Raw genomic sequence first — 72,089 nt, 5'->3', positions numbered from 1 at the left:
AGACATCACGACAAATCTTCAGATGCCAGCCTCTTCGATCTTGCCATGTGTCCTGCTCAAACCAATTGTCTCAACCTGTTAACCTGCGTGCATACTAAAAGTCAGCTACGTTGAGTGAGTTCTAGTTAATCATGTAACTTACTTTACATACACATATACGTGCCCGAAGGTACGCATTACATACTTAACCTGTCCATCAGTCCTTTATATACATTCATAACTAACCTTACATTATAAAGAGCATTCGCCCTACCTACCTCGGATATTATTAGGGTCCAGTACCCTCCATCCTCGGATATTATGTGACTCTAAACTGCCACTGTTTTTCTGCCACTGTTGAGCAAGAACGATGTTATGTGACTCTAAACTGCCACTGTTTTTCTGGGCAGAAGCCATCAATACGGCTTGTTATGTTCAGAACCGGGTGATAATCAACAAGTCTAAGATGAAGACTCCGTATGAGATTGTTTATGGTCATCAACCCATTGTCGCACATTTCAGAGCATTCGGGTGTCCGTGTACGTTACTAAATCTAGAAACCACTCCAAAGTTTGGGGCTGCAGTGGATGAGTGTTACTTCGCTGGATATGCGGGAAATACAGCATATAGGCTCTACAACAAGTTAACTAAGCAGATTCTAGAGTCTTATGAAGTTCATTGGTTAGAAGAAAATGAGACTAACGCCCGTGTTGGTCCCCGATTGGTTATTCGACTACAATAAATTCTTCAAGCCCTTCAATGTATTTCCAGTCATCAACACAGACTCTCAAGGTGGTTCCACAAGGGAAGTTAACAAGACAGTCCTCAATCACTGTCTCATATCTCTCCGTTACTGGATGATGAGGTTATTGAGCTGACTAGTGCTTCGACCACATCAGATAATCAGCCTAAACAATTTTCAGAGACCGATTGTTCACCAATCTCGTCTGAGAATACTGCAAATGTTGAGGGGGAGAGTTCCGTTCGTCAGATATTCGGGAGCACTTTGTTTCCCGACGCTATTCCAGATGAATACGTTACCGGCACTTCGTACTCTCGCAGTACAGCAACGCCTGGATGGAAAAATCCCCTCACTGATTCTGGGGAGAACGTAACAAATCCTCAACCGAACAGGGATGTTTCTGATCAGTTAATTCCAATAAGAATCCAAAAGGATCATCCGATTGAAAACATCATAGATCCCATTGAAGCAGGTATGTCCACCAGAAGTCAGACCGGACACATAAACAGTTGTATGTTTTCCTGTTTCATATCTCAAATCGAGCCAAAGAATGTTGAAATGGCACTTCAAGAACCTAGTTGGGTTGATGCTATGCATGAAGAACTGAATCAGTTTGATAAGCTGAAGGTATGGAGATTGGTTAAACTACCGGAAGGAAAGAAAGCTCTTGATACAAGATGGGTATTTAGGAACAAGCAAGATGACACCGGGGTTATTGTTCGCAATAAGGCACGATTGGTAGTTCGTGGGTTTCGCCAGATAGAAGGGTTAGATTACACAGAGGTCTATGCTCCAGTAGCTAGACTTAAGGCAATTAGAATTTTTCTGGCACATGCATCGTATATGGGTTTCACAGTATATCAGATGGATGTTAAGACAGCGTTTTTGTATGGTGAAGTCAAAGAAGAAATTTATGTTGATCAGCCACCGGTTTCGTTGACTCTAAGAAACCAAATCATGTTTACAAGTTAGACAAGGCTCTGTACGGGTTACATCAAGCTCCACGGGCGTGGTATGCTACACTAACCGCACACCTTCTTGACCACGGCTACAAGCGGGAAACGACTGATCAAACTTTGTTTCGGAAAATTGTCGGAAAGGATTTGATTCTGGTCCAAATATATGTTGATGACATCATATTCGGTTCCACCAGTGCTGATTTGTGCAAAGAATTTGAGGGTGTTATGAAGAAAAGAGTTGAGATGAGCTCGCTGGGTGAAATGACAACATTTCTGGGTTTACAGGTTCGCCAAAGTCCGACGGGAATTCTGTTGCATCAAGGAAAGTATGTTGAAGATATGCTGGCTAAGTTTGAGCTTCAAGATTCCAAGAGTGCTAATACTCCAATGGCAGAAAGACCGCTACTGTCATCTGATCCTGAAGGGAGTCCCGTAGATCATACATACTATCGATCGATGATCGAGTCTCTGATGTATCTCACAGCTAGTCGTCCCGACATAATGTTTGCATTCTGCCAATGTGCTCGCTTCCAGGCTAATCCTAAACTCTCTCATTTAGTTGCTGTTAAACGTATTTTTAGATATCTGAAGGGACAACCGAAGTTAGGTCTTTGGTATCCCAAACAATCAGAATTTGATCTTTATGCTTTTGCTGATAGCAATTATGGTGGAGATGACATTGATAGGAAATCCACGTCAGCTGGTTGCCAGTTTCTCGGAGATCGTCTCATCTCATGGCAGTGTAAGAAACAACAAACAGTGTCCACCTCAATCGCCGAAGCAGAGTATGTTGTCGCATCCGCTTCCTGTCTCAGGTCATCTGGATGCAAAACCAGTTGCTGGATTACGGTTTGGAATTTCTTGACACTCCCATTTTCTGTGATAATGATGCGGCCATTGCTATTGTGAAAAACCCAGTCCAACATTCTAAAACCAAGCACATCGATATTAAAATTCATTTTATTCGTGACTGTTTCGATCGAAAATTGATTCATCTTGAACAAGTCTGCATCGATAATAACGTGGCGGACTTATTTACAAAACCGGTCGGAACAGCAAATTTTAATGTGCTTGTGAGTTTTCTTAAAATGCTTCGTTTCGAGGATTGAGTCTTTTTGGGGATAAATTTGTACATTTTTGTTTATTTTTGCACAAATTTAGGGGGAGAAAATTCAAAAAGACAAAAATAGTGTGTGTATGTTGAAAAATCAAAATGTCAAAAATAGTGTGTATACGTTGTCTTTATTAAAAAAAAATTGTTCAAGATTCATTTTTGCTTAAAATTATGTCGGTTGCTTAAGTCTAAAGGACACATACTTGTATATGGTTGGTCCGATGTTCTACTTGTAATTTCACAGGAAAGCCATTTACCTAATGACTGAAAGCACCCGGGGCGATTATGATGTGTTTTTATGTTTCGTGTTCTTTCACTTAAAATTATGTCGGTAACTCTGAGTTGGAAGGACATGTGTTTCCATGCATGTTTGGTCCGGTTAACCACTTGTGGTTATAATGGATAGCCATTTACCTGAAGGCTTGAAGTGACCGGGGTGGCTGAATGCTTAACATGTGTGTCTTATTTAACTCTCCGGGAAGTGATATTAATATTCAGTTAACGGCTTCTCTGAAGCTTTAAAATGTTTTCAAATGAAAATTGATCCAACCTTTGGAAAATGATAGATAAATTGTTTCTGTGTGCCTAACGGGTGAAGTTATTAAGCTTAAAAGGCTCTAGAACTGTCATTGATGTGTATGGTACTTTCCACGATGCGTAAAAGTTAAGGTGATATAAACTAAATTTGCTAAACTCAATGTGGAGAGTCATTTTGAAGACAGGTGCATGTCTCCAGATACATCTCTCCGAATGATAGGCAGAAAAGCAATTACCCAGTCATACACGAGCCCGTTAGTATCTTGATCACCAAAAATATTGTATCGTTAAGCCATTATTATTATTAATGCAAAAAAAATCTGTGTGATTGCATTTACTTATTTTTATTTAAGTTATTTCATTTTCAAGGCTTAAAGGGTCAAACTAGAACTACAGAGATGGGGGCATACACGTAAGTCCTGTCATGTCTCGAATGAAAGGCATGTCAGTTTACTGGCACTAAGTCCAACGTTCAACCTTAAAAACTAAGTCTGCTTTGTATAAAATCTTTTGATCAAGAACTAGGGGGTTGGAGTCAAATTGGGGTGATCTAGGGAAAGCCAAATACGCTTTGAGAAGAGATAGGAGGCATCACAGGTCCATGAGTGATGTCCATCTGAGCTTTATGCCTAACTGAACCTTAATCATATCACTGATGCAATGAAAGATCATGCTAAATATGGGATACACGCTATCAATATGTCTCTTAATGTCATAATAACGCTGAACATGAATCCTTGTGACAGCCTCTTAGAAGGTATGATTTCATGTTCGGATCTTTTCATAAAAGGGCGGTAGTTTTACGAAGAATTGAAATTTGATCCCGACTTAAAAATAATAAAGGGAGTTGTATTTCATTGTTGTGTGATTCTATTTTTTTATTTTGTCTCGTCTAATATTTTTTTCTTTCTTCGAAATTACTCTCCTCGAAACGTTTGTGAAATTTATACTTTCTTAAACTTGGGCTTTGCAAGAGTTGGATCATCTCTAATGGGTCATGAACCCAGTTGGGCTGTTCTTGGTTTTCGGCTTATTTGAGCCCAAAACAGGTTTTCGGCCCGCTGAGTTTGGTATAAATATTTTAAGGGTTTCTTTTTATTTTACACTTTACAAACCTTCTAATCATCTCTGCCGAAATCAACTTTGCCGAAATCAAATCTTCCTCACTGATCACAATTTCCAAGTGTTCATTGTTGACTAGCAGGTACTGGACAAGATCAAAAGAGTCTTATATGCTACTAAGGACTATCTTAGTGTTACCATGAACTGATTTCATGGGTGATTTCAATTCGAAATTGGATTTATAAGTCATTAGGGCTTCGATGGGAATGTTGATTTTGATTTAGGGTCTTCGGCTAATGTTTTAAACTAGATGTTGCAGGTTTAATGGTGGTCTGTGTGGGGATATCGGTGATTGAAGATGAATGCACGTTTCCCAATGCGGAAACCCAACAGTTCTCTGTCCCCAGCTGTCAAAGAAGTTCTCGGTTGACTTTGGTTGACCAAGAACCCTTTAAATTGACAGAAAACATGGTTCTCGGTCAAATCTTGACAGAGAACACTTGTTCTCGGCTAAATGTGACTGAGAACCTCAGTTCTCGGCCACTTTTCATTGATTATTACTAACCAAAAACCATAGGGAGACCAAGAACCCGCTTGTTGACCGAGATCTCTCTATTTGGGCATAACTCTCTCTGTTAGGGCCCAAACCTTTTCCAGGCTGTGAACTTGGGCCGTCATATACTTTCCTTTGGTTCCAATAGGAGATTTGGGCCATAACCTGATCTGGGCCCAAAGAAAATCTTTATAAACATTGTTAAACACTATCAAGCCAATCTAGTTGATATCTAACTTGCTATGTTTGGTGCAGATATGGATGATCAAAACCCGTTAAAGTTTGTTGATACTCATAAATAGCTGGTCACCTGTATGATCCACCATTGGCTCACAAGGAGTTCAAGTCAATGATTGTTGGACTCAATAATTGCAAGATCTCTCATGCTCTTCGTGAGAATCCTGTCATTTGCAAGAAGATGGTTACGGATTTCTGGAATAATGCAAAGATCAATTCTCAAGGGGCAGATGGAGTTATTTCAATCGACTCCAAAATACAGATGAAGTCGGTCGTTGTTACTGAAGCCATTATCAGAGAAGTACTTCTGTTTGGGGATCAACCCGACTACCCAACAGAGTATTCTACTACTGAAATTACTGAAGTTCTCACAAGAATGGGATACGAAGGTACCTATCCACCAGCGATCAAAAAGCTGTTTCACCCATACTGGAGATACCTACTGCACACATTCTTTACATGTATCTCGGGAAGAAAGGGGGGTTCAGATGAAATCAGTCACACCCAAATGTCTGCCGTTGCTGCTCTAATCATGGGTTGGAATTACAACTATTCCAAGTTCGTTTTCAATGAAATGATGAGCAATCTAAGGGCAAAGAAGAAGGAGATGTTCTTAATGTATCCTAGGTTCTTACAGATGATTTTTTATTCTCATTACACCGACTTGGTTAAAACTGTTGAGACCTTAGACATGAAGTCTATGGGACCCAATTCCTTTGGGTTAATGAAGCAGTCAAGAAAGGGAGCCAAAGTGGTTTATAGGGGATTGAAACCCCTAGTAAAATTCGGTCGTTTTGCTGAGACCGTAGCTGAGCCCGTTATAGCTCAGGTTGCTAACGATCATGTGGCACCCGCTCAACCACGTGCCGCTACATTTGAGATTTCTGATGATGAGGAAGATGAAGAAGAGCACCGTCAGTCAAGTACTCTTACAGATGATGAAAAATTAAAGGCCCTCGAAGCTGCTAAAGTCTTATTTCAGTCAACTGCTCGGAAGCCTCCTCTGACAGTTACTGAAAACACTGAGGAAGACTACGTTGAAGAACCAACTGCTGATCTCATTCATCGTAAACGAAAAAGGGATGACTTTGGGATCTAGCGAGTTGGACAGTGAAGTTGAAACAACCACAGTTCCACCAACACCTACACTCACACCAGCACCAGAATAAACCACCAGCCCTCAACAACACACCGATCAATCAGAATCGCATGCTCCAGATTCGCAAACTGAACCAGTTGCACCTACCACTGAGCCGTCATTCATGGAGTTTTTGTCCAGCGATTTAGGTGATGATTTTGATTTTGAAACAGATATCCCACATACTGATACTGCAGATATTCCCTCTGGGTTATCAGGTCAAATTGATCAAGGTTAGTCCAGTTCAGGTGTTTCAGAAAAGGTTGCTCAAATCCTTGCTATGCAGGAAAATTTTTTTCAAAACAAAAGAAAGGGAGTGGTTCTTGAGAATGCTCCTGTGAATGTTCAGGCACTACAACGTCGAGTTTTTGAGCTCAAGCAGGATTCAGTAATTAAAGATGTCCGAATTCAGGAGCTTGAGGCTAGCAACTCAGATAAAGACTCCAAGATTAAAGAGCTACAGTCCGGCATGGGAGGTTTAATAGCCATGTATCTCGATCTCCAGCAAAAGCTAGTTAAGAAATTTGGAGATGAATTCAAAAGTAATGATGATATGGTTTATCAAACTCCCGCTGGTGATCAAGACAAAGATTCTGATGTTCGTCCAGACGATAGCATTGGTGTTAGTCGACAAGAAGAATCAGATTCTCTAAAGAAATAATTGGATGCACCATCTGTCACAAAAGAAAAATCTGACAGAATTAAGAAGAAACTACTTGAAAAAGGAAAGAAGAAGTTGCTGGTAATGAAGAATTCAGATCAGAATGTTGTATCTTCAGATCACCCAGAGAGATATGTTGTTACGCTTCAAAAAGGGTTCTCTGATAAATACGGTGATCGATCTGGAGTTTTATCCTGGGGTTTCGACGCAGATAAGAGTATGTGGTGGGTTAAGAGAAATTCAGGAACAATGGAGTACTATAAAAAGAGGAAAGACTTTGGTTCTTGGACTAAAGTTGATTTGAGTGATTTAATTAATGCTCCATTTACTAATCCATCAAATGACAAGCGGGGCACAGATTTTTAGAACTTTTTGAAAAGGCAAGTTGATCGAGGCTTCCCAAATATTAAGACTGCCGAGTCATTTTTGAAGAAAGCTAAAGGTGTTCAAGATCCGAGAACAGGAAAAACAATGGTGAATGTGATGTGGCCTCCCACAAAGAAAGCTACATACATTCCCGTACCAAATGCCATTCCCGATGGTACGTTAGATAATATTAGATTCTGGTTCTATGATCCCTTTACTGCCACAGCTGTTATCAAACTACAAAAGGGGAAAGGTCAATACTGTTTTGTTGACCCTAAAGATATGTTGAAACTCCATGAGAAGGATATCAAGACGCTTAGTACGTTTCAAATTGTTGCTGATGGTATTTTTGAAACAACTGCCAAAGAATACACAAGCATGGTAGCGTCTATCATCAATAACAAGTTTTGGGCTGGAGGATTGAAGGATGCGGATATTGATTACATGGAGCAAGAGTAAAATAAAGCTATAAACCAAGGGGGAGATTGTTGGGCCTAGGTTTGTGGTTTGAGCTTGATTTGTACTTAGTTCTAGTTGTTTGGGCTTGAGTTTTGGGTGTGTATGTAAACCGAGAACACTTATGTGTTCTCGGTGGGCTTTTGGTGTTTGGGCCGGATTAATTAGTTGTTATGCCTATATATAGTTTTGTTATGTATAGGGTAAAGGTTGTTCATTCCTAGTATTGTAACCTATCATTGTAAGTGCTTAAGAACCCGACGTATTCAATAATATACGTGTGTTTTGAAGCAATTCTGTGTTACTTTCACTGTTCTTATTCGTGTTCTTGAATCACCGAGTGTTAGTATTCCGCACCAATACTCATTTAGTTGATATCATATTGTAGTGATCGAGATTCGGGACTTACATTAATAATTAATTATTTGACTCAAATTCAAAAATATGTTATACAGTTTGACTTTAACTATATTTTTAAAAACCGGATTTTACTAAATTTCATATTAACCATTTAACTGAATTTGACCATTTATATTTAATAGGTTTAAATAGCATTTACATATTTAAACCTAATTCTTATTACGAATTTGACTACTTTTTTTAAAACATTTCTAGTTTTTTTTAATATTATCCATAATTATAAACCCATTTCATAATTTTTCAGTATTCATGCCAAAAATAAATAAGATTTTAGTTTTAATAACCATTTCAAAATATTTCAAGTTATTATGAATTTAATGTCAATTTCGTAAATCCCTTGATATATTTATTTCTAAATATGAATAATAAAATATATGTATGTAAATCATTTTGAAATTCGAATTCTGAGCACTTATATGAAGTTTAAAATAATATGTTATACAGCTGGATTTTGACCGTATTTTAAAAAACCGAATTTTAATAGGTTAATCATTTGGCTAAATTTGACTATTTTTGTTACTATGATTTGACTTTAGTTTTGATAAATTTGGACATTATTATAATTTTAATAATAATAATTTATTCTCATTTCTATTTATATGAATTTTTTTTTAAAAAAAGTTAAATATGTAACAACCCTGATTTTAGGGCCTGTTTTTTTTCTAACAATCAACATGTACGGGCTTTCAAGATGAGCAAAGTTCTCTAATAGAAAATAATCACAAGGATTATTTTAATGTAATAAGTTAAAACAATTACAATAATTACTTCGTAAAGTAAAGCGAACAAGTACGACACATGAGGCATCGATAAACCTTTCTAGTTTAACATGCGGAGTAATAATAAAATACCATAAGATGACAAAATATTGAGGGAAATATATAATTGATTAATATCAATGGTTAAGATAGAGTACATGGTTGTGGCCATATGTGTACAACATATGAGATTAACGAGTTAGTAATTATATGCGACAAACGTTTGTGCAAGTATTAGTTATGATCACTTATGAGAACTAAAATTTTATTAAGTGCCATTATTATTTGTCTTAAAGAAATATAAGTTGTTAGTGGGAATATTAATAACACCCAGTGTAATGCGAGATTAAGAACGCAGTGTAAGCACTTAAAAACTGATTATGTGAACATGTGTGTATGAATGTGATATGTGTGCCACTTGATAAATTGCATGAGGTATAATATGTGTAGTTGAGTGCGTATGAGTTTAAGATCCATAAGTTAGTCTACATAGGGGTACACCTGCACCAACATCTAACACGGGCTATACATGTATGAAAATATATTAAATGGTATGTAATTGGTAAATAATTACCTATATTAGACGGTAATAGTAAATGCTAAAACTTGTTGGTGAAATGTTTAGAGTGAACGCCTTAGTTTGTGTACACGGTCTAAGACCGCAATATTAATGTTAGGATGATTAAAGTATTATATAATTACTCACTTTGGTATGGATTTTACATATATTAATAATACGTATCGCGAAAGAAAATATAAAAAGAAAAATGCTGACACGAGAGAGTGGAGTGTTAAACGATTAAATAGGTTCATACACTGTTTATATACCAACATCCTAGAACCCTTATTATAATAAAAATCCAGATTTTTATTTAATACTTAAGGAAAATACAAGTTTAAATTAACTAAATACAAATTAACGGATTGGGGGTTGTGATAAACCAAGACATGCAATCCCTCCTATTTGACCAATCCAAAATTATGTCAATCTTTTGTTAAAGGCATTGTGTCTTTCAGTGTCACACACACACAAATGAACTCCCAAGTCTCTCTTTGAACTCTGCCACTAATGCCAAGTATCCATCAAGAACATAAAGCAATTGATTCATTTCACACCAAAGATAGGTCTTCAAATCGGATCGTAGAAGCACCCCTGGAGTTCCCTGTTGTCCAACGTGTGTGTGAGACTGTAACAAACTCAGACAAGGACGGGCAGAAGTTCCCATAAAGATCAGGGGCTGCAGGTGTGATCTCCGGCGAGTTGATGGACTTCCGACGAATACCGTTTTTCCTGCGAAGTTTGGTTAACCAGCAACAAGGGAATGACGAACATTAGAGGGTTTCAGGTTCGGTCAAGCTCATTGCGGGTTCGGTCCATGAATACCCAATGCAAGTGAGGTATAAAACAAGCCTTTGAATTTCACTTATTTCAAACCCAACCAGCTTATTTATTCGTTGATTGTCCGGTTGAGCTTTCGTTAAAATAAATCAATAATAACATAAACCCGACAAACCATAAAACATGACATGCGTAGATTAGTTAACCAGGTTGTTTACCTAGTTGCATGAAACTGAATATTTGATATATATAGCTTGATTGATTAATTGCTAAAATCAGATACTTTCTTATTTGTTCATTTTAAACACTAAGATAAAGATGGGTTATTATATATGGGTTAAACTGAGTATGACTCTATTATTTGTAGTTATACATGAGAGTATGTATTAGTTAGCATTTACCTACAAGCTGATGAGTTGGGAATTGAGTGTGGCTTCTTTCGTTGATATGACGAACCGATACCGTTAATCATCCACATACTTAATTCGGGACAATATAAGTTGTTATAATCGTTACTAATAAAATCGTATTCAATCTCAACAACTCACCAAGTCTATTTGATTTATCAAGGGGTACTCACATACGTGAACAACTTTTATTAAGTAAAGTAACCCTCTTATGAACGGGTCTACATGCTAAATATGTTATTATAACGTGCCTACATGCTAGATGAGATGTTACTTACATTGTTACTAATTGGCATTATTCATAATATTAATAAATTAAATATTATGCTGGTTTATAAAACTTAGATATTTTATAGGAATAAACTGAGGTACCATAGACTCGTTTTATAAAAACATTCAAGGTAAAATCTTTTACAACGTTATTACGGTTATATTTTACCGATATCATTTTTAACATAATTATTCTAAATGATACTAGTATATAAAATATTATCTTTACAGAAAATATTAATTAGAAAATGGTTTATTTAAAACAATTTAAATAAAACGTAATTACTTAACCATAAATTTTAACCAAACGATTAACTGGTTTAGAACCGAACATTGTTTCTAAACTATGGATTTTAGACTAAAACTTAGGATAACTTATTATAACTATGAATATATCATTTGAAGGTTTCCCATCGTTAAAATATTAACAAGTATTGCGAAAACTAAATGATACGTGTTTACGTGGTATTTGTGTTTTGAATCACAAAATAGATGCTGGAAAGTCCAAATATATAAACTAATGTTTTCTTGCAGACATTTACATATATATTTTTTATTTATATAAAATATTTATTTAACTTAGATTGGCTTATTTCGCAAGAAACGGAAATTCAACGCGTAAACCGACATAAACCGAACAAAGAGTTTTATAGATTATAAAAACAGAAACTTTTTATAATAATTCAGTAAGATCGTTATTATATAACTTATATTTTAATTATTTTGGTAACAATTGGTTGAGTTTCCATTAAACTCTTACGTTTTGCCATTTAAACGAAGTATGGGGACCAACATCATACAATTCAAACTTGTGGAATCTCGAGAACTTATAGTAGTATATATTTTCATATTATATGCCGCTAATAAGCATGGAGTCATAAGATAAAAGGGTTGGCTTACTAAAGCATAATTATAAGTCGTTCAGCTTAAAACCGACAATACCGGTAATAACTGACATTGTTGTCCATTAATAAAACTTTATTTGTTTAGGATTTAATACGTTGATCAACACTTAGAGTTGACTAATACATAATACTAGGAAAAGCTATTAGAAGTGATACTAGATCAATGAAGCGTTTACCTATTATAAATTAAGATGGGAAAACCCTACTTAGCGATTGAACTTCAACAAGTAAGCCGTAACATTTAAACATACTGAAGAGCTCAATCGAACGACAACACCAATAACAAATATTACATTGTTGTCAAATTGCTTATTGTTATATTATACTAGGCGTACTTGGTGGTTCTTAGCGTAGTTGCAAGCTCAAAGATTGTCTTTCATTTACGCATATTGCATATGGACTGAGGTGAGTTTCGTGTTGCCCTTTTTACTTAAAATTTTTGGGTTGGATACATGCTGGTTTTACTTATGGTGTGATATTTATCAAGAAGTGTTTTACTGCTAAATTTTGTCCCAAATTTTACACAATCATTAGCCCGAGGGAATGGGCCGGAGGCTTGTATGGGTAGTACTATTTGGGAGACCCCACGCACAGTGACCCTATGTTGGGTAAACCACACTAAGATCTGCGGATCGTTGCGGCATATAACCTACGTGTTTGATTATTGCTTTTAGCAGGGTGATAGTCCGGGATGGTTTAACTTCTAGTATGAGTTGGGGATACTCATGCTAGTTGCAGGTTTGATTGTGGACTTGATTGATGTGCACCATGCTTTATACTTACATGTACGCAAACTTGCGCGCTTTTATAAATGAACTGTTTTATGTGTATGTGAGCTAAACTCACGAACTCACCAACTTTTTAGTTGACACTTTTTAGCATGTATTCAGGTAGCAAATTGGATTAGCTTTGCATTGAGAGTGCTTAAGGATTGAGGTGTATGCCGAACATAAACAATGAAGATTAGATGCCAAAAATATTAGTAGAACCAACAACGGGATTGTAGTAGTGTCAGAGAAGAGATAGTTGTGTAATTACACCTTGTCATAAATACTTAGTGCAAACGTTGTAACTTATTTTTATCAATAATATTCCGCTACTTACACTTGGTACCAATTTGTCCTTGAAACTCCCAGACCCCTATTTGCAGGATGTGACAAAATAATTTTCAAATTCAAATTCAAATTCTCAACATTTATATGAAATTTACAATAATATATTATACAGTTGGACTTTGACTAAATTTTAAAAAACACTAAAATTAGCATAATTACAGTTTTCTTAGTTTAGTAATCTTGACCAGTCAATTCTTAGTTACAATTTTGTTAATATTAACAAACCGAAATTCCAAATTATCTTCCAATCTATTTCAATTTTAAATCCAATATTATAATCTCTACAACTACTACGAATTATTTCGTACTTTCGTTTCAAACATGACCCGGGTTTGAAATATATTTTTAGTTCAAATACTAGCAATTGGAACCATATTGAACTATGACCCGGGTTTGAATAAATTAAGTATACTTTTTACAAGTTCTTATGTTATTGATTTTATATTTTCAACCGTGTGTAACACGGGCTCTAATCTAGATATCAATAATAACGAGTATATCAATAATAATCCTTCCCTTAAATATATTAATCTTTCATTTGTTCAGTTTATATCAATAATAATTGTATTAACAAAATTGTTGATATATTAAATACAATTACTTAAAAGTTTTGCTGGTATTAATTAATTCTTTATTTAGTAACTGTTACACTTTTAATTATGTTATTAAAATTATATCAATACCTTTTTTCTAACTAAAAATAAAAATTATTTGTGACTTTTAACTTATATTCATTTAAATAAGATTAATTATAAAGTTTATTTAATAGTCATCAACCATATTCATATGTATCGTATACTAATTTATGTTTTAAATTGTATTTTAATTAGGGGTGGCAATCTTGACTCATGGGTTGAATGGGTTGTATAAAAATGTATAATATGGGTCAGAATGGGTCAAACTAAAAAAAGAAAAAAGAAAATGATTAAAACGGGTCAAAACGGGTTGACATTTCTCGGGTTTTTTTTTATGAAACGAGAAAAACGGGAAAAACTTTTTGGTATTTTTACTTTTTACGTTTTTGATTTATATATCGAGTTATAATTTTTTAATTATTTTTTTTGAATTTTTTGGTGAGGGGTTTTGAAATGGGTAAAATTGGGTTGAGATTTCAAAACCCATTTCAAAACCCCTCACCAAAAAATTCAAAAAAAAATAATTAAAAAATTATAACTCGATATATAAATCAAAAACGTAAAAAGTAAAAATACCAAAAAGTTTTTCCCGTTTTTCTCGTTTCATTAAAAAAAGTAAAAAAAATAACCAAGAAATGTCAACCCGTTTTGACCCGTTTCAATCATTTTCCTTTTTTAGTTTGACCCATTCTGACCCATATTATACATTTTGATACAACTCATTCAACCCATGGGTCAAGATTGCCACCCCTAATTTTAATCACTATGTTTATTATACAAAAGGATAATACTTTTCTTGGCATAATATAAGTTTTTACTTCAAATCAATTCTTAAGTTGACAACCATTAATTTACATTAAATATTTTATTTTTAAATACCTAAAAATGAGGCAAAAAATGATTTTAGCATAACTGTCAAACAAATAGTGGTTGCTAAAATAAAAAAAACGTTTTCTCCTCAATTTATACATTTTCTTCGTAAAATAACTATTAGCGAACATGGAATGTTTTATTAATTTATTCATATTATTCCCATAAGGAAAAAGCATTTCCTAAATATTTATATGTTTAAAGTTTAATAAAATTAAATTTCTATTTTCATCACTACTAAATTAGCATGTACGAAATATGGCGAAAAGTTTAATCTCCTAAATAGATGCAATTGTCTAAATGGGTAAAAAATAGTATAGGTACAAAGAAAATGGGTTAAATGGATACACATTAAAAAAAACATAAAAGCTAAAGAGCACAATCTATCAAACAATATTAGATTATTATTATTATATGTATTCAATAATTATTTAACATAATTTATCCACAAACGAGTTATAAAAATGGATTAGAAAACTTTGGCTAATCCTGAATGATATATATTAGTAACCAACTATATGTCAAACACTTGAATGAAAATTAACATGTTATTGAATATTGATTAATACTTTATTTTAAACATCAATTAATTATAGTATTATGAAAGACTAAATTTAGGTTTTTGATTGTCATAACAGTTTGTTTTGTAACATAATTTTATAATATACTTATAAAAAAGAAATGTCTTATATATTGTTCATCTTTAACATCTTTTAACATTGATGTGTAATAAATGTTTAAAATTGATCTGTAAATAAACATGAGTATTATCTTAGAGTAATAAACAGTTATTAATGTGTAACAAATATCTTAGATAGAGTTCATCTTTTGTATCAACATTGAGATAGAAGTTTTGTTGAATCGACATTGTATAATTGTTTTATTGATTTGGAGACTAATTTCCTTTGTTTACTTATTATTGTACTAATGATATAAGTTATAAAATATTTTAACTTTTCATTTATCTTTGTTAGTCTTTGTATGTTTTTGAATTTGACTCAAATAAGTTATAATGTCTTATAGTTCATGTAAAAGTATCATTTATTTATAAGCACAACATTTGCATTTCATTAAATTTATATGATGTTACATATATATTATGTTTTTAAACGGGTACTATTCTAAATCAATATTGGAATCTAATGATATGTTTCTTTTAAAAGATTTGGATCACTTGAAGCTTGCTAATGTTAGAAAAGAAAGGGCACATTTGATTTGGAAAAAGAAGTGAGTACGAAGGTAAAATGGTTGTTAGAGTGTGAGAACTACGAGTCAAATTTTGATGATCTTATAAACTCTTTGGAATCTGAAGATTAAATTTAAGGTAACACTTATTCAATAACTTAGTTATGTAGTTGATTACTCTAAAATTTTACTTTCATTGTTTACTTTATGTTTTCTGTTTAAGTTATTAGTTTAGTTCATAACTAGAAACTTCCAAAAACGTACAATAAACTTCCATAAATAGTTTATTTTGTTTGTCAGGTTGTGAAGGTAATTTGTTTTTTTTGGTGAAATTTTGAAAAGGTTGATGATTGGTAAATTTGACTCCGACATATTTAGATCTTCTTTGGTCTATCTTTTTTATGTGTATATTTAGTTTGTCTTAGTATTAAGCTTTTATTTAGACAATCTGAATGATCAATAGCTTGGTTACTAAGTTATGTTTATTATGTGTGTTTGTTTAATATGAAAGTGAAAAAATATTATTTTGATGAACAGTTTGTTGCATTTTTTTTAAACAGCATCTGAATTTCTAAGATTGTGGTTATAAAGTTATGTTAAATTTTATGTTTTTCTAAATGTTTTCATGTGAAATTTTATGATTGTCTATATTTATATGGTAATTATTACATTCACACATTTTTTTTTAGTTTTACATAATCTTCTAGATATTAATGTTAAATAAACTCATTATGACATACATTAACATTTTAGTTTAATACTTAATCATGTTGCATGGTTTGTTTTGTTTTCATAGAATAGTAACCAAATTTCAAAAGTGTTCCAATTAGGTCACTCAACTTAAAAAGTGTTCCTAGTAGGGTACCCGCGCGATGCGGCGTCGGCAATTTGCAATGCGATAGTCGTTTGTGTTGGTTCATAAGTCAACTCATGATATATTGTATAATAGTATATATTTTAGTTAGTTAGTTTTGTTATTCATATAATATTTTACAAAACTTTAGTTAGTTAGTTTTGTTATTCATATAATCATAAGTCAACTCATGATATATCGTATAATAATTTACTGTTTTACAAAATTAGCAGGTTTTGATACTGAAAAACTAATGTTTAGTCTCTTGTATATGTTTTATCAAAGTAATAATGTTATATGTATTCATTATACATACCTGACAAAGCTTCAAACTGTTGTTGTGTTTCGTCCATTACAGCTTCCTAATTTATGTAATACAAATATGATTAACTTAGTATGATGGCAAAACATTAAGAAAAAAACAGGTAAAATCAAACACCGTGACAATTTATTCATGATTATAATGATGTTTTCACTCAAAACTTACATCAAATTAATTGTTTAACTTTCATATATCCACTACGTAGTTGATAATTACCTTAATATCGAGACAAGAAAACGTAGCCGGGAAGGTCTCCATGTTTGTAAACTGTGAGATGTTGGTGAATTGTGTTAATGAGGGGTAAGTGGAATTGAGCTATATAAGACCATTAGCATTTGAATAGCGACATATGCGTGATTTTTTAGCTTAATTTTCTCCATCAAATTATTATGCATTTTGATAAAGTCATATATTTTTTATAACAACTTTATATTTGTTTTTTTAGGAATTACCATTTTACAAATTTACAAATGTAAAATTATAAGTTTATTAAATTACTTGGTTACAATGGAAAGTTATATGTAAAAAAATCTTATTATATAAGCACATAAGTTTCTTTTCAAACTTTGAAAAAATGTAAAACATTTTCACATTTAGTATATACTACTTAGAAGGATTCGGATGTACATGGTTTCTTTGAATTTTTAAATAACCAATTGACATGTATACAATCATTTGATTATTAAGGGATAAGAAAAATAACAACAAAAATGATTCAAATAAATTAAAAATATAAAAACCGAAGGCACAAACGTATATATAGGAATATGCTTAAATTTTGATAGGAGCGTGCAGATCATACATCACGTAGCACTTCCCGATATACAACATTTGAGATGTATACTCCATCTCGTCTGAAATCTTTGGCGGGATGTACTAACACTTTTGAGTACCAAAGTACAATTAATTAAAATTTAAATCTGAAAGTAAGACCAAAGTAAAATGAGTGCAATATGTTAACGTTGTATGAATTTATAACCCATGGTTGTTAAAACAGTAAATATTTTGTAATTTTGAGTTGTTTGTTTTTTATTAGTAGTGTTCTTGATATGTTATTGATAGTTTTTTATGTCAAGTGAAAAGTTTTAAACTTCAATTTAAATCTAAGTAAAAATTTTGAGTCCTAAACTTTAGAACGGATTATATAAAGTGTTCATTCACATATTAACATTTTTATATAGTAAAACAAATAATTTATGTAAAAGGTAACCGATATCGGAATAGTTTGTAAGTGTATTCATACTTTGGTCGTACAACATATTTCATATTTAAATTTTAATATATTGTATACTTCAGATTTAAACACTTTCGTAAGCATAACCTCAACATCATAGTTTATAGATTAACTCAAAACAAATCCACTTAAAACAAAGTAAGTCATTACAAACTAAACTTAGAAGAAACTAACAAAGTAGTAAAATATAGCATTACAAACAATAACATAAAACTAAACAAAACAAAGATGTAAGCTTTGAAGATCTAAGTGTTAACACGCGTAGGTCTGTTGCGTTTGTGAACTGAGACACGGGGTGTGTTAAGCATAAAGTTGAGATTTAACCCCGAGTCAGCTGAATCGGCTAGTTTATCATCATCGTTGTCATCAATGTCAATAATGTCACTCCAACACCAATTTGAAAGGTTTTTCATTCTTTTGGCCTTTTTTTCAAACTCCCGATCCTATAAATTATCAATTTTATGAAGTTAGCAACAAAAACTGAATGAATATAAAAATATGGATACCTCAATGCTAAACTCCCGTTGAAGGTGAGATTTATAGGGACTGAAGTTGGGCCCAAATGAAATTATCTGAACACTATCTGAATTAGTCTGCAAAAAAATGGATATTCATATGTTATATTCATGAAATAATTATATTTATAGTTTTTTATATTGCAGTTTAAGGTTAGCTGAACTTGTAGAGATGGAAGAGTGGAATGCAACAGATAGAAACTAAAAGGCTAAAAAGTTAACTTACAGAAGGTGATCCGGGTATGATTTGTTTTTCTTCTTTAAGTTTTTCTAGTTTTTCTTCTGCTTCATTCTTTGAGGCTGTGTAGATAGGCTCACCCTAACATAGAATATGAACAAAAAACACACTCTTAAGTATAACATCCAAAATTAAGAAATGAAGTTAGCAAACATAAGTTGGTTAACAAATTACCTTGGGATCTGTTTGTGTGTTTTTTAGGGTGATCTCCATTGTAGCAGATTCAGACAAAACAAATGCGTGTATGCTATTTTTACTGGTGACAATGTTGTTATATAGTGATGTATAACAAATGACTTGTTGCCATGTGTCAATCCACTAACCCACTACTCTCTCTAATTTAAATTATAATGAAGAGTGGCAATAGTTATATTGCGCCATTTTTATAGGAGGCAAATGAAATTTTTTAAAATTTTAAATAAACATAACTAATACATAACACACTATTTGGTTTAATTTATACATTAATTTTTTAATTGATTTTATGAAAAATAAATATAGTATTAATGTTATCATTTATTTTTATTATTTTTAAAATGTATAAAAGATTAGATGGATGAATTCGGTTTTCTGATGTTATCATTTTCTTTTATTGGATACTTGGCTGATGAATTTCAGAAGATAAAAAAAATAGTTATTGTCATAATGGTATTTATTAATTTACTATAATTAGAATGTAGAAAATATTGGTTATATGATTTTGGTCCTCATATGAAATTTATCTTGTATCAGGTATTTTGATTGGAATTATTGTAGGTTTATATTTGTTGAAGATTTAAATGCTTATTTGTTTATTTTTTATTTGAATTGTAAATGTTATCTGTTAATGTTCTATATGCAAGATATATGGTACGATTTATAAATAAATAATACTATATCTGTATGGTGGTTTATTTGCAGGTTAAGTGAATTTTTGGAGCTGGAAAGAATATTGCGCGGAATTTGAATTGTATGTTAATTATCACATGGCCTAAAGTTTAGGAATTATGAGCTTAAGTTTAGGATGTTAAACATCATAGCAATTGATCTAACGGTGCTTGTTAAACATCACAGCAGTTGAATTATTTTATTGAATGTTCAGGGTATTTTTTTTTTTAAAATAGACATGTCATTATGAAACAATTCATCACATTGAATGTTGATTTGCTGTGTTTAAGTTGGTGCAGCTTACTTCAATGATGCGTAATAGAACGAAGGCAGGCTATGAAGATGCTGCTATCATCGGTCGTTAGAATGTTGCCTGAATCATTAAAGAGTTCGGTCGTTTATGCGCACGTTGAGTTGATTTTATTCTTATGGTTTTTTAATTTTAATATATTCCATAACTGAATAAGTATTATGTGTACATTAGGAGGGCTGATTTTGTAGTTTCATAGTTGATAATGTGAAATAGAACAAGGGGTGTTTATAAACATTTAGTAGGTTTTTATTTGCATATCTAAGTTGTACTTTAATGCTTCATTGACTTGTACATTTTATTCTACAAATCTGTTTTGAATTTTTTTTATATCGAAACGTCGACAAAAATAAGCACGTCGTAATGGTTGGTTCGGCTTTTTTAAGAACATTATATAATTAAAAATATAAGCTAAAGAAAAAAAAAGTAATTTTGTCAAATTTGTTGATAAAGATGAGGGGTAAAATGTGTAAACATTTCTAAATATTACAAAAGTAAACTAAAGTACAAGGACATATATTGTAAGTTTCAAGGGATATATATTGTAAGGTTTAGGGGTATATATTGTAATTATAAAATCACAAATTAGAAGTTACGGGTTAGTTAATTGTGTAAAGACAATATTATCCCTAGAATCATAAATTTTAATGCATTCTGTCTTGTATATGTAGCATTATTTATTGGACCTCTTAAAAATTAAGAGGTCCTGGACTCACTCTGTATATATAGTAGAGATTAACTTAAAGGTTTTAACATGTTTTTTTTAGCCTTTATCTTTTTTGTTTCATATAAGAACTCTTTTTATCTTTTTTTTATGTTGACGTTGAGTGACGAAGTGAATTTTATTTTATTTTTTTGAATTTTAATATAATTAACGTTTTTTTTTAAATTTTCTAAATTTAACTACATATATTGCAAATTCGACCCCCACATCTTATCCTACATTTCTTTCTTGACACACAAAAAAATTGGTGAGACTTTATTTGAAGATTTAGTGACAAGATTTAAGAAAAATATGCATAAGTGACCTAATTGGAACACTTTTGAAACTTGGTTACTATTCTATTAGATATTCCCTTTCAGGTTCCATAGAAAAATGCTTTTGTTTTTGGATGAAAATTGTTTAAGTTCATACTGGGATAATACGGTTTAAATATTTTCATAACTTTGCTAATATAGACAAGTTTGTGTAATTATTAACTTTTTATGTAGACAATGTTACTCTTTAAGATTTTGTTTAGGTCATCCTAATGTTAATATATGGTTGTCTATTTATGAAATTTTACGGTTGTCTATATTGATTTTGTTATTTATCTATTTTCAACCCGTGTGTAACACGGGTACTATCCTATGTGGTTATAAAGTATGTGAATAGGCAACAGAAGACTGTTAAGCCTAAATCAATATTGCAATTCAAATATCTTTATATTTTAAGAGATTTGGATGAGTTGAAGCTTTCGAATGTGAGAAAAGAAAGGGCACATTTTGATTTGGAGACGGAGGTCGGGGAGAAGGTTAAATGGTTGTTGGATTGTCAAAACTATGAATCCGATTTTGATGTTCTCGAAAGCTCTATGGATTCTGATGTTGAAGTTTAAGGGAACAATTATTCAATAAGTTATTTATTTACTTGATAAGTCTAAATTTTTAGTTTATTGTTTGATTTGTTTTGTTTGTTTATGTTATTAGATTAATTTATAAATACAAACTTCCAAAAACATATAATAAACTGGTAAAATCGTTTATTTTATTTGTCAGGTTGTGATGGCAGTTTGGTTTTTTGGTGGATTGTGGATGAAGGTGATGGTTGGTAAATTTACTTCCATATGCTTAGATCTTTTTTTGGAATCTCAATTTTATGTTTATATTTAGATTTTGTTAGTATTAAGCTTCTATTAAACGAATATGAATTTTTAATTTTATGTTTTAGAGTTTATGTTTAATATGTTTGTTTCAATAATATGATAGTTTCAATATTCTTTGAATTTTTATAACCGGTTTTGTCACACCCCAACCTACGGCGGAAACGCCGGGGCGTGAGCTGATTGCCACAGCTCTCAAGGTACTATCATTAAATTATGAAGCGACAATATCTAATTAATTTATTTATTATCAACAACATTCATATACAACAAAAATAAAGAAAATTACAAATACAAAACCAACTATTCTTGTATATGTTTTATCCTAAAGTCATCTATATGCGAGCTTCAGTTCGATAAGCAATCCAAATCTATAACCTGCAAATGCGTACAAAATATATGTTTGTCAAGAACACATGTTAAGTGAGTAGATCGCCAATTTTGACACAAAAAAAATGGTAATAATTTATAATGATATAAGTGAATAAAAATACGCAAAACTGTTATCTGTGAGTATAAACAATTAAACCATAGCACGTACATAAACAATCAACCATAAAGAAAGGGCTAAACCATTGCCATGCGAATGGGCATTGGTTACCAAAAATGAGGTGTCGATGAAACCATTGCCAATGCGATCCGGCTTCGGCCACTACGACGGTCGTATGATCATACTATAATGAGATTATGTTGGACCTCTCCGAGTGCGATTCAAGTAAGCAAGTAAACAAATAGCAAGTAATAGGCAATCATTCAATTGATACACAGCACAAAGATCACAGTTTGCGTTTGAGAAATAATAAGATAAATAATATGATAAATGGTACGCAAGTGTCCCCAAAACATTTGAAAACAAGTAAAATAGGGGAGTGATTACTCACCTGATTAGAGGAACGAAATACAAATGAGAATGATGTGAGAAAGATGAACCCTTCGGGATATACCGCCGAGGATTCCTAGTCAGATAAGGGTAATATGAATTATTTATAAAACCATATAACATGATTTAATGAATTAAGATCTTTAATGTGAATTGAGTTAGGTTTGAGATTAGAACGTTTATTAATTGCTCAATGGATTTCTCCAATAATTATTATTGATATTGCGAAAATATTATTATTAGTTTAATTAAATAAATATTAGCTAGAAATAATTATATGATTATTTAATTAATACTTAATTAAATCTAATACATTTATAATTGCATACATAAATAAATATAACTTGTAATATATATTAATTAATTCAAGACAAACGTTTAAATATATATTTATTATACAATATATATCTTCGGTTATTTAACGAAAATATAATTTTATAAATATATTTAATACGTTCAAAATACGTTTTTCACAAATTTTAAAGAATGATACATATATATTTTTAGGTACAAAATTAACATAAGCGATTTATAAAAACGTTCAACGACGAGGAAAGTGGATTAAAGTGTCGGGTTTAAATAAAATAGTGATAATCTAGTGTTATTATATACTTATAAAACATATATATATATATATATATACAAAAACTAGTATGCGAGATTACTTGACGGAAAATGACAACTTAATGATGTCGGTTTGATAAAATGACATTTATTTGATAATCAATATTAATTATAATATACTTATTAAACCATGAACATAAATAAACAAAAAAACAAAAAGGAAAGGCTGGGCTGAGGTGAGCCTCGAACCCGCGCCCCAGCCGGATTAAAAGTTTAGATCACACACAGTACCACCAGATGCTCTAGCATGTCAGTTGAGTTTTAATCGCAAAAGAATTATTATCTATAAAACAGCCAGATGCCCCAATTTAAGTATGAACCCTAAAATCTTAAATCCGTAAATCTGTTAAACGATTGTCCAATTAAGTTTAGGGTTATTGATCAGTGCATAAAAACGAACTGGTTACAAATAAGAATTGCCAGGAATAGCCGCGAATCGATGGTGAATTACGCACAGGTGTCGTCAGCCAAGAATATGAATCGGGGATGATGATGAGGGCTGTTGCAGTGAAATTAATATTAGGGCTAAGGTTTACGACGTCCAGATGAAGGTGTTAGCTCGTTTAATGACATCGAAATCAACTGTATAATGGTATATGTTAATAGGATATCCAACGGGTTTGTTATTAAGTAAATTCATATATTTTGATCGTGTTTCTTAATTTAAAACGTAGGTGTTATGTGTAATTCAAATAACAACGATCTGCAAGATCAAATTTTGATTTGACATCCCTTAATTAAGGATCAAGAATAGTATGGGTTACGGGTTTGGTTGATAAACGAGTATGGGTATGGGCAAACGGGTTTGGTGAAGGAAGATGGGTTGGGCTGACGGGTTAGAGATGATGATAATGGATATTAGTTTGCAATATTTGCATATAGGACCCTAAAGTTTGAAGGTGGAAACACATTTGATTAATAGATTAAGTTTGGGCTGAAATTGTTATATCTTTAAACTTTTTAAATATATAAATAATTAAAAGTAATGTTATAACCAGAAATTAACTCGTTAAACGCGGCAAAAAATTCCCGAACATATAAACGGGTCGGGAAATGATTATTAAAATAATATGTGGAAGATCCGAGTTGTTACAGGTTTTATGCATTTGTTTTCTTTCTGGCTATAAAGTTGTGTTTACATTTTCACATTTTGTGTTTAGTTCAACAAAAGTATTTAGATATTTATGTTCACATAAAGTCATTATGATATACATTAACTTTTTTGTTTAATAGTTAATTGAGTTTCATTGTTTGTTTGTTTTTTTCAGACTTTAAGGCCGGATGATTTTGTTTGAGGAAGAAAATTTTGAAGATTATGTTGGTATAAGACTGTTAATATCTAATATTTTCATGACTTTTGTTATAAACTTAAGTTGTGTAATTAGTAACTGCTTATGTAAATAATGTTATTCTCTATATCTCCAATATACAGATATATGATATCTTTTTTGTTATAAATTTTATGATATCTTATGCTTGTTTATATACACTTTCTTACATATCAAATTTCAACCTGTGTGTAACATGGGTAATATCCTAGTAAACATTGAATATAGGAGTCAAAATCAGTCACACATATCCACCCTTACTCTTTTCTAGTATCTGTGTATGATCACATGAGAATTTTTTTAAAAGAATATATCTATGTATATTAGCGGATAATTAACAAACCTAAAGCATTTGCAATTGGTTAATAGTAAAACAATTTGATCATATTTGAGTTAGTAGAAGTTAGTAGTCTAAGCACTTAGTGAGACTATATCATATCCAAGTTTACAACTATTAAACGTAACAACATTATTTATGCATGGTTTTACGTATGCCCAAAACCAAGTCTTACTAACCATATTACATTGTTTTATATATAAGACGCATTATTTTGGATTATACTAAACGTGCTCTTATATCCTGAATGCTATCTCGTTAAACTATATTATGCATCAACTTTTTGAAAATCATTTAAACCATTATAAATATATATTTTCACTTTTGTTTAACCTCGCAGGTAGCGTGGATAATTTAGAGAAAAAAAAATCATCTTAATCCCGAGGGCCAGTGTAGGTAGATGAATAACTAATTAACTGAATATATTTTTTTCTATGTGGATAGACAGATTTTATGTCCTTCCCTTAAATGACTCCCTTTAACCAAATTCTCCGTATTAACCCAACCAAGTTGATGCGTTTTCAAAACGGACCGTATTAACCAAAATCATTATATTCAAAGCCCGTTTTAACTCAAACCAATTCTGTTCAAAACCACCGGTTCAGATTTCAACTCGAACAGCCCGACCCGGCTCGTTAGCCAGGCCGGGTTTATAAGATAAAACCCCACAAACCAAACTCACTTTTTATAAAACCGCCTCTTCCTCTTCAATATCTCCGGGTTGCATCGATCTTCTTCTTCTTCATATTCTTCTTGTTGTTGTTCAGATATGTCAGGGCCAACAACAACAATGGCTTCGTCTTCAGAGCTTCCAGTGGAACCACAATCGTTCAAGAAACTCACTTTCAAATCCCTTAAACGCTCTCTCGATCTCTTCTCACCCAATCACTCTCTATTACCACCTCCTGACAACGAAAGGTATTTTTTTCTAAACCCTAACCCTAATTTCAATTTCACAACATTATTATTATTATTATTGTTGTTGTTGTTGTTATCTAATTGTTATGTTGTTATTATTCTACAGCAAGAAGATTCGCATCAGCCATAAGGTTAGTCAAATTCTTCGCTTTATTTTATATAAAATACTTGAATTGAAGATAAAAGTTTAGAAATTGAAACATGAAACCGTATTGATTTTGATTTTGGGGAGGATTAAGTGTGATATTAGGTATTTGGTTTAGGTTATATTATTTTTGTTAAAGTTTTCCGTGTGTGTGTTTAGTTAGGGATGTAATTGAACCGAACAGAACAAGGTTTTGTTTGTGTTCGTTTATAAAGCTTTTATCGGATAGGTGAACGGTTCGCGAACACAAACGAATGAACACAAAAACTGTTTTATTTGATTTGGTTAACTAACAATGCTCAGTGTCAACCCAAAAAAGTATATATGTATATATCTCATAAAAATCACAATTTAACATCAAATAAATATCGTGAATGTTATAAAATCTCATTTAGTAATAAAACAAAGTAACAAACATCATAAAATAGTTCAACAACCTAATTTAGTAATATTGTGAGATTGAAGGTCGGGGATTGCGTGACCGCGTTTGTGTGTGAAAGGAGGATTAGGTTTTAACAAGAAAAAACTAACTAAATGATGTTGTTTTTTAAGAGGTTTCGTAGGTTGATTTGGCTAAATGTTGGTTGGCCCACTATTAAAGTTCACTAAGCACTAAATGGGTAAAAAAAGGTCCAGAAAATAATAAATTAGGCAACTTTCACAAGCCTCACGGCCTCGGACCGCCTCGGACAGGCTGAGGCTTAGGTTTCAGTTGACCCCCCATGAGGCTAAGCTTTTTATGCTTTTTTCTAGTGTCTCAGTCGAGGCGAGCTTCAGACAGCCTTTTTAAATCATGCATATACATTAATCACATAATACTTGTATATTTTTTGTTTTATAGTTAATATTTGTTAAATCTATATAACAAGATTAAAAAAGTATTAGCGAACATAAAGAGAGGTAAATATTAACGAACATAAACAGAGGTAAATGAATACATTATCGAACGCCCACTAAGACATGAACACATTTGAACGAACGTAGCCTATGTTTGTGTTCATTTATTTAATCAAATGAAATTCCTTTTTCAGCGAACGTAAACGAACCTCCTGTCGAATGTTCGGTTCGTTTAGAGCCCTATTTACGTTTTGTACTTTTTGGTTAATATTATGTCTGTTTTGATGATTACGCAGCTACATGTTGAATATGGTGGAATAAAGAGCGTTTCAAATCCACCTGTCAAGAGTTCCTCACAAAATCAAGCTGAACCTTCTAGTTCAAATGCTCTTGTTCTAGCAGGTACACATAATTTTCCATCACTAAGTATATAAGCTTGTTTCCATGTGTTGGACAGGGGTGTTCACGGTCTAGTTTGGTTGGTTGATAAGTTTGAGCCGAACTGTGGGTTGCTTGGTAGGCTGGGCTGCCCAAATTGGTTTGGTTTTGGTGATCTGAACTGAATTCTTATATTTAAAGATTGTTCTATAATACACATACATAATTGAATATTATAAAAATAATAAAGGATAAACAACCGGTTTGGGTGGTTTGGTTGTTTTAACGGTTTATCAACAATTCAACACCCTTGCTTTTATTGAACTAAAAAGGTGTCTTAACTCATATTGCAAGGAGTTGTTAACTGCTAAGTACCTTTAACTTAAATATGATCTATATTATACATATAACTTTGCAAGTCCTAGGACAATTAGTTGGTGAATGGTTAACTTGTTAGTTTTTCTTATGAATGAAACTTAAACATAAGTTTCATTTTCATCAAAATAGGATTGCAAAGAATTAGAAAAGAGAGAACTGATGTGATCAGAAGCATCATCTTTTGACTTCTATCAAATAATATATGCAGGTACTGAAAGTTCTAAGAAGACTGGTACTCAAAGTGATTTAGCCGTTACTTCTCTTCAACCAAAGAACTTGTAAGCGCCTTCCCTTTTCTTTTTCTTTGTTGTTGACTTGTTATAGTGATATTTTTTCTTTATTTTTAGTTGGTATGCTGAATATGTTATGAAATTTTTTGTTTGACAGAGGTAACGGTAGTGTGACTGGAAAAAGTACAGCTGTCATTCCTGCTCACGGGACCTCAGAAAGGTTAGGATACGCTTGAACTTTTGATAGGGGTGTCAATCGTGTCGTTGTGTCTGGTTGAATAGTTGAACCCTAACACGACCCGTACACACACACACACACGTGTCAAAGACATTAACCTTAACTCAGACACAGTTAAAATCTTGTAACCCAAACATGGCTCGTTTAACCTATTTGTCTATACGAGTCAAAGGAGTTGTAATCAAGCTGTAAATGTGTTTAATGACTAATTTTTCGTAATAAATGGGTTGACATGTTGGCGTGTTTAGGTAAACGAGTCAAACAAGTTGTAATAAAGTTGTAAACGTGCTTAATGGGTCGTAATAAGTGGGTTAAACGGCCTGACAGGTCGGCATGCTTAGGTAAAGTGGTTAAACAGGTGAAATCAAACACAACCCTTTCATTAAGTGGGCTAACCTTTTAATTATCCATTTATGCTTCATATTTCACAGTTTGAAAGCATGAAGCTTAATTTTTGAACTCTCTGGTTTACGACTTCACTATGGTAATGAAGTTAATAACATTTATGGCTTGTTGACTTGTAGGAATCTGCCAACTGCAGCTCTTATGGAAAGAATCCCGAGCAGATGGCCCCGTCCTGTATGGCATGCTCCATGGAAGAACTACAGAGTGAGAATCTTGACCTTCATAAAGCTTTGTCTTTTGAATGTATCATATCAAATAAAGAATTATTATACATAATTGAGTGTATTTTTGAATCTTTATGATATGATAAATTATATTATACACTCAACACATGAATAATATAAATATTGTTAAATATAAATTTATGTAACTCTTATTGCCCACCTTATGATAAGTTGGTGTTTCTAATTTTCTATAAATCGTTTTCTTTCATTTTCATGTTTCTTTTTTTAGCCTTTCTTATCTTCACTAACTGAGCTAATGTATTTGCAGGTCATTAGTGGCCATTTGGGATGGGTGAGATCTATTGCATTTAGTCCAAATAACGAGTGGTTCTGTACCGGTTCTGCAGATCGAACGATTAAGGTAATTATTTTAACTAAACAAAACTATGATAAGAGCTTTTGGTATACATTTTTTTTATGGTGTAACAATCAGATGGAATTTCTTGAAATTACTATTTTGTGATTTTTGAACTCTTAAGAAGGTACCCTAAGTATTAATATCTTAAATCCTGTAATGTGGTTGTTTTTTTTGCAAAAAGGGTTGTCTCCAAATGCAATTAATTATTTGTTTGGAAAGAAGGGGCATTATTCAATGCCTTTATATCAAGCCTGCCATCAAATGATATGCATGATGCTCCATAGTTGGACACTAAATTGGCTTTACTTACACAAGTTTGAAATCCTAAGTTTGAGCGATCATTTAAAATAGTAGAAAAATCTTAAAGCCATTTTCATAATTTGCGTTCCAGTAGTTTCTTAAGTAAAAGGCTACACCACATTCACATATCAGTCGAACTTAAAACTATTAACAGATGTGTTAACGGGTCAGATACAAAACTGGGTGAATGCTTACAATATTCATTCTGATTTATAATTTGAGTAGATGATTTGGATCATGTACTTAATTTTTCTATAAATTTGCAAAAGTTTATTCCACTTTGGGTTTACATTTATGGGAGTTTAAAATTTCATATCAGTGGATTCATATTTTTAAAAACTTTCACTAAAGGTTTTGTTATTGATTTTTGACAGATTTGGGATGTGGGATCAGGACAATTAAAGTTGACACTAACAGGGCATATAGAGCAAGTTAGAGGTATGGTTTTTAAATTAATCAGTTATTCATGGTCAACATTTTGACCCATGCCACTCATTTTGCATCTGAAACAAATATCCTACTTTTTGTATTTCAGGTCTGGCTGTTAGCACTAGGCATACATACATGTTTTCGGCTGGTGATGATAAACTAGTTAAATGCTGGGATCTAGAACAGAACAAGGTTTTAATCATTGACCAGTTGACTGATATAATATTATTTTATTATTCGTATCTGCAACACTTTCTGAAACTATTATTATTGACTTTTGAAGGTTATTCGGTCATATCATGGTCATTTGAGCGGTGTATATTGCCTGGCGCTTCATCCCACTATTGACGTTTTGCTTACTGGCGGTCGTGATTCTGTTTGCCGGGTATGAAATTAATAATTTATAGAAAGTAATAATTTGTGAAATTAACATTTGGCACCATATTGTTTTCAGGTCTGGGACATTCGTAGCAAGATGCAAATTCATGCTCTTTCGGGCCATGATAATACAGTTTGTTCAGTGTTCACTCGTCCCACGGTAAGCAATAGTGTTAGACCTCTAAAATGAATGAACGTTCATTGAACTTGGTGGGAAGTTCGTTTATTTAATGAATGGACAAACATGAACGAAAGTTGTTCGTTTAGTTATACGAGCGAACTTGAACACATGTCTGGTTCGTTCATTTAAGTTTGCTTATTTTTGTTCCTTTACGTTTATCTAAGTTCGTTCGTTCGTTTACGCTCGTTAATATATTCATTTACGTTTTCTAGGCCCATTACATTTAAGTCTAGTTTTATTAACTTTTTAGGGCCTAACACATTGGTGTTCACATTATATTTAAATTGGTTTAGATTTAGTTATGATTGTTCTTTTCTGTTTGTGAATCGTTCGTTTATATTGTTTATGAACGAACATAAAAGCACACAAACAAATTCATTTTCTTTACGAACAACCGCAAACAAGAAAACCCCATTCGTTTAATGTTTGTGTTTGATTGTTTGTTCGGTTAAAGTTAAATGAACGAACACTTACATGCTCTGTTCATGTTCGGTCGGTTCGTTTACAAGCGTGTTACAGTTAAAAAAAGTGTATCAATCTATTACGGACTTCTTTTCTTTAATCATTAGAAAGCTTAATATGGTACAATCTTTTTCAGGATCCTCAAGTTGTAACCGGTTCACATGACTCTACCATTAAGTTCTGGGATCTTAGATATGGTAATATATTTATTTAATTATATTATTCTTATATGTATCTACCTTCGTGATATTTAAGCCCGTTGTTACTCTCATAGGTAAAACAATGGCAACTCTCACTCATCATAAGAAAACTGTACGTGCATTGGCCCCCCATCCTACCGAGTATGTAACAAAACTTTATAATATATCATTTCTCATATCATAATACCATAATTTTATTAAGTGCATATTTCAACCTTTTGTTTTTGACATTGCAGGGATAGTTTTGCTTCCGCATCAGCTGACAATACAAAAAAGTTCAGCCTTCCTAGAGGAGAATTTCTGCATAACATGCTGTGAGTTTTTTAATTACTTATTTTGTGTAATAAAATAGGATCACTCTTCTCATCTGCTTATTAGTTTACTAATTATTTTATTTCATTTTGTATACCTGCAGTTCTCAACAGAAGACCATAATTAATGCGATGACAGTCAATCAAGAGGGCGTGTTGGCAACTGGAGGTGAGTGTTAGTTTATAATCATCATAAGCTATTTATTGACTTTATTTTCACGGGATGTTAATTGATTATAATAGTTTTTCAATGAAAAGGTGACAACGGGAGCTTATGGTTTTGGGACTGGAAAAGTGGTCATTGTTTCCAACAATCTCAAACGATTGTTCAACCTGGTATGTTTCCTTTTACTGCATAAAACATCCTTATGTTATATTATTATTGGCACAATAATCTTTTTGGGTCAAACCGACCCCATTTTGACACTTAAATTGGAAGAGTATATAAATGATTTTTTTTCCTGATGTTTTAGGCTCGCTGGATAGTGAGGCTGGAATTTACGCGCTATCTTATGACATGACGGGGTCGAGGCTCGTTACATGTGAAGCTGACAAAACAATCAAGATGTGGAAAGAAGACGAAAATGCCACTCCCGAGACTCACCCGGTTAACTTTAAGCCGCCTAAAGACATTCGTAGGTTTTAAACGCGGACCGAATTTTGAAGGAATTGTGTTATTTGATGTTAATTGTATTGTAATTTTAAGTTAAAAGTGTTTTTAATGAGATATGTTTACAGAAATGGGCCAGACATGTCTGAGAAAGGTGGATATTTGGAGGCTGTCATGAAAATGTGCTTCATATGCACATGCTAATATCTATGCTTATTTACTCATGACATGGTGGGGTTGTTTGACTTGGTCCAACAAAAACTTCTTTTAAATGCCTATTTTAAAGTTTTAAAGACCAACTTATATTTAGGGGTGAGCGAGATAATGGTTGGACCCTTGAAACCCGGTTACCCGACTCTTAAAACTCTTAATTAGACCCGAATAAATAATATGGGTAGGGTAAAGGGTATTTAAATTTCACCTTAAAAGGTAAAAGGGTTTCAAGGGTGCTACCCTTTTTCAAACCCTTGACCCTTTTACTAGATAGATATACATCAAATTCACGATTAATATAAAATTTATGAGAGGTTTGTATTTCATATATGATTCATCAGAAATTTTCAACTACTAAGAAAAATAAAAATAAAGGGTCATGCTACTAAATGGAAACATATATATGAAAATCACTGAATTGTTCTCTACAAGTAATTTGTGAATGTGAATATTGCTTGCATCAATTCAAATGATTGATAAAATTTCGAAGTTAAATTTTACTATGTTATTAAATGAAAGTATAATTGTTCTATGATTCATATATTAAAGTCATTTATGAGATATGCAACTTGTAAATGCAGAAAAAGAAGATGTGATTACTGTCTTAAAGGGTAAAGGGTTGGATCCTTGAAACCCTTATTTATACCCGACCCTTTTATTGGTTAGAGGGTAGGGTCTCGGGTCCAAGTTTCTTCCTAAAAGGGTAAAGGTTCCGGGTAGGGTATTAGATAAAAGGGTCGGGTCTTACCCTTTGAACAGTCCTACTTATATTACTGTGTTTTATAGTGTATTGTCTAAACGGTTTAGCCTTGAAAGTAAGAGTTTAAATGAGTCAATCTTGGTTTGTTTTAACTAGTTTTGTACTCGTGTCGTGACAGTGCATTAACGTCATTCGATTGCTGTGTTGATTTCGTTATGATGATGACTAAAGGTGCACAAAAGAACCGGTTCCGGACCCGATCCGGCGGTTCCTACCGTGAACCGGACCCGACCCTTCCCTACCCGTGGGTACGGACCAGGCTTTGGTTTCCCCCAAGAACCGGAACCGACCCTTCCCTACCCGCGGGTACGGACCGGGCTTTGGTTTCCCCCAAGAACCGGAACCGACCTGGACCTGGTTCTGCTAATATCCGGACAAAACCCGACCCTACCCGAAACCCGATGAAACCGGTCAGATACCCGACTATACCTGGAACCGGTTCCTACCCGAACCCGGTTTCTGAGAATACCCGGTTTGTGCACCTCTACTGATGACACTAAATTAGAATTTCAATCCCTGAATTTTGGTCCGTTACATTCAAGTTCGTAATGACAACGACAATAAGTATAAAAATAAATTTCTGAGAACCCAAAGTAGTATTGTCACACGTGTAAGTTATGATCAAGGCAACTTGAATATGATTGATATCGGTTAGTTTTGTTATAATGCTAGTACTAAATCTAAGATTAAATTAGTAAACGCTCAGAATATTTGCATAGCTTATAATATAAAAACAATATATTTAAAACGGCGATTATTCGGTTGATAAAATCTGGGCATTGCAGCCGTAAGTCAAGAGAATTTCAGTCGGTTTTAGTTACGTTTGTTACAGTATCGAAAGTAAAACAAAAAATTTTACATATTTAAAGAAAAAACATTATAATTTAAAAAACAAAAATAGTTTTGTTACGCACGCCATTGACATTATAATGAGCCCGATAATATCATGTTTATTTATTTATATGATATTAAAAACTAAGCTGGTTATTAAAATAAAAAAATTGGTTAACAAAATATATATAAGTAAATGATGATTTAGAAATGTAAGAAGGTTCATGCTATGAAATTGATTATTTGAGAGATATTTTTTTTTTGAAGAAGGTTATAATTATTAACTAGGATAGTACCCGTGTTACACATGGGTTAAAATAGATCAATAACAAAATCAATATAGACAACCATAAAATTTTATAAATAAACAACCATATATTAACATTAGGATGTCCTAAACAAAATATTAGAGAGTAACATTGCCAAATAAAAAGTTAATAGTTACACAAACTTGTCTATATTAACAAATTTATGAAAATATTTAAATCGTATTATCCCAGTATGAACTTCAAAATTTTCCGTCAAAAAACAAAAACATTTTGCTATAAAACCTGAAAAACAAAACAAACCATTCAACCTGATTAATTAAGTATTAAATTAAAATGTTAATGTATTTCATAATGAGTTTATGTTAACATTAATATCTAGAAGATTATGTAAAACTAAAACAAAATGTGTGAATGTAATAATTACCATATAAAAATAAACAATCATAAAATTTTACAAGAAAACATTTAGAAAATCATAAAATTTAACATAACTTTATAACTACAATCTTAGAAATTCATATGTTTTTTTTTAAAAAAATGCAACAAACTGATCATCAAAATCATAATATTTTTTCACTGTCATATTAAACAAACACACATAATAAACATAACTTGGTAACCAAACAATTGATCATTCATATTGTCTTAATACAAGCTTAAACTAAGACAAACTAAATATACACATAAAAAGGATATACCAAAATAAGATCTAAACATGTCGGAGTCAAATTTACCAATCATCAACTTCAAAATTTCACCAAATAAGCAAATTACCTTCACAACGTGACAAACAAAATAAACGATTATAGAATTTTATTGTATGTTTTTTGAAAGTTTCTAGTTATGAAACTTAAATAGAAAGCACAAAGTAAACAATGAAAGTAAAAAATTTAGAGTAATCAACTACATAACTAAGTTATTGGTATTACCTTAAATTTTATCTTTAGATTCCAAAGTGTTTGGAAGATAATCAAAATTTGACTCATAATTATCACACTCTAACAATCATTTTACCTTCTCACTAACTACATTTTTCAAATCCAAATGTGCTCTTTCTTTTATAACATTAGCAAGCTTGAAGTTATTCAAATCTCTTAAAAGAAACAGATCATTGGATTCCAATATTGATTTAGGATAGTAACCGTGTTACACACGGTGCAACATATTTAAAAACATGATATATATATATATATGTATGTAACATCATATAAATTTAATGAAATGTATATGTTGTACTTATAAATAAATGATACTTTTACATGAATTATAAGACATCATAACTTATTTTAATCAAATACAAAAACATAAAAAGACTAACAAAGATAAATGAAAAGTTAAAATATTTTATAACTTATATCATTAGTACAATAATAAGCAAACAAAGAAAATTAGTCTCCAAATCAATAAAACAATTCTATAATGTCGATTCAACAAAACTTTTATCTCAATTTTGATTCAAAATATGAACTTTATCTAAGATATTTATTACACATCAATAACTGTAATATTTATTACTCTAAGATTGTACCCGTGTTTATTTGCACATCAGTTTAAACCATTTATTGCAAACCATGTTTGAATTAAATATTACCATCTTGAAAAAAATTTAGCACTAACTTCATTTTCCAAATTCAAATGTTTCATTTCTTTTATAACATTCGCAAGCTTTAAGTGATCCAAATGTTTCATTTCCGTTATTTAAAATTTAAAAATTTAATATGAATGGTAAAAAAGATTTAATGTGAATGGTCAAATACTTAAATCGGTTGGAAATTTATTTAATTTATAACTTCTTCATTCATTTTTTTTAACAAATAAGGAAAGTTAAACCATATAAATTGTAATAATGGGATAATTAGGTTATTATTTCGGTCAAACCATATTAAGGAATGAGTTTATTAAAATGGTAAGAATTAAAAACATTAAAAAGGGTTATTCATTCGGTTTTAAAAAATTTGATTTGGAATAATTGTAAAATATAATCTCGAAAATGGTTAGTTAGAATAATTGTAAATTATGAAAGTGTAGAAATAAGATGTACAAATTTGACTTTCATATAAACATAAATGGTGCATTTCTTTTATAATATAATATGTAAATATATATTCCATGTTAATTTTAGTCAAATCATTATTATGGAAGATTAATTATCATTATTTCGTTATTTACTTATTTATCGATTATGTAAAATATAATATTTATCGATTATGGAATAATTGTAAATTATAATCTGGAAAATGGTTGAAGGTTTGAATTTGTAAATATTAGTTATTTATAAAATTATATGGTTGTCTATAACGATTATGTATTTTTGTAAAATATGAAAGTGTAGAAATAAGATGTACATGAATTTGTAAAATATAATATAAATCGAAATGAGACATAATTTTGTAAATTAAAGCATACTATAATATTACCGAGAAATCATGTCATTTTTTTACTCCGTATTATGTAAATTTTTGTTTTTACATAACAGCATCAATAAATAACAACATCAATAAAACATCTAATTATTTGTCTTTAATTCGTTTGAATATTTACTTATTTATTATTTAGTTATTTACTTAAAATTAACTTATTAACTTTAATATTTGAAGTAACAATATTCCATTTTAAACTTTGACAATTAATTTATTGTTAATATAAAAACAATTACCTTATTTACTTTAATATTAACTTCAATAGTTTCGAAAATCAATTTAGTCAACATATACCAAAAATATATGGATACTTTAATATTCAAACGACTTACCTTAATTCGTTTACTTATTTCCTTATTTACTTTAATAGCTTTAATATTTGAACTAACAATATACAATTTTAAACTTTGACAATTAATTTATTGTAAATATAAAAAGAATTAACGTATTTACTTTAATATTAACTTCAAAGGTAAAAAAAATCAATTTAGTCAACATAAAAAAATCAATTAATATTTACTTTAATATTGTAAATATCTTTGAAGTAACAATATTCCATTTTAAACTTTGACAATTAATTTATTGTTAATATAAAAACAATTACCTTATTTACTTTAATATTAACTTCTATAGTTTCGAAAATCAATTTAGTCAACATATACCAAAAATATATGGATACTTTAATATTTAAACGACTTACCTTAATTCGTTTAATTATTTACTTATTTTCTTATTTACTTTATTAGATTTAATATTAGCTTTAATATATGAACTAACAATATACAATTTTAAACTTTGACAATTAATTTATTGTAAATATAAAAAGAATTAATGTAAGGCCCCGTTACCGGCAGCCCTACTTTGGTGTTGGATTTACTTATAAACACAGTTCTAAATCAGAGTTAATTAAAACATTCGCGGAACATTAAAACTTCAACCATAATATGTTACATAACCTTCAAATCTTGTCTTATAAAACATTCATAGTCATTAAAACATCACAACATTTCTTCGAGATGCCAATCTCTTCGATTCCATGCCATGTGTCTTTAATCATGCTAGCTGCCTCAACCTATTTGCCTGCGTGCATACTAAAAATCAGCTACGCTGAGTGAGTTCTAGTTAATCACATAACTTACTTTACATACACATACACGTGCCCGTAGGTACACATTACATACTTAACCTGTCCATCAATCTTTCATACACATACATATCTAACCTTACGTTATAAAGAGCATTCGCCCTACATACCTCGGATATTATTAGGGTCCAGTACCCTCCATCCTCGGATATTATTAGGGTCCGGTGCCCTCCATCCTCGGATATTATTAGGGTCCGGTACCCTTCATCCTCGGATATTATTAGGGTCCGGTACCCTTCATCCTCGGATATTATTAGGGTCAGGTACCCTTCATCCTCGGATATTATTAGGGTCCGGTACCCTTTCTTCCATACCTTTTTAACATACTTTTCTATATACATAATCGTAAGTTTCATACATACATTATTCATTCTTCATCTTACAACATACATATAACATCAACCATTTCCTGGCAATACATGCAATTCCGAAGATCGTTCATGTATCGAAAAGAAACCATTCATACATTTCACATAATACATATATGGCATACACTTATCACTTAGGATAAGTGTATTAACTAATCACATCGAGTATGCACACAGCCCCGAAAACATAACAAGGAATGGGGCTAGAAACTCACCTGAAGTCGGTTACGTTCACCGTTAATTGTTATTCCTTTCTTCAGTTGGGTGCGGCTAACTGTATAATAATTACACGTATCAATTATCTATCACTATCTATAACGTCTTTCTAGTCTACTTATGACCCGCAACGAACGGGGGTCCGGGGGCAGCGCCCCTGGCAGCGGGGTCTAGGGGCGGCAGCCCCTAGCAGGGTCCAAGGGGCAGAGCCCCTGGCTGGGGTCGAGCTTAAACACATTTTATTTCCATTAACTGTCTTAACACATTTTCCATTAGGATTTTGAATCATTATTATTTTACTAGCTTAAAAAGTTTAAGGGCTCAATTGTAATTAATTCATTCTTTTTCTAAGTCCAGGGACTGTTATGTCATTCTTTCAAAGTTCTATTCGTTACTGGTTCATAACGAATTGGCTTATCTTAGCGAACTGGTCATTATAGCGAATCGAACCCTCTAACGAACTGGTACTTTAACGAATCAGTCCATATAACGAACCAGTCCAGGCAACGAATTGGACCTTCTAATTCGCTATCTCCTTAACGAATGACTATAACGAACTGGGGGTTAATTCGTTATCTTTTCCTTAAAGAATCTGGACGCGAACTAAGGCTAGTTCGTTATTCTTTTCTTAGCGAATCAGGTGACGAATTACTTCTAAATCGTTAACTCTCCGTTAGCGAACTAGGGTTAAGTCAGAGAATGTTTGAAACATTCTCTGACGCCTAACCTCGTACCAAGCTTTTCCGGCGCTGGCATCGCCGGAAAACCGCGTTTTCGCCGGAAAAACATGTTTTAACTCGTTTTTCACCGTTTTTCGTCCCGTTCGATCCAGATCTGAGCTAGGGTGATCCCTAAGCTCATCTTAGGTTCGGTTTATACCCGATTCCATCCGGATCTCGTGACTTAAACGGTTTAACGGTGTCGGCTCGTAGTTTCGCGATTATATCTAACGGGTTTAAGTTAATAAACATCATACTAGTATTACCTCGGGTCGGTGCTCGGTTTCCTTCTTGGTTTCGGCTAGAGAGAAAAAGGGAGAACTAGAGAGAAGCTTAAGTGTGTGTTTTGGGTGGTGTATGGAATATGTGTGAAATGAAGTTAAATGGTGATTAATGGTTTATATATTTAGGGATCATGGGCTTAAGCCCATGGTCTTTCCCTTCTTTCTTTCACAACCCAAGTCCATAACCCATATCCATTTACCCAACACTAGCCCAACTCATGTTCTATTTATCTAACCGATAACGACCCACTATAAAATAGTCGAAATTTATTTTATTATTATAACCAAAAGTAGGATGTTACAATTAACTTATTTACTTTAATATTAACTTCAATAGTTTCGAAAATCAATTTAGTCAACATATAACCAAAATATATGGATACTTTAATATTCAAACGACTTATTCGTTTAATTATTTACTTATTTCATTATTTACTTTTCAAATAATTCAAATGTGTTAGAACTTACCTTAAATCATCTAATTATTTATTTATTTCCTCATTACTTATTTACTTATTTATAGATTATGTATTATAAATTAATAATGATAAATAGTTCTGTAATTATAATATACTGTACTATAAATAGAAATCATATTTTAAATTAATCAAAACACGGCAATAATTTCTTTTTATCGATTTTAGTAAACTTATTATTATGCAAGATATGGATAGTTATTTTTATATTAACTTGTACCAAAAATATAACAAATTAACTTATTACTTAAAGGTCAAAAAACATTAAAATTAAGTTTAATAATAACTTGAATATTTTCGAATACCAAATAAACTTATTCACTTTGAATATCAAGTAATTATTTAGAAATAATTCAAATTAAATTAAAAATCTGTTTGTTTATAAATTAAGGAAAGTCAAAGTATTTAAAAATGTGTTAATGAGATAATTAATGTATATAAATCACAATATTCATGTTAATTACGCTATTTAAAAAATAAGGAAAGTCTAACTAATAATAAATTTTGGGAAAATAGATTAACACACGCCGGAAAAAAAATATAGATCAACTAATCTCGGATCTACAATATACAATAATATTTTCTTTTATGTAACAAAATTTAAAATGAATATACATGAATATTCAAAAATGAAATATACATCAATATTAAAATAAAAATCTATACATATTATAAGCTCATGATCAATCCGTGAAATTAGATTATATGAGTCGGGCAATTACATGAAATAATAAAAACGAATATTAATATTGATATTATGGATTATTTTAATTATAACTAATAAACGGAAAAAATAAAAGATGTTACCGGAAACAGGAAAATGAAAGGTGTCACCGGAAAATAGATTGTATAAGCCGTGACACTCACCTGCAATTATAAAGTAGAATATTAATGTTGATATTATGCAACCATTGCTATAAGTAAAACAAACATCCAGAAAACCTAGCCGGAAAAACTTACCGGAAAAACGAAAAAATGGAATATAAGGTTTTGATTAACAAACTAAAAAGAAAACTTGAGCAAATAAATCGTGTAGATAACCTGAAATAATTAAAAGAAACCATTGTTAAAGGTATAACACATAGCCGGAAAAACTCAATGGAAAATCTTACCGGAAAAAATTAATACGTCCACATATAACCTTCATCGCCGTTTATGATTTACAACCTAAACTGATTTTAATAAAATCAGTTAACAATGAGAATAAAGATAAAAAGGTTAGAGGAAACAATAACCGGAAAAAATTTAATGTTGCCGGAAATTGATAGATCAAGATCGGAAGTTTATTATAAAATATATACTTACCGGAAAATTAATACAAACCCACATCCATATTCGTCGGAATATATGAATAGGAGAAAGGAGATCCGGCTAAACTATAGAAAGAGAGAAAAAGTTGATTAGGGTAAATAATTAAGAAATGTTATGGTTTAAATATAGGTTAGTTGATTAGTTGGCATGATTAAGAAAGGTAATGGGTGACATGGCAATGAGGTGGCATCCTATGTAAACACCCTAGAATGATGCCATGTGAAAATTGTTCATTGCTTTAATAGTATGTATAGATTTTCAAGATAAACAGAAAATGGTGGTAAAAAAGTTAGTGATTTACAAATGCTTTTATACCAAAAAGATAGCCCTTGAAATAACGTGTCGTCTATGTATGAGTACCAATGACTAATGAGTTGTACACATTTAATGGTTTGAAACAATAGGGAACACATTTAATAATAGAAAGTATGCACGAATACTATTTGCATGCTTTCCGTCCTGTCAACAATATCTAATTTGATACATAAAACATTTATTGAAGATATTCTGTCAAATTTTCTTTTGACCTTTTCATATCAAAATATTAACTGCAACCATCATAAATCTCCAACTACTTTATGAGAATATACATGTATATTTTAATTTTAAAGAGTCGGTCAGAGTTGAGAACCAGTACTCAAAGGTAATAATATTCTTAAAAATGTAAAATTAAAATACAAGAAAAGAAATCTTATTTAGAGTAGTTAAAGTTAATTCCGGTTTAAGTTCCTGCTGGACCATATATTTCACTAAACACTTGAACTACTCTAACTTTTCATAATTTGAATTATAAGATTGAATTCAATCAATTTGAATTAGTCAACGTATATTGCAGCGGAAATTAAATTAGCAGGCTAAAAACTCATATGGGAAAACATGATCTTTATTATATTCAAATGATTCTAACGTTTACGGACTAAATGCTCCCCTCTTACCCTTAGCTCATCCTCTTTTACTGAACAGAATTTGTACTCTCAAAGGCGTGTGTCAAGGTGGTTGGGTTATGTTAGGACGGAGATGAGATACATGGAATTATTTTTTTAAATATTTTTAATAGTTGGGATTATATAATTTTATAGCTTAAGTAGTAGATAGCATATGTTTTTTGCAATATCATTCTGTAATTGAAGGAAATATATATAATGGTAAATTGGTGATACAAGTTTAAGTTGTTCTTTATAGGATACTTGTAACTCCAACAATTTATTTAAAAAGTTAAAATCAAATATAATAATTCTATGTACTATCCAACTTATTTCATTATTGCTACAAATATTATAAACACTGTTTGTTATGATAAGTTATTTTAATAAAAAAAATCTTAAAAATTATTTTAAATGTGTTAATTATCAAATGATGATGCTTTTTAAATGTCTACTTTATGTTTCCCTATTTCCATAGTTGTTGACTTGTTTCTGGCATCCACGACTACAATCGTGTGCAAGAATAGTATATTTTATTTATTTATTTATTTATTTATTTATTATTATTATTATTATTATTATTATTATTATTATTATTATTATTATTTTCACTTTTAGCTTTGGACTTGCATTGGTGTTTATTGAATCATTTTTTTGTGTGTTTATTTTAATTATTTGTTTTTTTTTTGTTAAAGAGAATTCAAATTTGAAAAGGGATCGGTTCAAATACGAGTTTATACGACTAAACCATATAAAAATAAGTCAATAAATTAAATATGTCATACAAAATATATGTATTTATTTATAAAATATACATATCATATAATAATTGGAATATGAATATTAAGGTCAAATCAGTTTGAAAATCATAGAAGTTTTTCAACACAAAATACTAGTAAAAGAGATGTGTTTGAACAAAAGAGGAAAATAATCATCAAAGTTGAAAAAAAATGAAGTGTCTTTTGTAAGAAAAGATGGATGGCCATTTGGCTGTTATATAAAATTTAATTCACGTGAAAATGCAATACTTTCCGTTTTAGTTGTTATATTATCTATTTTAATTTTTTATGTATAATGGCTATTCACATATAAATATGGTATTTATATCCTTATGATTTAACAAAAATCATTTTTTGTATTTAAATCTCATTTTTTAAATACAACATACATCTCGTTCCTTAAAATTATAATGATATGGATATGGAGAGAGTCTACACGAGTTAGTAAATATAAGAAATTCATAAACTTTACTTTAAAATTATAAAGAAGGATTAATTTCGAGAATGAAACGAGATGATATTTATCAATGTCTATATAGATGGCCATCGATTAATTTAGAGAATGAAACGACATACATCTCGTTCCTTAGTTTTATTTTTAAGTTTTGTATATACTATAAAGATAAGAGAATTATATGAAACGAGATATGATATCTATCAATGTCTATATAGATGTAATTTATTTTTGTATATCCCAAAGCTTCGTTTTTAGCAGGATTGGCTTTGCTTTTGTCTGCCACTCTATTGTAATCGTTTTATAGTAAATTATATATAAAATATGTTTAGACACCTAAACATGTTACGCTACAGGTGTTTGATTACTTAATCTTTCATTGCACTCTTAAAATGTGCATCGACACATGACAAATGTATAAAGAAAACGAAAAATATAATCTTCACATGATAAAGCATCCAAAAGCATTCCGTTATGAAGAGCTCCTATCTTGTGTAAATACAATTTTTTTTGCAACTGGTTCAATTATTTAAGGATGATGATTAAGAATTGAAATCTTTAAAATCTTCAGTTCAAGAATGACTCAGGCGGGATTTCCAAATTGATGAATTTCCTCATTGATGATTGAAGAAACACGGATCCACTCCCCAGGTATGGGTCCTGGATCCAATGAATCCACAGGGTACAATACAATAACTACTACCACGATATGAGTGAGGCTCCCTAAAGTCCAGTGACCGGAACCTGCGAAACAAACACCGTGAGTCTCGTTACAGGAAGGACGAGAGGGGGGGTCTTCCTGTAACCACCATTCGGCGTGAGAATCAGTAACGTTCGTAATGAAGAAAGTACTGAAGTACAGAGACTAAGTGTAGTCAGAATATATGTGGGTGAATGAATACCTCACACCATTTGACAAGGTATTTATAGCCGAAGGATGAAGGAAGGATGATTGGGGCAGCTGTCCTCTTCTAGAAGATCTCTGATAACCGTCTGGACACGTGTCCTCTTGTGATAGGTTGAGCTATACGTCTCATGTGCATGGGTATAACAACATGGACACGCGTCACCAAATGATAGGACGGATTGCACCCTGGCCATGTGCACGGTTATAACAACCTGGCCAGGTGTCCTTTATTCATTGGTTAATATGTTATGTGTTACCCAAGTTAGAATCGTAAACCTTCTTCTAGAGAATACTTGAGTGATGACAGCTGTCCTACTGGCATTGCCTTCCGGTTGTTTAGGCGGACAAATGTCTTGTCCTGCGGATGACTTTTGAGGATGCCAGTATGCTTCCGCGTGTGTTATGAGGACGTTCCTCCTCATTCGTGACGTGCGGGTGACCCGAGTGTCCCGCGGGTGGTTTATAAGAGGGTTCTCCATGACCCGCGGGTAGTATTTAAGGGTATTTGGGTCTTTTTGGTACCCTACCTCTACAAGTCCCCCCAGTCCAGTGTTTCTTCCGCGTGAAGTCTTTGTGCGGGTGGAATTCTGGACTTAATGTATGTTGGGGATTTTTGTTGTTCGGAGGTTAGGTAAAAAATATCTTCTGTAGTATGGATAATCATGAAAAAAGGACAAGTTGACCACTCGCAGGCGCGTGAACAGATGATGGAACGTTTTTTACGGCTGTCACTGTACCCGATTGTGCAGTTTTTTTCTCTTTTTTGAATTTCCCGTGTGACGTGTCAGTCACTGGTTGGGTAATGTTTTTCTTTTTCTACTGTTCATGTCTCATCGCATTAATTGCGATGAGTATAAATAGGGAGAGGCTTCTTCTTTGAAGTTTTATCACTCTTTTCGTCTGATTATCTTCTTAATTCTTTCTTAACTTTCCATATATCTTCATTTCAATTCATTATAATGTCGAACGCACAGACTGAAGTTGATGAGATAGAAATTGCATGGGACTATTCAGAGTATGAAAAATTGCTGGAAACGTATGGTATTCCACCCGAGTGGGAACCAGAGTTTCCTTCCATTGGATCTATAGCCAGTTTCCCACCGCCTGGGAAAATGGCTTTGTATGCCGATTATTTTGTTCATGGGAATTTTCGTCTTCCTATAACAAAATTTTTAGAGAGAATTATGACCGCTTATGGTATTCATTTATCTTAACTACACCCGCGTGCTATGATGCGAATTCGTCATTATGAATTTGTATGTATAGCACGTGATATGGTTCCCCACATAGATCGATTGCCAGTGTTTTACCGTCTTACTAACCGTAATGGTTGGTATACATGTCAAGGGTTTTCTGATCGAAGCCTTGGGTATGAAGTTGAAAAGTTGTCCGTCGACTGGCGTAACAAGTTTTTCTGGATATCTGAGGATGTGGTGCCCCTTGCCATGGTTCGCCGTCCAGTGAATGTTGCTCTTCCGGACGTTGTCACGGCCGCTCATGAGGGTCGTGAATGGTATCGTGTACTTACCATGGAGCCCTCACCTATGCGTGCTTTACCGGAAGAAGCTTTGGTGTGGGCGGGCATGAGCCGGTTGTGGCCGACGGAGTTTATGGAACCCATTTTTGCAGATCTGCATGAACGTAAGTTTCTTTGAACTGTCTCTTCTCTTTTTTGAATATTCTGATGATTAAGTTTCTATATTTTCAGGTCGAAGCTCCATGTTCAATGTTCTTTTTGGAGACAGGGGTTGTGTCCGCAAGAGTATCCGCGAAGCTGGGAACCAACCCATACTTGACAAGACTAAGTCTCAGTTTTTGTTTCCTAAGAAGGTTCGGGCTGAACCTGTAATTTCCAACGCCACCTTTGAAACAGGTGCGTATGTTCTAAACCCTCTTACTCTTACTGCCGTTACTTCCGACGGAACGATTGCCATTTTATCATCAAGTGATGATGATGGAGATGTTTCTCAGTTTTCCGCTTCGGAAGAGGAAGAAAACTCTGATGAGGGTGCTTCTGAATTTTCCTCTGTCTCGTCTTTGTTAGCAGAATTGGAGAGAAAGAGAGCTTTTGTAGCTTCTTAGACGGATCGCCCAAATGTGAAGGTTGCGGATACTTAGGCGGGGCCATCAAAGAAAAAACGGAACGTGCACCGTCCCAAGAAGCCGCAATACAGCCTTGCTGACCGCATTGACACTGTTGAAGGTACGTATAACTTTGGTGTTACACTGTAATCTTTTTTTTATGAGTGTTTTAGCTAAGTACAACTTTGTTGTGTAGATCCGTTGATCTTTAGTGAGGCTAATATCCAGTCTGAAACTGATACTCGCTTCGACTATCTGTTTCAGGCTGGGGGTGGTACTGGTGGTCAGCAGGACAGTCTTGCTGTTAACGAAGAAAATGTTAGAAATGTGGAGTCTCCTCCTCCGCAACAACCTTTTTCAACCCCAGCTCGCCTTAAACCTTCAGGTTCCCATTATTACGGTGATACAGGCTTGGGAGACAAACATGAGCTGTTTGTTCCTCCATGGGGTATTACTAACGGATCCCGGTTTTCCCAAGCTAGGACTTGTATGGATTTCGTTGAACATTGTACACCACCCGCTGAGATGGCATATCAATGTGACCTTTCCCGCCATGATCTTCACACAAATGTGGCTTATCATCTGTCTAATGCTTTGGCTGGTAGCCAGGAAGTCTTAAGTGAATGGTGTACTTTAAGTGGAAAAGTGGGGGAAGCTCGTCGGGCACCTGAGGTTGCGAAGAAGGAGGCTGAGGAGCATCGCCTTGCTGCCCAAACCACCAAATGGAAACAATCTGATGCGGAAATCGCCCTGAAGGCCGAGCAAGATCGTAATGCTGATGCGGCGCGTCGATGGAAAGAAGCTTGTGAAAAGCAAAATTCCCTTCTTGAGGCTGCTCGAGCTAAAACTCAGAGGGAAAGAGATGAATTGGCTCGTGCTCAAGAAGCTAATTCTTCATTAGAAAATCAAGTGGCCCTTCAAGGCGTATGGATTCATGACCTTGAAGCAGAGCTAAAGTTGCAGAAGGAGCAGGCCAGACTTAAGAATCAGAGTGCTGCTGACTGCTTATGATTCTCTCCTTCAAGCCCATGAGGAAGCTACTGCGGAAGCTAAGGAGTTCCGAGCGCGGGCGGAACGTGCGGAACAGGACCGCCAATGGTTCATTACTCAAGGCGTTGATGCTGTAAGTTGATCTTTATTACTTGTTATTTTACTTTCACTTTTGATACTGGGAACTTATGTTTTCGTCTTAATAGGTTGTCCGCCATATCAAAGGAGGTAAGGAGCTGAATGACAGCTTTGCCAATGCGATGGCTGCTTCTTCCTCACTTGGGCGTGTTGTGGGCTTTCAAGAAGGGATGAAGTATGCCCAGAGTAACCGCACATTCAAAGATCATCCGCTTTATGGCGTAAACGTCAAACAAGATCGTGTCAACCGGGTTAAGGAACATGATACTTTAGTCTTCCCCTTACAAGATGTGCTTCCAGAATTCGCTTCCGCATATGACGGCGTACAACTTTTGAAGACTTATCTTGGGGAAGACTCTGAGGATGACTCTTCCGAAGACACGTCGTTGAAGGCTCCGGAAGGCCCATCGGCTTCAAATCCTTAGGATAAGCTTAGATGTTTTGTATCTTGTAAATTTTTCTTTTCCTTCTTGTAATTACTTTTTGGATAATTAATGAGGAAGGTTTCTTTTGTCTTTTGTGGATATTCTATTATTTTGATGAAATATCTTTAGGAAATGTTTTTGATATTTTATAACTCTTGAGAAGATTTTTCTGAAATCTTCGACTTTTTGAAGTATTTGAAAGTTTGGATAACTATGATGACGTGGCGGAGAGAGAAACTTATTGAGGACAACTGATAAGACGTTCATGACGCCTTTGAAAGCCTGTTTTCATCATCTTGAATTTCCCGCCTGACGTGTCTGTCATCTAGCGGTCCGCGGTTTCTCTCTCATCTGGCAATTTATGAATCGCATTAATTGCGATGGGTATAAATACAACCCTTGTGGTTTCCATTTAAACTTTATAACTTTCATATTTCTTCAAACACTTGAGGCCTTTCAACCTTCTCAAAAATTTCTTCGTCTTTCTGAGATTTCTTTTAACCTTTCTGATATAGAAATGGCTAAAGAGAAAAAGAGTACCCTTTCTATCGGTGAAGTTACCGCCTACCTTAAGTAAGAAGATTATAATGACGTCGTCAACGTGTACGGATTGGCGACGGAGTGGGAGCCGGAACGTCCTGCTAGTGGTTCTATTGCCACTAGCCCTCCTTCTAATAAAATGGTTGTATACGTAGACCATTTCACAACGGGGAACTTCCGGATTCCAGTTACTAAGTTTGTCCAACAGATCTTGACATCTTACGGAATTCATCTTTCACAGATCCATCCCTTCGGGATGTTGAGGGTTCGACACTTCGAATTCTGTTGCCAAACTCACAACCTTGAACCCACCATTGCCATGTTTGCCGTTTTTTACAAATGACCTTTCGCGATGGGTGGTACAGTTTTGCAACCATCGAGAAGAGGATAGGCACGGAGTGGCTCCGTAGCCTTCATGGCTGGAAGCCAAAGTTTTTCTGGATCCGGGAGGACGTTATCCCTTTCCGGATAACTAAACGCAAGGCGGACACTCCTCCGCTTGTTGTTCCTGCGGTCGCTCATGAAGGTCTTTCATGGTTTAAGACCCTGATGTCTACTCCTTCTCCCATGCGTCCTATTCACGAGGGCGTAATGGTGAGTGCAAAGTTGAGCTGATTGTGGCCATTCCCCACATTGGAGCCATATTATGAGAAAACGGATAAGAGTGAGTTTGTTTATGGCCTTCGTCTCTTTCTTAATATGAATAATTTCTGACTTTACATATTTGTGTAGGTGAAGGTTCTGCCTTCAGTACCTTGTTGGACAAGGAAGGGGGCATGATGGTGCGACGTCCGATTGATCCAAAAGATGGTTCCTTTCTGGATCGGACGAGCGACAACTTTTTGTTCCCTACTGCTCTTCGTCCGGAGCCATTGGTCTCTGAACCAATGTATGCCCAAGGTGAGAAGTATGTTGAAGATTGCATCCAGAAAGGTGAGGGCGTTTTGAAACCCAAACCTGTGACTGCTCTTACTTCTAGCGGAATGATTGTGCTCTTCTCGTCTAGCGAGGAGTCATCATTTTGCAAAGAAGTTTATTCAACTGATGCTAATAAAGCTGTGAGCTCAACTGCAGGTCTTACCCGTCAACGAGCCACTACTAATCAGGCAACAGGCCATAATAACGTTGATGTTACTGCGGAAGTTGAGGGTCCAGAACCTGATGACGCTGCTGCTGAGGGTAAACGTCCGGTTGTTGACGTGGGTGTTTCCAAGGCGGCGGGTAAGCGCAAGGTTAATCCTGTGAAGATTGCCTTAAAGAAGAAAAAATCCAAGAAAACAACTTATTCCGCCTTGGAAGCCCGTTTAGAACAACTTGATGCGGAGGACCCTTCTCTAGGTATGTAAATTTTGTCTCTACTCTTTATTTATTTTGAGTTGGAGAATTTCTAACCTATTGTTAACACTTTTCAGTGAACCTGGATAACCTTTCTGAGGGTATTTCTGGTTTGAAGGATTCACCTCTTCATCCGCCACCACCGTCTCCTAACACTGTTGAAAATCCAGTAGTTGTGGCAGACGATTCCCCACTGAAGAAGAAGGGGGGGGGGTGACACAACTGAACATACTACGGTGTCACCCTCTCATAATGTTTACCGCTTCAGGGATCAAGGGGGCGTGAGCACATTTCCATATGCTTCCCCGACTTCTCCCTCTCCTGGGGAGGAAGATCCCACCCCGCACCAGCCTAACTGGTCCTTGCGTCGGGATTCAACATTCCGTGACGTGGACACATGTTTTGAATTTCTGGGGGAGTGTCTTCCTCATGGTGAAAAGGAGAGACGTCGCCTTAGTATTCGCCAAGAATTACTAAACTCTCATTCTTATTATTTGGCGAATACTATGTCCACTAATCATGAGATAACCAGAGATTGGTTGGCGATGAATGAACAATGGGATGAGCTGGAGGCCTCTGCTTCTGATGCTAAACTAGAAGCTCTTAAAGCTATAAACGAAGCTAGGGAGGCCAGCCAGGCCTTGGAGGCGGAAAAAGCTGCTTGGTCCGCTGCTGAGGAAGCCAAGACTGTTCTCCAAAAACAGTTGGAAGAACAAGCCAGATTAATGGAGGCTCTTCAGGCTGAATCAGCAGCCAAGGATAAGCGTTTATCTAACCTTAACACCAAGAGCTGAAATCAATCGTTAGAATGTGCTCAACACAAAATGGAGCTTGTCCGGGCCAAGGCGGACCAAAAATGGTTATTGACGGAGCTATTCCCAAGGTATGTGCCTTATTCTCATCATAAATGTTCCAAGTATTTTTAGAGTTACTTATGTGTAACTGTTCTATCAGGTCATTGCCGATGTTCGGGCTAGTGTGAACTTGGGAATTGTGTTGCTATCCTCCTTAAAGCTTCGAAGCAGGCTGGTCGCCAACTGGGTTTCCAAGAAGGCTATTAGTTTGGTTCAACCTCCAAGCTTCCTGAGGAGTATGTCCTAGCTGGCAAGGATACTGTTGCTATCCTTAAACAGAAATCAAAGGACTTTGATTCTCTGAAATTTTCTTTAACGGAACAGATATCCGCGCTTGCGGACAAGGAGGATAGCATTCCGCAATTAAAGATTCTTCTTGAACTTGATGAAGAAAACAAAGAAGAAGAAGAAGGAGATAACGAATACGCGGAAGATGCGGAAGGTGAAGGTGCGGGGCACAGTGATGCTGCACCATAGTTTTTTTTTTTTGCTCTTGTAACTTGATCCTTTTGTTGTAATCCCATTTGTATGAATAAAGAAGGCATAATTTTGCATCCGTTACACTTTGTTTATTTGTCATAATCTATGTGTTTTGTAGGATCTTATTTGTACGCCAATAAAGGATTACCTAATGATACAAGTCTCAAATGACTGAAATGAAAATTTTCATAACTGAGGCATAAGCCAAAATACAAGAAATGAAATTACATATGTTGTGAACTTCTAGTTAGGCACGCAAGCCAAAAGATAAACATACTAAATGTAGCATTTCCTCAGTTGGACCCCATTCCAAGTTCTAGGGACCTCTGTCCCGTCCAACCTTTCCTTTCTAGTTTACAGGCACATTTAGACAGAACTTTTTGGATTCTATAAGGTCCTTCCCATGTAGGGGCCAACTTGCCCGGAGGCTCTTGCCCTGAGGCTTCGTTACTGCGGAAGACATAGTCGCCCGCATCGAATTCACATCTTTGAACCCGCGAGTCATAATACTTTTGCAACTGTCGTTTGTAATTGTGCTCGCGGATCGATGCCATTTCCCTCCTTTCCTCGAGGAGGTCGAGGTTCATCCGGAGCTCATGATCATTATCTTCAATCATAAGGACTCTGGCGGATGGGATACCAATCTCGGCGGGAATCATGGCTTCTGTGCCATATGTTAAACTGAAGGGGGTTTCGGAATTGCTGGAATTCCTTTGAGTGCGGAAGGACCATAGTACATGGGGCAATTCGTCCATCCATCCCGTTCTTTTTGTTCCCAACCTCATTTTGATTCCTTCTTTGATCGTCCGATTTGTTCTTTCGACTTAACCATTCGCTTGCGGGTGGGCTACAGAGGTGAAGATTTGAGAAATGTGTAACTTTTTTAACCATTCTTGCAACCCACTGTCCGCGAATTGTGTCCCGTTGTCACTAACGAGCTCTAGAGGGAGGCCGAAACGGCATATGATGAATTCCCACAAGAATTTTTTAACACTCGCTGCTGTTATAGAAGCAACTGGTTTGGCCTCGCCCCATTTTGTAAAGTAGTCGATGGCTACTATCAGGAACTTGATACGTCCGGGGGCTTCAGGGAAAGGTCCCATTATGTCAACTGCCCATTTCTGGAACGACCAAGCTAAAGTGACTGGGACTAACTCGTTTTTTGGTCGAAGCGTGTTAGGAGCATGGCGTTGACATGAATCACACTTTCTGATTTCATGTACAGCATCCATATGCATCCCCGGCCAGTAATATCCAGCATTCATTACCTTTGCTACAACCATCCGCGGACCCGCGTGAAGACCAAAAATGCCTTCGTGAACCTTTCTGATTAAGTAATTCGCATCCTCGGCATCCACACATCGAAGTAGTGGTCCGAGGAAAGAACGTCGGTACAAAACACCATCAAGAATCTGATAGTTCAAGGCTTTGTGCTTTATCTTCCGGGCCGCTGCTTTTCCTTCCGGAAGTGCTCCAGATGACAAGTATGCCATAATGGGTGTCATCCAGGATTCTACTCCTGTTAGGATCACTAAAACCTGATGTTGCGGAACAGACGGGAGATCTAATACTTCAATGCGGATGTCCTTGGCGAAATGTTCGAAGTTCCTTGAAGCCAATTTACTGAGAGCATCCGTTGACTTGTTTCCACTTCTCTTTATATGAATGACTTTGCAAGAAGAGAACTGAAGCATCAAATCCTTTTCCTGTGACACATATGAAGCTATGATATCGTTTTTTGCTTCGTATGTACCATTGATCTGTCCCGCAATCAACATGGAATCCACCCGGGCTTCTAAATGTTTAACCATGAGCTTTTCGGCTATCCGCAAGCCTGCCAAGAAAGCTTCATATTCTGCCTCGTTGTTGGTACTTTTGAAGTCCAGCTTTATGGCATACGTAAACTCATGGCCTTCGGGATTGACCAGCCTGAGGCCTGCGTCACATCCCTCATTGCTTGAAGCTCCATCCGTGAATAAGAACCAAATTTGTCCCAATTTCGGAGGTGCTTGGGGTTGTTGCTCGATTAAACATTCTTTTTCTTTGTGATGCGGAACTTCTGTCACGAAGTCCGCCAACACCTGCCCTTTGATTGCTGGCCTAGGTTTGTATTCTATTGCATGTTCACCTAGTTCGATGGCCCATTTGGCCAATCGGCCAGATAATTCGGGCTTACTGAGAACATTTTTGAGCTTGTATCCGGTTAAAACATTGATGGGGTTCCCTTGAAAGTACCTGCGGAGGCGTCGGGCAGCATATACCAGTGCCAAAACAAGTATTTCAAGTATGGAGTATCTTGTTTCCGGGTCCGATAGTGTTCTGCCGACGTAGTAGATCGGTGTTTGAACATTCTTTCGATCTGTCAGGAGGACGGCCCCGATGGCAATGTCTGACGTTGATAGGTATATTGTTAAAGGTTCCCCCGCACAGGGTGCTATTAACTTGGGCAGCTCCATCAAACATTTTTTAACCTCCAAAAAAGCTTGTTCTGCTTCTGCAATCCAATTGAAATGTGCTTTCTTAAGGTAATTTTGTGTCATTCGTCAATTTCGGGTCTCGTTTGTATTCGTTTATCATGTAAACCGGCCCATTTTGTAAACCAAAGCTTATGATATAATCAAAATGATGGATTTTATGTTACAATATTGTTTTACACTTGTTGGGTCTTGAAAACATTCTTTTTGGTCCTTAAAACTCCTTAAAATGACTTAAACCAAACTTTGGGGACTATTATTGCCATTTACCAAAAACTTGTTTGACCATTTCAACCATCACATGCATCTTTACCCTATTTTTATGAACCATACTCTTACCATTATAAAAGCAAGGCTCCATACACCATTTTGGTTGTTCATCTTCTCCAAAATCTCTCTCAAATCCAAGTATTCATCATCAACATTTTGTTATTTTGATTTCTTAAGGTCAACTAACTATAGTCTTTCATTTTAACTTGTTCATCTAATATTACTAACACTTGAATATGGTGGTAAAACATATATATAATACACACCCGTTGTTTCCTTTATTTGTTACTTCACCGACTCCGGTTGGTTAAGTTTCGAATGTCATAAGGCAAGGCTTCATGGAGGACTTCGTGTTCTTGATATATATATACACACACATAACTTATTATACATATCACTTATGACTAACTTCTAACCCTTTTAGTTTGTTCATCTTATTTACAAGTTCCATGGTGTGGGTTTGTATAAGACTAACCTCGGTTTAACCGAAACTAGTCCAAACCGGAAACCGAACTTTTGTTTACTAGTTTTGTTAAAATAGTTGTTTAAACATGTTTATTTCTAGATTTGAGTTTCAAAAATTATTTTTTCAAGTTCTTTGATATTAAGCATATGGAATCCATCTATGAACTCGTTGTGAGATGGAAACCGAACTAAACCAAAACTTTTGCTTAAAAGACTTGCAGTTAACTTTTTAGTTGTAAAATTTAAGTTTTCTTCATTTATAAACCAATATACAAGTTCTATGATATTTGGGCATGTAGAAACCATCTATGAACTATTTTTGAGATGGAGACCGAACCAAACCAAACTATACCGACTTTTACTCGCTTAAGACACACAAGTGTGTTTTTAGCTATCAAGACTTGTATATTTCTTTAAAAATAGTTTACAAACTGATTTTAATTATTTTCTTAAGTACTTGGAATTGTTGGATCCAACTTGATCTCATCACATAGTTTGGACCGATAAAACCGAACACTCGCTTAACGTGCATTGTTAGTTCTAAACAATAGATCTACATACTTGGTTAAGTGTTAGTATATTTTAATGAGTTATCTCATAACAATTAATATGTTGAAAAGTTAACTTTGGGTTTGACCATTTTTCAAGACCCGAATCGACAACCCGAACACTCGTTAAAAACCCGTTTTAGTATCTTTTTCCCAAAGGAACTTGCATTTTAGCATTTTTCCCACCTTATTACTTAACATTGGTTAAGTAAATATTAAGGTTAGATACTTTAACCCGGTTTCGAGCAAACTTACATTTTTAAAGGATTGTTATTATAAATTCTTAAATAGTTACATTTTAAACCTTGAACTTTAATTGTTTACTTTTTGCAACAATTATTTTATTTAAAGATCTTCAAGACAACCATTCTAAATCCAAGATTTTATTGTCATTTAGGCCTTGCTCGTTAAACTTCATCCATCGGGTTATTCATCTTTTACCGATCAAGTTTTATACTTGAACGTGAGTAACTTCATACCCCGTTTTCTATCTTTTGTTTTGGGGTGACATTTCATACTTATTCAAATCAAATGCTTTATACTTGAGTCTTAAACCACAAACGTTGTTGTATACTTTACTTGAATAATTGCTCGATTTGGTGTTCTATGCTTATATGCCTATGTGTTTATCGCTTTCGGTTGGTGGAATCTATAAATCCTAGACTACTTGGCATCCCCTTGTAGCAAGGTGTCGTTAACGTAATGCAATTAACGATATTCTATTAAATCCTAGACTACTTGGCAATCCCTTGTAGCTAGGTGGCGCTAACGTAATTCTATTAGCGATTGTCAATTTATCCAAGTTTATAGCTATTATTTATGGTTTTGTATACTAGTTTTGTGGCTTTCCATACTATATATCTATTGTTCAAACTTATGAATTGCTCACCAACCTTTGTGTTGACAACTTTATTTATGAAATGTTACAGGTTTGCATCTAGGTTGATTATGGAGTTCGGTGAAGAAAATGACACAAATACCGTTAGGATATTAGCAAAAATGAACAATATTTGATTTGCTATATTTTGCTATATTTTCTTGTATTTGACTTATGAATATTTGGTTATGTGAAATTTTCGATGTTGTGAAATGAAATGAGTTTGTTAAATATTTTCGCTTTAAATAGTGTCATGCGCTTATGGGCAATCGTTACACCTCGGCATGTTCCACCGCCTTTGGTCGGGGTGTGACATATTGGTATCAGAGCCATGACAATTAAGATAGGTGGTTAGACATAACGACCTAGAATTGTTATGCTTAGAGTCCTATACGTGTGTTCATACGTGTTTACTCTATTTTATTGTTCATATCGCATGTTTATTTATGAATTTGTTTAAAATTCACCAATATCCTAAATGTTCACATACACACACTTTCATAGTATTTCCAAGGTATCCTTACCTTAAAACGCAAAAAGTAGATTTTTATTGTGTTTTATGGATTACAAGATTAACTTGGATCCCGTTGTTTCAAATCCCTTAAAGGTTGCGTTTATATCGGGTTTGTGGCCATCATAGAAAACGAGACATTATAAAATGACCATTTGACAAAAAGATTCCAAGGATCGAAGGTGATTTACTTACCTGGGATGGTTGAGTTATAATGCTCGTTTTCTAGGCCATAAACCGTATTATAAATGTTAATTCTTTAAGTAGTCGAATGCGAGCGTCCCGGTCGCCATCCTAATTTTTCGGTGTTAAAACAATAGGGCTACGGTGATTTCGTGGACTAGTGTTTTGGCATGACGTTGTATCTCGATTTATTGTGTTATCATTGTTATTTGAGTCTAAAACATGAAAAAGTCGCGGTGGTTACGTGCACATGTTTGGACTCCAACGTGGTGTTTTATAAAACCTTTTATTTAGTGTTGGAATATCAAGTCATGGTGATTTCATGCGCGATTCTTCCGACTCTATAAATCTCAAAATCTCAAATTTTCAAGCCTTAACTATCTAAAAAAAAATCATTTACGTTTTGTTTACGGTTTTGTTATTTATAAACAAAGTTTTATATTTTATCTAACACTAACATCTTCTCCATACTAACTCTAGGATTCACAAATCAAAAATCGAAATCTCATTTTATTTTATACACCTTTATATTCATTTCCTTTTATCCAAAACTTATCCCATTTTCTTTATAAATGTTAGCATGCCTCCGCTAAGACGCCAACCGCAATATGACTCCACCCGACGTATGGCCGCTCTCGTCGCCAAGCAAATGGCCGCGGTGATTCCCGAACTTATGACCCAAATACAAGCAAACCAACCCGCACCCGTTGTTGCACCTATTGAACCCAAACCCACATCCTACCTGCTTAAACAATTTACCAGTGCCAAACCGTCCGAATTCTTTGGAACCAACTGTGCGACCACCTTGTTGCAATGATTCGAATCTGTGGAGAATGTGTTTTTACACAGCGAATTCCCCGAAGCGAAAACGACAAACTTCGCTTCAAGCATGTTTAGGGGAACTGCCCTAACATGGTGGGGTAGTGTTATGCACCTCCAAGGTACGGATGTGGCCATGGCTCTTCCATGGGCCGGGCTCAAGGCGCTTGTGAAGAATAAGTTATGTCCCAAACACGAGCTCCAAAAGCATGAGGAATAATTTTGGAACTTAAAGCAAGAAAGTGGTGATAACGCCGCTTACTCACTCCGTTTCCATGAGTTGAGCATCCATGTTCTCCATTGGTTACCCCAACCGAATGTGAAATTGATAAATATATTGGGGGTTTACCGATGAAAATCCGGGACTCGGTCATGAGTAGCAAACCCGCGAACCTTGAGGAAGCCATCACATTAGCCTGTTGGCTATCGGAAAATCACGTGAAGGCGGGTACCCTAACCCTCAAGAAAGCAAGTGAGAAAGACAAGCCCGAGCCCGCTCCCCAAACCAAGGTTGAACCCACACCACAAGCCATTAACTACTCAAACTCTTCCCGACACAACAACAACAACAAAAAGAAACCCAAAACCAACAACCGAAATTATGCCGTCACCCAACCTCAACCACAACAACAAACCCAAACCCTCCCTCAAAACCGAAAACCTTATGTTGGGAACTGCCCGCTATGTAACATTTGCCAACTTCACCACCCAACAAACTTGCCTTGTCGCCAATGTACCATTTGTAACCGACTTGGCCATCTCAACACCACATGCCGATCCCCACTACGAACCCAACCCAACCAACCTAACCAACCAAACCAACCAAGAACTTTTCCCCAAAATTCCCAAAACCGATATGCACCCTACCCACCAAACCAACCCCAACCACCCCGAGCTTGTTACAATTGTGGAGATCCAAACCATTTCCGCAACAATTGCCCTCGCCTCACCTTTGCTAACCAAACCGTGACCGTAACTTACTACCAAACCCAAGCTTACCAAGTTCAAACCTACCAACCCCAAATTCCCCAACTCAATGCATCACTCATCCAACCCATCCAAGCAATCCAAGCAACACCTCCACCTCCACAACAAGCACCTCAAGTCAACCATGGTAATCAAGGGCGAGCTTTTATGATGAATGCAAATCAAGCTCAAGTGGCAAACGATGTTGTGAACGGTATTTTTTTGGTGAACTATCATTTGGCTTCTATTTTATTTGACACCGGTGCCGATAGAAGTTTTATTTCTTTGAAATTTGAGTCGAAACTTGCGATGCCTCGAACTAAACTTTCCCGACCGTTCTCTGTTGAAGTCGCCAATGGAAATTCTATTACCATCAATTCCGTCGTCCGCGATTATTCTCTTATTCTTTCTAAGCATAAATTCTCCATTGATCTCATCCCGATGCAAATGGGTAGCTTCGATGTCATAGTAGGCATGGATTGGTTATCTTTGCACCGTGCCGAAGTCGTTTGTTTTGATAAATTCATTCGCATCCTCCTCGTCAACGGTAAAATTCTTAAGGTCGTTGGAAACGCAACGCCCCGAAGGCTAAATCTCATGTCGTGTGCTCAATCGCAAAAGTACTTACGCCAAAAGTATGTTCCGTTTCTAGCTCTCTCGGTGACAAAAGACAAAAAGGAAAGGAAGATTCAAGATATTTCTATTGTTCGTGATTTCCTTGATGTCTTTCCCGATGATGTTACCGGTCTTCCTCCCGTTCGTCCGATTGAATTCCAAATCGATCTGGTGCCCGGCGCGATGCCCGTGGCCATGGCTCCTTATCGTCTAGCCCCGTCGGAAATGCAAGACTGTCAAACCAACTCGAAGAACTTTCCGATAAAGGCTTCATTCGTCCAAGTTCTTCTCCTTGGGGCGCTCCCGTTCTCTTCGTGAAAAAGAAGGATGGTTCGTTTCGTATGTGCATTGATTATCGTGAACTTAACAAGCTTACTATTAAAAATCGTTATCCATTGCCACGTATCGACGACTTATTCGACCAACTTCAAGGCGCAACTTGTTTCTCCAAAATTGATCTTCGATCGGGTTATCATCAATTGCGTGTTCGCGAAGAAGACATTCCAAAAACCGCTTTCCGTACTCGATATGGACATTTCGAATTTTTGGTTATGCCCTTCAGGTTAACAAATGCACCCGCGGTATAAAAAATATGGACCTCATGAACCGCGTTTGCAAATCATTCCTTAATAAATTCGTTATTGTCTTTATTGATGACATCCTTATCTTTTCTAAATCCAAAGCCGAACATGAACATCATTTGCGTTCCATTCTCGAACTCCTTAGAAACGAACAACTCTATGCCAAATTCTCCAAATGTGAATTTTGGCTCCAGGAAGTTCAATTTTTGGGACATATCGTAAATGACAAAGATATTCATGTTGATCCCACTAAAATTGAGGCCGTTAAGGGTTGGAAAACTCCAACGACTCCCACGGAAATTCGATCATTCCTCGGTTTGGCCGAATATTATCGGCGTTTCATTCGGAATTTTTCCAAGATCTCTTTGCCTCTTACCGCTCTCACCCATAAGGGATAACCCTTCGATTGGGGTTCGAAGCAAGAGGAAGCCTTTTGTACTCTCAAGGACATGCTTTGCAATGCTCCTATTCTAACCCTTCCCGATGGAAACGACGATTTTGTTGTATTTTGTGATGCATCAAGGCAACTTAAGGTCAACGAGAAGAACTATACGACTCACGATCTCGAACTTGGTGCCGTCGTTTTCGCTATCAAAATCTGGAGACATTACCTTTATGGTACAAAATGCGTGGTTTTTACCGATCATAAGAGCCTTCAACACATTTTCGACCAAAAAGATCTCAACATGAGACAACGACGATGGGCCGAATTACTTAGTGATTACGATTGCGAGATTCGCTACCACCCCGGTAAAGCGAATGTTGTCGCCGACGTCCTAAGTCGAAAGGTTAATGTTAAATCCGTTCTACTTCTAAGCGTCATTGTTCAAACCGATCTTCAAATTCGTATCTTTCAAGCTCAACGCACCTCCGTCGAAGAAGGTAATATGTACGACGAAATGTCATGTGGAGCCGAACTTCAACTCGAAACCAAACCCAATGGTCTTTTGTATTTTCTCAATCGTTTGTGGGTTCCCGATCGCGATGACCTTCGTACTTGTATTTTCGACGAAGCTCATAATTCGCATTATTCCATTCATCCCGGTGCGGATAAGATGTATTTCAATCTTCGTGCTACCTTTTGGTGGCCGGGTATGAAAAAGGACGTAGCGTTGTTTGTATCTAAATGTCTTTGTTAGTTCACGGTCTTGCGTCTTGAGTCTTTGTAATTATCATTAATGTTTATTTGATTATTTTAATGTAATAGTTTAATGTTATTTAGACTAATTCGTTATATTTGAGTCTAGTTCGCTAGGAATGTTAGCAAACTAAGACTAGTTCGTTAAGGTTAAGTCTAGTTCGCTAGGAATGTTAGCGAACTAGGACTTTATAATGTATTCCCTCCTGATTCGTTAGGGGATGTTAACGAATCAGGGGGTGGTTCGTTAAGTTAAGTTATTTAACGAAGGGGATGCTGGTTCGCTATGGGATGTTAGCGAACCAGATCGTCTTCTATAAATAGTGAACCACTGTTCACTTGTAAAGGGTTGAAGTTTTGAGAGAATTAACATTATTCAGAAAGTTTAAAGTACTCTCTCTCTCTCTCTCTCTCTCAAGCTTCACATTAATCTTATTGATAATATATACATACTAATAACAATCGAGCTAAGGTATTAAAAGAGTTAGATCCGTTTAATTAATATCAATGTATAGATCTGGATTAGATCTAAGATATTGATTAGCACGAGTGATAACAAAGAAAGGGGATCAAACAAGTGGTATCAGAGCTTTCGGGGCTCAATTCACTTGGTTTGATTGTTATTGTTATAGTGTTTGTGTTTATTTTCTGTTTGGGTTGAGTTTGAATCAATTCGAGTTGATTTGGATTGATTCTGAATGGATTAGAGTGAATCTGGTTTAGTTAAAGTATTATTGATGTTCAATTGAGTGGAATTGGATTGGGGATTTGATTTGTGATATGTATTGGGTTTTCGGTTTAAGTCCGTAAACAGGGGATTAATTGTGGTTGAAATTGATTCGTGTATGGTGATAATCGGTTACGAGATGTGTCGAGTTGAATTCGTGTTGTGATTATGAAGAGTTTGGTATGTTATTTGTTAGTTTTGGTTAAGAATTGAGTGTGTATTACAGATCTGGAATTGATGAGTTTCTGGGTTTGATCTTCATATTTCTGGAAAATTGTTCTTGAATGTTTGAAGATTTGAAGATGAATGCAATTCGCTATAAAGTTTCAAGCGATTCGCTATGTCTTTAATTTGATTCGCTATCAATTCTTGCCATTCGCTAATCAGTTCGCTAACTGATTCGTATGGGTTAATTAATTCGTGTTATCTAGTTCGTTAACTAGATAACTGATTCGTTTGACACGTGGTTGTCTTGGAATTTGTGCTCTAACAACTTTTTGCCACGTGGCAGAAAGGAATCAAGTTTGTTACAAACGGTTGTAACAACCTGATTCGTTATAGTATAATTCGTTATAGTGTGATTCACTAATACACTGTAACTAATTCGTTATCTTAATTCGCTAAGCTCTCCTTAGTAATTCGTTAAGTTGACTTGGTCAATTCGCTTGATCAATTCGTTAAGTTGACTTGGTCAATTCGCTTGATCAATTCGTTAAGTTGACTTGGTCAATTCGCTTGATCAATTCGTTAAGTTGACTTGGTCAATTCGCTTGATCAATTCGTTAAGTTGACTTGGTCAATTCGTTTGGTCAATTCGTTAAGTTGACTTGTGATTCGTTAAACCTTCATCACATTCGTTATCTGTTTCGTCATTTGGGTGATTCGTTAAATTTATTTGTGATTCGTTAAGTTGACTCGCTAGGTTGACTTTTGATTCGCTAACTCATTCACCTCATTCGTTAAGACTTGATTCGTTAAGCCTTGATTCGCTACAACTGTTCACAGTTCACTACAACTGTTCACAGTTCGCTATTGCTGATTCACTGATTCGTTAAGATATTTTATTACTTGTTTATTATCAACTATGGCTGGTATGTATGCATTGGCGTCTCAAAATATGTTGATGCAACAGATGTTGCAACTTGATACCGAGATAGGTTCACATTCTAAATGTCCAAGATTGATGAAGTTCAGTGACTTTGCCAAATGGGAACCTCGGTTTCGTGCACATTTGGGATATGTTCATCCTGACTGTTCTTATTGTCTTGATGAGGTTTATGTTGCACCAATGATTGGTGATGATACTATTGGGTATACTCTTAAAGTTGTTTCTCAATACTCACAAGAAGAGAAGAAAGCTTTAGAAATCGAGATAAAAGCATATTCTACTTTGACTATGGCTTTACCAGAGAATATTTTTCATCAAGTTGGAAGTATCAAGAGATGTGCATCTTTGTTTCAAAATCTGCGGATGAGAAGCATGGGAAACACCGCTGAGAGTAAGAAAGTGATGCTCAAGTTTCAATTTCGAAACTTTAATTTATTGAAAGGAGAAACAGTTGAAGAGATGACTACAAGATTTAGTCACTTAATTGCTGAAATGGATAAAATGAAAATGGAAATTTCTGAAAGAGATAAAATTGACACTATCAAGAGTGTGCTTCCTAGTTCCTATTCAACATTTCTCATGGTTTTGAAAGAGAATGATTATTTTCTGAATGAAGATTTGACAGCACTTAAATTTCTACAAAAGATCGAAGCTAGAGAATATGATCTTAAGTGTCAAAAATCTTCCAAAGAAAATCAAGATCCGGCTTTCTATGGTGGAAGTATGCCTCTGAGTTCAACAATCTCACCTATCACTGCTTTTCTTACTCATGCCGCAAGTGAAAAAGAATCTGCTATATTTAATGATCCAAAAGTTTGTTTCTACTCTGCTGGTAATTCAGGTGGTTCAGGAAGTTCTACTAGTACTAATCCATTTGCTACACCACCTAGTGTGAATATGAAGGAAGCTGAGCAAAACTTTGCTTTTCTGACGGCATTTATGTCCTCATATGAAAACTTGGTGAGTAGTAAAATTGCCACGAGTGAGTTAACAGATGAGGATTATGATCAGATAGATCCGGATGATCTAGAGATCATGGATTTGAAATGGAATATGGCTATGATCGTTCGTAAAGTTAAAAGATTCATGCAGAGAACTGGAAAAGATCTTCCAGCGTTAAACAAGAAGTTAGGTTTTGGCAAATTGAAGGTGAAGTGTTATAATTGTCAAGAATTCGGGCATTTCGCAAAGGAATGTGACAAACCAAGAAAAGAATACACTGGACCTCGTGGTCAAAATCAAAATGCTTCTTCACCACGGGGAAGTGATGCTGAAGAAACCATCTTCTTCAACAACATAAGCAATGTTAGCAGACGGGACTGATTGGTCACAACGGCTACTATGCAATGATGTTCAAGCAAATTTAGCTATGTTTGGGTTACATGAAGATTGTCAAGATGCTACTGCTAGTGTGATGTCTTCAGACAATGATTCTGGATCTGATTCTGACGATTTTTGCGACAAGTCTTCTGAATCAATGTTTGCTTGCATGGCTAAGATCAATGAGGTTAGTAATTCTATTTCTTCTACTTCATATGCTAAAACATCATGTGTTGACTGTGAATCTAACAACTCTAAGTTAGAAGCTTTGAAAAGTCAAAATGATAATCTTATAAGAGAAATTGCTTCTCTTAAGGACACTTATCGACAATCTCTTGAGTCTCAAATGAAATCTCGAGAAAAAAATTGAAGCATTGTCGACAAGTAATCATGATCTCAAAGCCGAGTTATCTGTGAAAATGACCATTAATGACCAAAAGTTTCAGGAAATCTTAAACATCGTTCTAAGATAACTGAGCTTGAGAATGAGGTTCTTGAGTTGAAGAACAAGTTGGGTGAATTTCGAAATTCTTCATTTTTATTGAATGAAATTATCGAAGTTTCTGGGAAACAAAAAGATTCTAAGAAAGGTATTGGTTTTGTTGAAATTCCACCACCTTTTCATAATGATTATAAAATTAATCCTTTTGCAAGAAAAGAAGAGGATTTGATTCAAAAGGAATATGTGATTTCTGAAAAACCTAAAATGATTAAACCTGAAATTGTTAAACCCCAAGTTGCTCCTCAAAAATCTCATATCCAAAGCAAAAAGGTGTTTGTTGAACACAATGACGAGGTAGTTATCGAGGATGTGTTTGAACCAGAGATTATACACAAGAATAAGAACATTCCCAGTTCTAATCATATTCTGTGCGAACCTCACGAATTTGAGGAAGCAGTGTATAGTTCACACAAACCTCAAGCAACAAAGGAAAATTCAAAGAAAGTGAACTCTATGAAGGCAAAGAAGTCAGTTAAACCGAAAATTTCTGATGAGGATCTAATGCGTTTCATTAATCCTTCTAGTTCTAAGCCATCTGCTGCTAGAGTTTTTAAATTAAAGGGAAGGACACAATGTTCACTGAAAAAGATATTCCAATTAGTATCATTAAGCCTGAGCTAATTGAGAGTGTTTTTGTCAATGAAACTTCAAAAATTCAAGAACTTGAACGTGTGTATGCTCAAACGAAAACATCAGTTCAGTGTGATCCATTGACTAAGGCAAAACAATTTTTAAAACAAGCTAAGAAGATTAATTTTGTTAAGTCAACTGGAACAGATACACTAAAAAGTTTTTCAAACAGTTCTAATTTAGATTTTTATTTAAAGAAGAAATCTGAATTATCTGATGAGTTTGCTAAGAGCATGACTAAAAATGTGAGTCATCATCAATCATCTGCATCATTTATTCCAATTTCTTCTAAACATCATCATGTAGACATGCGAACGTGTTTTTTATGCGGTCAACAAGGTCATGTTGTGAAGAATTGTAATCAACAGAACTTTCAAAATCTTCATCCTTTTATCAAGGACAAATCTAAACCAATTCCAGTGGTTAAGGAGATTCTGAAACGACCAGTGTCTTATGTTGATGATACTCATATTTTGTTCTCTGATGTGAATCCTCGGAAGGTGTTTCATATCAATGAGACACACGGTCAAGTGAAACCAAAATTCATTCCAACTGAACCTATATGTCAAAACAGAAATTCAAACATTGTTCAGGCAGCGTACTTAAGACGAAAGTCTAAGAAGCCTGTAACTTATTCACAAGTGGCTGAACAACAATTGAAAACTGTTAAAGTTAATGATCAAAGAGAAAACCATAAGGTGCCCAAGACTGAGGCCTGGGCTGCCTTTTTGAACTAATCACTTTTGTTTATGTGTAGGGTTCATCCAAGATCATTTCTGGAGAAAACTGGATCATGGATAGCGGATGTTCTCGTCATATCACTGCAAATCTCGACCTATTAACCAACGTAAGAAATATTCAAGGAGGTTATGTAGCGTTTGCTGGGAATTCTGGGGGCATGATCACACAAGAGGGTGAAGTTTCAAATGGTCACATTACGTTTGAGAAAGTGAATTATTGCGATAAGGTTGATCATAACTTATTGAGTGTATCGCAGATTTGTGATAAAAAGTACACTACAATATTTACTGACAAAGAGTGTCTTATCTTGAAACCGGGTTTTATTATTCCCGAGGACATGGTTGTCATGCAATCACCACGATCAAATGATATTTATGTCTTAAACATGAGTTCTAAGATATCAATATCGATCGAAACATGTTTTGTCTCGAAAGCAACCGAGAAAGACTCGATTCTATGGCATCAAAGAATGGGTCACATTCATGTTAGAAAGATGAATTATTTAATGGCAAATAATTTAGTTGAGGGTGTCTCGTTAAAGAACTTCAAGTTATCTGATCACTGTGTTGCATGCAAGAAGGGCAAACAGAAGAAGAAGACACATCCTTCTAAGTTATTGAATTCCATTAATACTCCTCTTGAACGACTTCATATGGATTTGTTTGGTCCAGTGAATCGTGCGAGTATTTCTGGAGACTGGTATTGTCTCGTAGTGACAGATGATTATTCAAGATATTCATGGGTGTTATTTATGAGTTCAAAAGATCAAACACCTGTTTTGGTACAAAACCTTATTACTAAGATCGAATCACTGTACAAACAAAAGGTGAGGAGAATCCGAAGTGATAATGGTACTGAATTCAAAAACACTATTTTGGATTTCTTTTGTATTCAAAAGGGAATTCACCGAGAATATAGTGCACCTTATGTACCACAACAAAACGGTGTTGCTGAAAGGAAAAATAGAACTCTGATTGAAGCTGCACGTACAATGCTTGCTGATTCAAAGCTTCCTATTCAATTTTGGAATGAAGCAGTGAACACAGCTTGTTATACACTTAATCGGGTTCTAACAGTAAAACGACTCAAGAAGACAAGCTACGAAATATTAAATAACAGAAAACCTAATTTAAAGTACTTGGAACCATTTGGGTGTCCGTGTACAATGTTGAAGAAGGATTCGGGTAAATTTGATGAAAATGCTATTGAAGGATATTTCTTGGGATATGCGTCTCCAAAGAAAAGAGTATTTAATTTTACATCTGGCTGTGTTGAAGAATGGTACCATGTGGACTGTCAAAAGAACACAACTCCTTCTCAAGGGAAAGGTCCAGACTGGATGTTTGATTACGATAGTTTATTTAATTCTTTTACTCCTTCGACTGATCACATTGATGAAGATCTGGTTAGAGCATACTTTGAAGAACACTTGAACATTCCAAGCTCTTCAAGTTCTAATGCAGATGAAGTTCAACCAGATGCTACAACTGAAGAATCTCAAGTTGTTCCTCCAGTTTTTATTGATAGTGCTTCTATCTCTTCTGATGATGATCAAGCTGAGATTCAAGTTATTGATCTTGATAGTGATAATGCTTCATCTCCCGAGTTGGGTGAACATTACACTAATTTATTTGATAATGTTGTTGTTCCTGAAAATCCTACTCTTCGGATTCATGGATATCATCCACAGGACAATATCATTGGAGAACTTGATGTGGGCGTTCGTACACGTCATCAAGTTGCTTCGTCAAGCGACAATAATGTATTGTGTTCTTACACTAATTTACAATCTTCGGGAATTGTGAATATTGCTAAATTCAATTGCTTTCTATCTCAAGTTGAGCCAACGACAGCTCGTAAGGCACTTGAAGATCCTTCTTGGGTAGAAGCTATGCAAGAGGAATTACAGCAATTTGCACGATTGGGTGTTTGGGATTTAATTGACAAGCCTGCTAGAGTCAAGAAAGCTATTCCGACTAAGTGGGTATTTAAATGTAAAAAGGACGATCGAGGGGTGATTGTCAGAAACAAAGCACGTCTAGTGGTGCAAGGTTTTCATCAGTAAGAGGGTATTGATTATACTGAGGTATATGCTCCAGTTGCAAGATTAGAGTAGATTCGAATCTTCCTGGCTTATGCTGCTTACAAGAATATCAAGGTCTATCAAATGGATGTTAAAAGTGCTTTTCTCAATGGTGAACTACATGAGGAAGTGTTTGTTCAACAACCACCTGGTTTTGAAGATCCTGATTATCCAGACCGTGTTTACCGTTTAAACAAGGCCCTGTATGGTCTACATCAGGCCCCGAGAGCTTGGTATGGCACGCTCGCCGACCATCTGACTGATAATGGCTTCAAATGAGGAACTGTTGACTGCACTTTATTTCATAAAACTGTTGGTGATGATCTTCTTCTAGTCCAGATTTATGTTAATCATATTATATTTGGGTCTACAAACGACACTTTATGTAAGGAGTTCGAGAAGTCCATGCAAACAAAGTTCGAAATGAGCTCAATGGGAGAGATGAATTTCTTTTTAGAGCTGCAGGTTCATCAATCTGATAAGGGAATCTTCATTCATCAGACTAAATATGTGAACGACGTCTTGAGCCGATTCAAGATAACTGCCGGAAAAATCCCTTCAACTCCTCTTCCAGTGGGTCACAATTTATCACCGGATGAATTGGAGGATACCGTTGATCCGACCCTTTATCGTGCTATGATTGGTTCTCTAATGTATTTAACTGCGTCTCGACCCGACATAATGTTTGTTGTTTGTGTGTGTGCTAGGTACCAAGCTAGTCCCCGAGTGACTCACCTGGCAGCGGTCAAGCGTATTTTGCAATATCTAAGGGGAAATCCTGACATCGGGTTATGGTACCCCAAAGATAATACTTTCGATTTTACCGCCTATTCAGACTCAGATTATGGAGGATGCAAGATCAACTTCAAATCAACGACTGCAGGATGTCAATTCTTAGGAAACCGGCTTGTTTCCCGGCAGTGTAAGAAGCAGACAACGGTCTCTACTTCAACTGCCGAAGCTGAATATGTTGCAGCCTCGAGTTGCTGTTCCCAGGTTCTGTGGATACAACAACATCTTCGCGACTACGGTTTGAAGTTTCTTACTACTCCCATCTTGATTGATAATTCTGCTGCGATTAGTATCACCAAGAATCCCGTACAACATTCTAAAACGAAACATATCGAGATTCGATATCATTTTATACGGGATTGTTATGAAAAGAAATTAATTGATCTTGAGAAAGTACACACTAATTTTCAAAAAGCCGATCTGTTTACCAAAGCGTTTGATAAAACACGTTTTATTTTTTTGCTTGGTTTAAATGGATTGAAGATCCTTGCTGAGATCCTAAAATTAGGATAATTATCTTTTAATTGCTTTATAGATTTAGTCTAATTTTTTATGTTTTAGATTTTAGGGGGTGAAAAGTATAGAAAATACAAAAAGAATGTGTTTTCGTTTGTATAGATAAAATCCAAAAACATTAAAAAAAATCTTTTCAAAATTAAAAAAAATATTGTGATTTCTGTTCTTAAATTGTCTTTTCCTTTAAAATTAAGAAAAATCAAAAACATTTTAAAATTCTGAAAAACCAAAAAGAATGTGATTTATGTTTTGTACAGAAAAATCCGAAAATCCAAAAATATTGTGAAGATTATTTCGTTTGTAAGAAATTTGAAAAAGACAAAAATATTTTTTTTTAAATTTTGTACAGAGAAAAACCAAAAAGATTTTTAGATTATTTTCTCGCTGAAAATTATGTCGGTTATTTAAGTTTGTGAAGCATGCTTGCATGTCTTTGTCCTATGATTCACTTGTGAATTGAAGGTTAGCCATTAATTTATTCTCTTAAGTTAACTGGGTTGTTTTTTATGCTCCTCAAAATTTTGAGTTTTTGAAGCAAAAAGAGAAAATGATAGTACATTGATTATCTTGACCCCAAGTTCAGCAAAAAGTAAGCTTAAAAGACTGTGTGCTTAATTGTATTGGTGCATTGGTAGGTCTTAAAACAACCCAGTAGAGTAACGTATGTGATATAAACATAAAGAAACGCCAAATTGAAAGGGGTGTTAGTCTTTAGCAAATGTCTTGGTGAGGATGGCAGAAATGTAATAACCAGTCATACTCAAGCCTTATATTTGTTGATCACCCAAAAATCAAATAAAGCAAATAACAAGCGTTAGGATTCTGAACATTGTGAGTCTTTATGCGGCTTAACCATCTGGGTATTCATATGCATGAATATTTCACTCACTTTCTAGAGCAAACCCAAAGTCATTAAACTTGATCACCGCTGTACCTCGTACAATTTACATTACTGACTTGATCAAAATCCGCTGTTAGTCATACAATTGTTCCTCCCTTGCGTGCGTCTTAATACCATTAAGAAACAGACCCCAGGGGATACAATGTATGTAAGCCGACAGATGGACTCGTGCATACTCACTCACAGTAAATGAAACTTGATGCATTGCTCAAAATTTCTACAATTGGTATCAAAATTTTGATCAACAATATAATGGTTTAAGTCAAGTTGGGGTGATTTGGCAAAAATCAAATTAAGCTTGAACCGAGATTAGAGGCTGATAATTTCTGATATTCTGTGCTATAATTGAACTATTTAATCATATCACAAAAATACTTGAATGTGTGTTATTAGACTTATGTGGACAACAATACCAATGACCGATTTATCGCCAGTCATAATATCGCTGAAATAAAACTGTGATGGAAGGGCAATTTGGTCAATATGATTCTCTGCTCAAACTCGACAAAATTACAAAAATATGTACTGCTTTTGATAAAATCTTTGGAAATTACAAAAAGATTGTCTACTTTTTTTTTGTTCGGATATTCTTCTGTAAATACATTCTTTAATTCCTTATTTTTTACAAAATACCAATAATATTTTCGTTTTCTTTATACTAAATTTTTTAAATAATTTTTAAGTTAAGTTTCGGAAATCTGAAACAATTTTAACGTATTAGGTTGTCGGGATATAAAGGTTTCTCGATATTTTAACTTATTGATTTAATTTAACTTATTGATTTATTTCATTAATTTATTCATTTATTTATTTAATTTTAAATTAAATAAAAGGGTTTAATTCGCTAAAATCCAATTCGTTATGTATGGTTAACGAACTTGATGATTCTTTAGCGAACTAGCTTCTGGTTCGCTAACCTAATTCTCTTCCGCACTCTGTAACGAATCATCCCTTCGTTATACATATTTAACGAATCATGACACGAATCATGTCTTGATTCGCTATCTTTAATTTAACGAATCACATTGTGATTCGCTAACCTAAAGTAACGAATTGAGTTAGCGAATGGGCTAATTCGCTAAATTTAAGTTGTACGAATCGTCTGATTCGTGCAAGTTGTGCCTAGGGTTTCGTGTATCGCTATATAAGACAAGATAACGAATAGGATTCCACTGTTCGTCTTCTTTCTTCATCTTTCAGAAACTGTTCAAATTCTCTCTGATATTTTCGATCTTTAAGTTTGATCATTTCAAAGATCAATTTGAGTTTCTAAGGTATAACTGATCTAGGCGATATCAATTTCGTCAACAATGGTCATGTATTGCCTGTTAAATTATGATATTTCAGAGGTTTAAGGGTTTTGAACTTTTGAAATTCGTTTGTGTATAATTTATGTTATTAATTGTCTGATTTTGATATTATTTTGATCGGAATCACTTTCCGATACCCATGGTGGACTCTAATCATCTTTGATTATTGTTTGCTGGGTTAATTATTGTTGTGTGTTCTTGATGGTTACTGTTGGTTCGTTGATCCTTAGTACATATAGGTAATGAGTCTCAATCTCATTCACCTACATTCACTAGTTAGTTTCCGAGCTCAACGAGCTGATTATCTTGTTGATTCGACGACAGTTATGGTCTAATTGAATCTGGGTTTAAAATGTTGACTATTATTGTTCTTGATAATTTTGACCTTGACTTAGTGGAGTTAAAGAAAAAGTCTTAATTTTGACCATTCGTTAGTCTTAGCGAATTGGAACTGTTTCGTGTCCAATTCGTTAAGATTTCCCACGAACTAGCTTAGCGAATAAGATGTCACACGAATCAGAGTGTGATTCGTTAAAATATAACGAACTAGAGTTTAGTTCGTTAAACTTAATTAGTGATTCGCTAAGTCCAGTTCGTTAAGGTATTTACTTGATAGCGAATCGCCTGATTCGTTATCTTTGTATAACGAATCAGTGTGATTGTTAACGAATGACATTTAAAAAAAAAACTTTAATTAATTAACTAAATTGAATATTCAATTAATTTAATTAAAGGATTTAAATCGTCTAATACGCGTAACTAGATTGGATACATATTTTTTTATATATTGCGTGTTATCTATTCTCATATACGTTTTATTTATACAGTAAATCATGGCTGAACAAGAACAATCACAGGAACAACCTCGTCAAGTACAACCACAAGGACAACCACCACAACAAGCTCAACAGGCTGAAATGGTTTTATTACCATTTGATAAGAAGCACAATATCTGTGCTTATGTTGATCACGACGTGGCTGATTTAAGGACGTTCGGAGCTATGTTGAATTTCTTACGCCGTTCAAAGATACAT

At 34.5% G+C, this 72,089-nt stretch overlaps 1 protein-coding gene across 1 annotated transcript; it reads left to right on the top strand.

Annotated features, from left to right (window-relative positions):
* The first annotated feature begins 25,778 nt into the window (after window positions 1–25,778).
* Window positions 25,779–32,250, top strand: LOC143536233 (protein pleiotropic regulatory locus 1-like). The gene is made up of 17 exons (XM_077030275.1): window positions 25,779–25,996; window positions 26,103–26,127; window positions 27,275–27,380; window positions 27,943–28,012; window positions 28,122–28,184; window positions 28,727–28,811; window positions 29,100–29,192; window positions 29,864–29,927; window positions 30,025–30,110; window positions 30,202–30,303; window positions 30,373–30,456; window positions 31,076–31,136; window positions 31,214–31,280; window positions 31,376–31,453; window positions 31,555–31,619; window positions 31,709–31,786; window positions 31,924–32,250. Exons 1-17 carry the CDS (start codon window positions 25,848–25,850, stop codon window positions 32,094–32,096), a joined length of 1,449 nt encoding a protein of 482 aa, XP_076886390.1. The 5' UTR covers window positions 25,779–25,847; the 3' UTR covers window positions 32,097–32,250.
* Window positions 32,251–72,089: the final 39,839 nt, after the last annotated feature.

Source organism: Bidens hawaiensis, unplaced genomic scaffold, assembly GCF_021521415.1.
Source record: "Bidens hawaiensis isolate Kalapana, Puna unplaced genomic scaffold, B.hawaiensis_p1.1 tig00010745_1, whole genome shotgun sequence".
NCBI lineage: Eukaryota > Viridiplantae > Streptophyta > Magnoliopsida > Asterales > Asteraceae > Bidens > Bidens hawaiensis.
Note: the sequence above shows the minus strand (reverse complement) of the source record. Positions and strands in the feature narration are given on the sequence as shown.

What these genes read in the sequence shown, in the direction of transcription:
- LOC143536233 (XM_077030275.1), top strand. Translation starts at nt 25,848, where the DNA reads ATGTCAGGGCCAACAACAACAATGGCTTCGTCTTCAGAGCTTCCAGTG. An exon ending in AAATGCTCTTGTTCTAGCAG is followed by an intron (nt 27,381 to 27,942) that starts GTACACATAATT and finishes TAATATATGCAG; the next exon opens with GTACTGAAAGTTCTAAGAAG. An exon ending in CTCCATGGAAGAACTACAGA is followed by an intron (nt 28,812 to 29,099) that starts GTGAGAATCTTG and finishes ATGTATTTGCAG; the next exon opens with GTCATTAGTGGCCATTTGGG.